The 72,089-nt window shown below is 43.7% G+C and overlaps 1 long non-coding RNA gene across 1 annotated transcript; it reads left to right on the top strand.

Annotated features, from left to right (window-relative positions):
• Positions 1–33,538: 33,538 nt before the first annotated feature.
• On the top strand, positions 33,539–49,313 carry LOC135317029 (uncharacterized). Its single transcript, XR_010376175.1, has 5 exons — positions 33,539–35,555; positions 35,768–35,882; positions 45,003–45,103; positions 45,196–45,299; positions 47,068–49,313. It is a non-coding gene; the product is annotated as an uncharacterized LOC135317029 (long non-coding RNA).
• Positions 49,314–72,089: the final 22,776 nt, after the last annotated feature.

Below are 72,089 nucleotides of genomic sequence, written 5' to 3'. Positions count from 1 at the left end.
TCTAAAAGGTCAGCAGAAGCTCACAAGGTGGTGCTTCCATTACACACCAGTTATACTCCTTCCTTTTTGCGTTTCCATTTGCAAGCTATAGATTTCCTATACATTTCAATTACAGTCCTCCCCCCACCTCAGTTAAATACGTTGCTGGGGTAACAAAGGTTTAACAGAGCAACAGCAGAAATAATTACTTATTTGATAACTAGTGTCTTTCAGTGGGGGCATTGGATTTGATTTTTATAGGGCAGGCTTTGCAAAGGAAAGAGAGATGTGGGGAGGGAAAGGGGGAAGAACTGACTGGGCTCTCATGCAGTTTTGATCACAAGTCAGAAACCATGTTCAGCTCTCCAAGGTACTGTTAGGGAAAGCTACCACAAAGGAATAAAAGGATGGAAGAAGAAAAGAATCTCCCTTGCTCAGGAATGTTTGTACATTTTAAATGGCAGTTTGAAATGTTATGCAGAAAACGCTTGACTGAAGCTGCATTATTTTTTTTTTACTTCAGTTCTAACACACAAAGGCTGGTGAGGAGCACGTCCTGATGATCCTGCCATTAGAGTCACTGGATCACAAACTTAAAGACTTGTCATTTTAATAAAGAGCAGCTAGAAAGCCTAATAAATATATAGCACTCAGTTCTGCTTTTTAAAGCACCTAAATACATTTTTCATGTAGAATTTATTGTTTAATATCAAGTTGGGGGAAGGGTTTATGCACCACTAAACAAGCAGATCCTGACAATTTTTTTAACCGGGTAGACTGAAGCCACGTTCCCAGTTCTGATCAACGACCGATTTACGTAGACAGTTAACAGCAGGCCCACGTCGATATGAAGTAACTGAAGTTCCACAAATTAACTGTAAGCAAACTTTTTTCCCCCCATTCTCTTCCTTGTAGTTACAGATCCTGCCAACCTCTGTTACGTCGCCTAGCATCTCAGAACACACGCGCAGAACGAGGGGCACTGTCAGCACGTACTGCTGTGATGGTTCTCTGGCTGCACGGTGGCAGCACAAGGAGATTTCTGTGAGAAATCCTAGATGCCGAGGTAATACAAATGAACGCTGCCATCATCCCAAGGAACTTCTTTACCACAGGATCGTTATGGGTTGATTTAGCATAATTTCCTAAAGAAACCTTTAAAAACGTCACGGTTAGCTTTTTGACCTGGTCAGGAGTTCCATGGTTTCAGCCAGCGCAGACCGCCCCGAGCCGCCGGGCACACAGCGACACGGGACTGCTGACAGGGCCTTCGCAGAAGGTGAACGTCGCTCAGCGCGCGCTGCATCACCCAAAGCGCGCCGTACACTCGCTGCTCTCGATCCCGTTTTTGTCGTTCCCCTTCACAAGTATTGAATGCTACCGGGTTTTGGATTAGCATCTTTAGGTCGGAGGAGGAGTGCGCTTTTGAAGTAAATTGCCTGATCATCCCTATTTCCTATGCTTTGGTTGACATGCGGAGTAGTCTCAGAGCGTCTAAACTAGATTGGTTACAAAAGCCTTCCTCTTGCATCTGGGAGGACTGGAGAGAAGATGCAGTTTATGGATTTAGAAAGGCTAGAGTAGACCATTATGATCTAGACAGCCTGGCTTCTATAAAATAGGCCAGAGAATGTCGCAAGACAATTTCCCTGTAAGCCAGATAACTTTCTGATGAACCACCTCTGAGAGAGACATATCCTTTCTATTTAAAGCACGCAGGTACCAATTAACCACACCATCTCTACATAAATTATTCAAGTCACTCATTATCATCACTGTTTAAAAAAAAAAAATGAAAAAGAAAGAAAGGAAAAAAAAAAAAAAAGGAAAAAAAAAGACCATTGATCCCACAGATTATTTCTGTGGGACTGGAAGTGAGGACAGCTCCACCGCCCCATACCTTGGCCCTATGTGCAAGGTTTGTTGCCATTTCCAGCTGACTCCAGCTGATTCCCACTGATGTCCCTGAAGTTCCTTACATTTACCCTCCATGTAACGGAGCAAACTACAGCCCCAAACCCAATTCTGTCTCCAGCATCGCTGAAAGTGCGATTCCCTCTCCAGGCAGTTTATCAATGAGCATTTACTCATACAATATTTTACAATTAGCAGTTGTCCCATTACATATTCAGAAAAGATAGCAAGCAGGTGTAAAGCTCTGGTTTCACCTCCATCAATATTTCTGTCCCTGTCTGTCTCTTTAATTGCTATTGACTGCAGAAGGTATTTTTTCATTGACGCATGAGGTAAAGTGATATTGATTACAGTAAATGAACTTTTCTGTAGTCTGAGTCAATTGGGAAGGTGCAGAGAGGAAACTGCAAGAATGTTTACCTTGCACATGAGTAAAATTCCTCTTTGGAAACTCTCTGCTTGACTAAAGGACTGTGCGAAGTAAACCCACATTCCCACTGTTTAATGCAAAAAAGTCAAGCCGCTGTGACTTTGGACAGAATGAAAATCGGCTTCATTTGCTTGATGTATTGAAATAGAAAAGAAGGAAATTAGAACAAAGACAGATTTAACTTTTAATCCCTCACATAAGGAGCTTTTGCCATGTAATTTTTTTATCACAACTGCATATTTCATTCTGGGGAAATAATGGTAAGAAAACAAAGAAACCCCTATCAGCAACATACTTGATTTTATACATCTGTTGGGACCTACTGCCACATTCAACTCTGTCTGTGATTGAAGAAGTGCAGGGATGTAGGCACCTGCCACAATTCATCCGTGTTTGAAACACTCAGGATGCAGAGAACGTTGTTTCCCGTTCCAACACACTTAAGATGTACGACCACATCACTCCCCTCACAGCTGCACATAAGCTTTATTAATTTAAGCTTTCTGTAAACTAAAAAAAACAGCATTCCTTGGATCAAAAGCAACATGAAATAGTAATTTATTCAACAGCACCATCTAAACATCCTAAGTGGGGGCTTTATTCTGCCATGTGCTGTACAAGCTCATAATAAAATCTTACTGCCAGACAGACAGACAGCAGAAAGAAAAGTGTCTTCTCCCTTTGTCACATTAGCTAAAGTAAATAGGAAAAATGACATCATCCAGCATGCATGAAATTATGTACTTTGTCTTGACTGTGTACCCCAGCCTGTGCGTGCAGCTGTCCGTCTGCAGCCAGAACTGGCCGTGCCCTCACACATTCTCTGGCTGTGCCAGAGGTTTCTGGGGACGTCCGATCCATCTTACCTTGCAAGGCTTAACTCAGGAAAGGTGTCGAAGTTTGCTCTTTACACATTTAATTAAGTCTCATCTTTCTAGAATTGCGCCAATACACTCGATAAACACTCCTCACAGTTTTACCTTAATCCCTATGAAGCTATTTGCTAAAACGGTGCCTTAATTCACGGTTTTCAGTGCCCTCTATTTTTCTCAGAGACTTTTTTTAATAGCACCTGTTTGCTGATTAATCATTGCGTTTCATTGCAGAATCCATAGTGTGGACGTAGGAATGGGAAAAACCCATCTTCATTACCAAACGTACTTGCTGTACTGATTTACTGTTAAACAATAACTCAGGCGACGATACTACTCCATACAATTAATCAAACCCTTATAACCCTACCGCACTGCTGTACCGCACGTGCTGACATACGTCAAGGCAGTAACAACTGTCGCACTGTGTTTCATTTATATTCTAAGTTCTTCAGTTCAGGCAGTATTTCTTCTGTGGATCTCCTACAGTGCCTTAATGGATAAAAATGTGACAATAATCAACACAAATAACTATCAGCCAAGACTTAAATAATCCTTTTCAGGCAAACGAAGTGCTAATCGGAACAGCTGCCCTCAAGTTCTTCCAGAGCTCTCCTTCAAAACCATAACGCATAAAGTTCTGGAGGAAGGACTTACTTTAATCACTTCTCAATTTTCTAAGGAATACTTAACTAGCATATAAATATACTGTTGGAAGAGCAGAAGTGCTTGTTATCGTTCTTTTCAGTTCAATTTCAACTTTTACAGGCACGAGGCAGACGGTTCTGCAGCAGTAGCACCAGAGAGCCTGAGAAGCCATCTAGTCCTCTCTCGCTGGCCACGTCAATGAGGAAAGCTAAGACCATACGTACATTCTCATGCTTATGAGGTGCACGCGGCCAATGCACTTCTAACAAGTAATCAGTAATTCTTAAGGCCTTCCAGCTCCCCCTCCCAGCTGCCTTTCTGTTGACATCGGATTGGGACACGCTCGTTGTCACGTACGTGGAAGTCTTCGAACCTCTTAACTGCTCACTTCCTGAAATTTGTGGGGAGCAAAAGCAGGGAGAAAAAAGGGGCAACCCCCAGTTATTTGAGAAGTGATGACAGCCGGGGGGAATCAGTCTCCTGAGCCTCACATTTAAATTACCGAGAATCAAATCGCTCCCTTTCCCTAATAGATTGCAGTCCACCTTTATCAGGCGCCTGTACTTACATTCAATAACATATTCTCCTTCCAGAGGCTCTGTGGACACTTCCTTTTTTTTTATGGAAACATCAATAGTTTCCACCTCTCTCTGGACTCATTTAGTCTGTTTACAAAACACTATCAAATGTCGGTATCTCATCTGTGATTCATTTCCTGACATTTAATTATATTTCTGTAACTCACTTATCTGAAGAAAAGAAAAAGTGTAATGAGATTTTTTTAACAATATTGGTGACATTATAATTATTTTCCAGTTAATATTATGAAACTCTTTGGTGCTGTTAAAGAAAACCAGAACAGAAAACACTACCAATATGTCTCTTAAATGTGTGCTGCAGCTGGAGAATGGAGGATTTATAAGGAGGCTTAGAAGTGTATTTATGTGGAATGTACTAATCATACAATTATGCTTTATAATGTCTTTCCTCCAAGAGGATCTTACTGCACTGAGGAGATGATGCCTTGAATTCACCAGTCTCTTCGCTCCTTACATACTTTTTATACCGCTGCAGAATGAATAGCATGTGAGTGACAAATAAGACACTTTCAGATAAACATAAGCCCTTAAAAAAATGGGCAAAGCCTGTTTCCTTTACTGATTTCCTAAACTGGAAAATGCAGAATTCTATTTTGGTCTTCACTGCCTGCTTATTTTGCAGGGGAAAACAGAGTGAATCATCAGTTTGGGCATAAAGGATGGACTCATAATTCCAAGCTGTAATACAGGTGGGGAGCGGTACGCGTTCCTTGCTGATGGTATTATAAAATTATTCTGGAGGAAGGGAGTAGAATGACATCCTGATTTGGAAATAGGGGAAATTAAAGGATCTCTGACAAGCAGCAACTGTTACTGTTGGTACCATTAACTCACGTGAAAACTGTGATGGAATTTTCAATGAGGGAAAAATAAGTCAGTCTGAGTGAAACTCATCTTTTCATAATGGCTCAGAAATTCGCACTGGGTATAAATGACACTAAAACAATGTTTAGCACTTGCAGATTAATTTAAAAGTGTTTTGTTATTTTTCTCTTTTCTATGCTCACATCTAAGTGGTGCTGGTTTTCTTGTAAACACATAGATTAGAAAAATTATGCAAGGATGAAAGTGTCATGGTGATTCTGCAGGAATTATTCTTGCGCCTGAGAAACTGGCTAACACGGAACGATAAGGAAATTGCTACCCAGTTTTTATTTTTGATCTTGACAGGCTAGAGGACACCCCAAGTTGAACAGCTTACCTGCCTATCTACAGCCTCGGGATGCTGCCTCACTGAAAAACCGTCAGAGTAAGGGATACGGCTACACTAAGATACTGCACCTGAGCTGCCTCTTTGGATATCAAAGCCCATGATAAAGTATTGGATGTTTTCTTCCCTTCTGTCCTTTCTGCATTCATCAAGGGCTGCAGACGGAGTATAAAGTACTAGGCTTCAGGGCATAATTATACAAAGAAAATCAAACATTAGGAAAACTAGTTTGCAGGGTTTGTTTTTTGGGTTTGGCTTTTTTTTATTTGACTATCATTAAGTGAAGTGAGAGTGAAAGATGTAAATAACTTGACTAATTTATAATCGCTACGAAAATTCAGTGCTGGAAGGAAAATTCCTTTGAGAGTGTGTTTCGGTATGATGTCAAATTATGTTTTGAGTCCAATATTAGGGGTTCCAATTATTCCTAGAAGGGCAGAGAGACCAGATAGCTTATGAACATGCAAAACCACACCATCACATCAATATAACTATGAACATCTGTAGGGATTAAGGCCCTCCTCACCTAGTGTAAGTTCAATACTCCAGCTACACGCAAACTTCAATCGCTCCTCCAAGTTTTTCCTTCAAAATATTTCACTTATAATGATATTTGCTCTTCTGTGATACCTTTCATCTAAGATCTTAAAGTCCTTTGCAGGCATTAATTAATTAAGCCTCAACCTGCACCTGGGAATCAGGAAAGCCTTTATAATCATTCCATGGAGCAGTGAAAAGGTTCGGACAAAGTCACACAAAACCATTCCAGCCACGGCTCCGTGGTTATTAACACTGAACGGGTGCTCTGTCAGATGAACCCAGTGGTATTTTCAAAACACCAGAGTGCATAATCAGAGTTTATGCCAGCTATATACTTTTTAGGACAGCTTTATGCCATTTGCCATTTGCAAGATCAAGACTGTACTTGATCTGCCATAAAGTGTTTTGGAAACAGAGGGAAGCGCCTCCTCGCTTGTAGCAGAAGGTTCATAACGAATGTGCCCAGCAAATACAGGGTCTCGTTTCATTTTCCTCTAATGAGCTTTACAAAGCGAGGAGTCAGGAGCAATGTAATGACTGGGCTGGATCCACAGCCCCTCAAGTCCACGGAAACATTGATTTTAAACGATACGGTGCACTGACATCCTAGATTCACGTATGGGCCCCACACAGAGCTTGTTATAAGAAAAGGTGACTGGAGCTTACATCCCTATTCTTTTATCACACAATGTATGGGTTACATAGAGGAAAAGTACAGCTTATGCATCTTGCTTCAAATTTTAAACCCGAAATTGAGTTTTTCTTCAAGTCTCTCATGCTATTTCTAGAAAAGCGTAACCTGAAAACAGGAGTGACAGTATCGTTCTGACATGGTACAAACCAAAAGCAAATCATTTGGTTTCACCGCTTCACAAGTGATGGTTACACAGAGACGCCCAATAACCTGAGCTAAGTTTAAGCACCGGTGAGCGCTCACACTGCACGTGACAGTACAGACTGTGTTAATCCGAATTATCAAGCTTGTCTCCCAATAGGTATTCAGTTATTTGAGTGAATTTATAGACAAACTGTAAAAACAAGCCCGGTTGGATTGGTTACTAAAATGCATTAAATGTTTACAGAATCAACTGATCCGTCCATCCTCCTTTCCTAGGCTTTATACAGACCTAGCTGTTAACGTGGATACCACCTTTTACTAAAATCCTGACCTGCAATAAAACACATAAGCAAATTAAGCTGGAACACGGGTCTAGCAAGCCTTGCACTTCTAGAATTTTCAATATCCTAGCACAGATCGGCTTTTCCCCCTGCAAGTCAGTAAGTCTTTTATCCAAAACTTTACAATGTGACTCCAAATACACTAACAACTTCCAAGTGATCTGCTGGAATTAGTGCAACATGTTGTACATGCAAATCTGGCTTTCAAAGGTTTACTTTTTGCTTTAATCACCAGCACTAAAAGGACCTACTGTTTCCCTTTCATCTGGCAGCAAATTAATTATAAAAGCTATATGGTAATATTAATATTGTCTTACTGCAGATCAATGGTTTTATTACCTTTGATTCTAATATTACGCACTTGATGACAAAACCTAGACATATATATCCAAAAATTCCAGGGTGGTAAATTCAGGTAAAGATTTAAATATAAATGTTTTATCTTTTAAACTGTTGACTCAGTTTAAAGTTCAAAAACATAATTGACTTTGCTTCACTGTTAGGAAAATAACTTAAAAGAACCCTAAAAATACATATTTTTTTTTTTTCCCCTTGCTTTCAGTACAAAGGAGGGTAAAAGCTTCTGTGGTCTGGATACCTCCCCAACAGGGGCTAGATTTGGGTCCTCCAAGTCATTTCGCAAAGGTCACAGATTCACTTACATCTTCAGATTCAAGGGGGAAAGGAAAACCCGCATCAAGGTCAGGTCGTCATACACATCTCCACCGCTGCTACTAGCCTCTAGCACGATGAAAAGTGCCATAGGTTGTGCCGTCTGAGGAGAGCTGCTCGTTGTCAGGCCGCTCCTTGGGCCAAACCCTGCAGGAAAAGCGTGACAGTCAATCACGGAGCCACCAGAGCGGGCGGGCGGGCTGGGTCGCTGGGGAGGGAAGGGGAGGGAATCCAGAGGACTGCCATTTGGCCAGGAGCACAGAACCACAGCCTTCCAACAGCAACCCCTTCTAATTTTAATGATTAGTGTAATAACTCTTTCCTCCAAGTCCATTATTAATGCTGAGGAAGACAAATAAAGCATGCTATCAGCACACTGCCTTGACTTTGGCTGCATTTCTCGTGACTAATGAAACGGCAGAGCGGGCGAGGTAAACATGACAGACATCCCGCGCTCACCAGCAGGAACCCGAACCTGCCGCTCGTGCTGGCGGCGTACCCCGCTGCTCCCTCGCCTCCCTGATCCAAAGCGCACGCCAGGCGGGTCAGCTGCCCTGGACCCCGTTGACAGGGGTAGCCAAAGTCTGCAAGCCAGCTGGAGCGCATCCTTTAGCTAACTCTGTGTCCCTCTTCTGTAAAGAAGTACATGCTTGCCAGATGTTTGGATTATTTTGTGAGATACACACAAATGCTGTTTCCTTTAGAATGTGACTCCCTTTTTGCTTTTGTGCCTTTTTGATTCGGGTCCTTCATCACCGTATTTTGGTGGCTACTTTCCTCTCTCTTCCTTCTGCTCATGCATTTCTACCTGTGTGCTCTTTCTCCTCAGTCTTCTGAGAGTTTCGCCTGCTCTTCGAACTCAGCAGTGACCCAGCACAGAGCGCGCTGTGTTCCCTCTTCCTTGTTCCCACGGGATCGAGCAGCTGGCAGGCTCCACTGCGACTTACCAGACTCTCAAGATAAGACAACCCAAACGCATCTGAAAGGTACGTTTCTGAGCACAGACAGAACTGGGAAACATCTGTCTCTTCACACCTTTGGCAAGCGACTACTTCCTTGTGACTCCACTCTGTAGTGATACAGTGGGGGTGATCTTATTTCTATTACACCTCACTTGAATTATTTATCACAAGCAACAGTAACTGGGCCGTTCTAGTACGTGTATCCGCGCACACGTACACGCCCGGTGCGAGGCCTCCTGTCCAATGGGTCTTATTTTTCACACCTTGACTTTAATTCTGCCACATCCCACTGTTCACACATTATCTCTGAACACATACTCATTTCAAAGAGCATCTGTTGTTCTTTGAGCTTAATTCTTTTATCCGGGGGGTGGGGTGGGGGGTGGGAGTGGTATCAGACTAGAAGAGGAATAGTGAAATCTTTTATTGTTACCTTCTTGTAATGCAACTTTAATGAGCTTTTTTTTGCACAACAGTGTAATAACAAAGCCGGGCTGTGGACTGTGCAGCCCCTGATCTCGCTGTGGGAGCTTTTCCCTTTGATGTGACTGTTAGAAACACCTTGAGTTGGTAGTGACAGTTCTAATGTTAGAGCTTTGTAGTGCTCTGTTTGTACGTGTCTGATGAAAGCTAGTCATCTCGCAGCGACAAAGGCAAACCACTATATTTAGGGCACTCTAATTACTCATCCGTGTGCCAGATATGGCCTTGTAAACTAAGCCCCCCCCTCCCCTTCCTCTTTTAATTATTATTTTGTTCTTAACAAGACGGAGTTTAAATTGAAAGCTCCAGATCAAGGCAGAGGAAACAACTGGTTTAGTGTACCTTGCGCCATGGCTTTAGTAAAACATGATTATGGGAGTGTTTTATCTGCTGCAGTGAGGGAAATCAACTGAGGAGTAAATTGTTTCGCTTTGCTTATGGAAGCATATGTCCATTTCAGTGCTTTTGGATCACTTTCCTAATCATCACTTCTTAAGTAGCAAACAGAAAGGATGATAACGTTAGGAACGATCATAAAAATTACCTCCTCTCCTTTCCGATTGCTTATGCTACCCACTGCTCCGCATCTCACCTGTGCCAACTCGGATTTCCATACTATGCTGCCACCTTTTCACTCCATGCAGATTTTCACCCGGTAACCGCGGCCTCATGTGAATACTCTGTTAGGCACTGTATAAACACGGGGTGAAAATATTATCCTTGAGCTGAAGAGCTGGCAGGCTAAATATAGGATGAAAGACCCTATCTGGATGCAGCACGTAATGAGGTAACAAAAGATCGGAATCAGAGCTGTGTTATAAGCAATAGTCTTAACGTACAGGTAATCTAAATTGCAATGAAAGTGTTTTGAAGGTATTATGAGAGAGGGAATTCTTATGTGGGATGCGAAGGTGAGAATGTGATCTGAAAGTATAGTGGCTTTGCAGACTTTTACCGAGAGCTCTTCATACAGAAGTGGTACAGGAGGAAAAACGGAGCAGGCATTCCTAAGAAAATGCAGCCATGTTACAGCATGAATTTGGAAAATAAAGGCTAATAAGTGATACGCATTACACGTATTTGCTAATGGCCCAACAACTCATATGCATTCATCTGATTCCGGTCTCGTTTCTAGTTTTCACTCATAACAATACTGATGTGACTCTTGCTTTGCCAGGTCTTCCCATATCTTCCTTTTCTTTTCACCTCACTTGAAAAAAATCTTTTGTTTTCTTTGATCTTTTCTGTTAATCAAACTACATTGTCTACGATTTACTAGGATTGTAAGTGATCCCTGATCATTCATCTAGTCCTTTGATCTCCATCATGGCTGGACTGGTTTTACTCTCCCAGCAGTATTCTGGTACAAGGCCCTTCCTAAAAGCTAATCAAGACTTGGGGTAGGAGATCACGGCTCTTGAAATCTCTGCATGGTATCCCACTTCCCTCCCTTCCCTCCTGACTTGGATCAGTTCAAGGTAAATACACCTACTTCAGCTGCTAAAGGAGGGTTATTTACTGCTCAAACATCATGAAAGTGTGCCCAGACACCATGGTGATGAATATAATGGAAACGAGAAAATATTGTTCTTACTATACTCCCTCAGCTATTAAGCATGCCATTCTTCTTCGACATGTGCACCCCAGAATAAACAAAGTTTGGATATCATAAGTATTGTACGCTTCTGCTATTACACACACAGTACAAGCCTTGACAATCTGTTTTCTGGATCATAATTTTACCATGTATTTAAAACTTAAGAGGTATCAGAAATGCTTTAGAAATCAACTCAAAAGAATCCTTGAGAATCTGAATTACACATACAAGGCATGCGTCTGTCTGGACCAACGTTTGCCAGAAAACAGAAGCTAAAGATGCACTGAAAGGCTTTCCTCTTTTTTAACCAACCTCAATACAGAGCTTTTTTCTTTTGCAAGAGACGACTGCACTAAAACCAGAAGGCAGCAGGAAGACTTTTCTTTAACTTTAGTTTAGATGAAAGCGGAGTCACCAGCTGTTGTTGGAGAACTGTAAATCACCCACAGACTCAGCTGCTTTACTTCAAAGGCTCAGATAATTTACTTAAATAATTATCCTCCCTGAGACATACGAGTTCAGATTTTGTTATAAGCAGTGTTTTAACGTACTTTGTAAAGGCTCTGATTCTGTTTCAGTAGTCTACCCTGTGAATCTCTATTTTATAGGCTACCATATAAATGCTACACAGCATGGATGTTTTGGCTGCCACTCCCCAGGGCTCTGTTATGCCAAGCTTCATTTTCCACTCATGACTCCGGCTCTAGGCCTACTCCGTACCACCAATGGCTTTAGAATAGATGGAAGCATCTACTAATGGCCACACCCCAGTTTTGAGAAGAAAAGGGAAAGGGCAAGTAGGGACTGCAATGACCTCAGTAAACGCAGGACCGAGGAAGGCAAACGTGGGTTCTGACCCGGCCCGCTGCTCTTCCAAGCTCGTTTCTGAGCTGTCACCCACTCTCGCACAGAAAACAGCAATCCAGCACATACCATTTGCCCCGCTGAACTCTCATTGCCCCCTTACTTTTCCATTTAACTTAAAAAGCCTTTCTCTGAAATAAACATGTACCTTTCCCACCATTTCCAGCCCAGAAAAACTTGTACGCAGGCACGCGGACGACAAAACGTCCGTGAGCTACCCCTCCGCAGGAGAATACGTTTGGTGGAATTATGCTGCCTGAGATTCATCCAATTTCTGCTTTCCGTCACCGAATCGTCTAGCTTACTAAATGTAATTAACAAACATTATTATAGAGATGAGACCCCGAATCTCATTGCAGGATCGTACGGGAACAGGACTCGTAGCAATATGAGTACACGAATACAAGGTGGCAATTTCAGGACGAAATAACGGCCCCTCTCCCTGGTTTTTGTTACGCTACAAACCCAAAGTCACCTAAGTGATTTGGAGCCTGAAGCTCTAGACAGGAGTCTTCTCTCACTTGCTTTAGTGTATCCAAGATTTCAGACAAGCCCTTTGGATTTACCATTTATTACTGATACGGAAACTGCCTTGTCTTTATCCATAGATGAGGCAAAAAAATTGACAGCCACCCTGCCAGCTTCCCTTCCAGCCTGTTACAGCGTGGGATCACAGAAAAGCACACGCCATGCACAGAAAGCAAAGCCGCCGCTGCTACATTCCACTCTTTATGAGATGCTTTATCTGAAATTGAATCCATGATGCTGGATTATTGGTAGATACTATACAGCTTTTGCACAAAAATATATCCATGTCTGTTAACTGCAAATAAGCGTGTGTACTTTAAGACACACGGAACAAGCAGATAGCTAGGAAGACAGCAAAATCAGGCAAAGGTCAGCCATATGATTGATTTAGCAAATAAAAGATATATATTTAAAAAAAAAAGACGTAGGAAATTAGAAGAAAGCCCATATGTTACTTAAATAAAATTTTAAAGGACAAAGCTAGGCTACAGAAGGTCAAAATCTTAAGTTTCTCTACAGTTTACAGGAACTCACGCAGATTACATTCGGGACTTTTAAGCTGAATATAGTTATGTGAGAAATGTCTTCATCTGTATATAATTTATAAATGACTACTGCAAAATGTGTCTGCGTCCAAGCCTTTTGGGCCACGTGGCAAAAATTAATGTTAATGGTTTTCCCCCATGGGTATAAGGAGACGCCTGTGCTCTGTTGGCAAAATTCCTTCACATTAAAGACGACAGATGTTAATGATACATCAAAAGTATATGATATATAATGTCAGGGTTGTTTAAAATCTGCATGACGATATTGATTTAAACCTCTGAAATACAAGGAGAGGCTCATGTTAACTAAGAAGGCTTTCATTCAGGTCCTTTGAAAATGTTTGCTTAGTATAACCTGAGGGTCAGCGTAAGATCTAGTCTCCACTCGCGTCCACAGAACAGAGGGGCTTATTTGATGCAAACTCCATTTGCTGCCCTTCTGCGCACGCACAGCTTTGGGACTGGAACCAGCTAATCCGTGAATTTACTAAAACTTTAGAATCTCATGATTTTCTAGCCCACCCACTTCTTAGAGACCAAATCTGAAATACAAGAGATGTTATTATCAGGTGAGATTTTGCTCTCTCCAACTACCGGAAAGGAGGTTGTAGCAAGGTGGGGTTGGTCTCTTCTCCCAAGTCACCAGTGACAGGACGAGAGGTAACGGCCTCAAGCGGCATCAGGGGAGGTTTAGATTGGATATTTAGAAATAATATTTCCCCAAAAGAAAGGGTTGTCAAGCACTGGAAGAGGCTGCCGAGGGGAGAGGAGGAGTCACCATCCCTGGAGGCATTTAAAAGATGTGTAGATGTGGCACCTGGGGACCTGGTTAGTGGTGGGCTTGGCAGGGCTGGGTTAACGGTTGGACTTGGTCTTAAAGGTCTTTTCCAACCTAAATGCTTCTGTGATTCTATCTGGCTGTTTGGAGAAAGCTGTGCGTTGGGTTTTGTTACTTAACCCTGTCGGTTGAGATTGTTATTTCTGTGGAACCTGCAGGCTGCTATATTAATCCTAATGAACATATTCAGAGGAAATCACCTCGGTCTTTCTCTTCTGGGAGATACTGTATTTGTTTTTCCGCCCCTTTATTTGTGTGTACTGAAGGCATGAATGAGACACAGATACAGTGTTAGACAATACTCGTCCAACCACCCCATGTCATTTCCAAATAAAATATACCTCGGCTGAAGCAAGGCACACGAAATCCTACAGCTTGCTCTTTCGTTCTAATAAGACTCTTTGTTCCTTGTGCTGGAAATCTCACTGACTTACTGGCGGTGTCTTGCGCATTTTCCAGACAGAGGCAGGAAAGTCTGAAAGAACACAGCGGAGGAGGAACTGACTCCTACTTGTATTTCCCTTTTGACCAGAGGATTTCTGTATAAGCCCACAGAGGGATTTGCTGTAACATACTTTATTTCTTGGCAAGATCATTTATATAGAAAAATATTATGAAAGAGGCAGTAAACAGCTCAGGATGTGCTAGGCTTAGGTGACCTGGGCAATACCTGTGCACCTGGTAAGCCAAAGGAAATAAATGAGATCAAGGACACGTAGAGACAAACTAGAGAACTATGATCTCGAAAGAAATTATGATTAAAAGTGATCCACTTTAACTGGTAAATTTGAAGAACTTTTCACTCTCCTGGCTTCCTGTATTCATTTCTCTCCCAACACTAACTGAAACCTGGTATGTTCTGCGGATGATGGATGAGACTTTTTCAATGCCCACATAAGACAGGAACCTAAAATCCCCAGAAGGTCAGCGAGAGTTACACCCTGCTGTCATCTGAACTATTTTGTTATGCCCTAAACAGAATATACAGAGCTGATGTAGCTGGCTCAGTTCTTCTTCCTTTCATTATTTCAGCTTGTGGACACTTTTAATAGTTTCTTTCCACCAGCTGTAACCGATGTTTCAATGGCTAAGGTACTATTTCAGTTTTTAACCTCAGGCTTTTCCTGTTTCTGTCAATGATTTCCATTAACAGTTTTCTAAGTAAGTTTTGCTGGCACCCCAGCCCACTGCTGTTGTATTGAGAATTACGCTTTTTGACTTTACAGACGTACTGTGATTTTGGTTGGTTGGGTTTTTTTTAAATGCTTCACTTTATCCTAATCATCTTCACATAATGGCACATTTAACCTTCAGAATGACATTAATTAGCCTTTGATCAGAAAGTACCTGGCTCCTTTATATTGTGACAAGCAACAGGTAATCTGACGTAAAGACACCACCCACCTCACATCTGCGCACGGGGTTCAGACCAAGACAAAACCCGCAAGAAAAGCCCAACCCAAGCCACCTACCGGTCGGCGCGTTGCCTGGGGCCCAGAAAAGCTGCACTCTTCTCTCAGCCCTCGTGCTACGGGGGGTGCCTGCACTGAGTACAGCGGCCATAACCGGCCGCAAGGCCTCGGTTTTGTTTCTCAGTGAAGAATCGGCAAAGCCTTCAGAGCAGTGACCCTGAACTCCAACTGCACCCTAATCCGGGCTCGTCGATCCCAGACATTATATTTTGCATCTCCAGATGTTTCCCGCAAAGGCATTTTCCCCCTTATGTTTTTCATAAAAATTTGTTCTTGTTTTCATGAAACTGTGTGAAATGTTCTGTTTTCATTCTGAAAGGAAACAGTGTCTCACGCACCGGCAGCGGCAAAGGTCCTGAAAACCTGGCCAAAGTGTAACACTCCAAGCTCAGAGGGGGAAGGCCACACAAAATAAAAGAAAATCGCTGTTCTATTCACACGGCGTTTCTGAGGCCTGACTCGGGATTTTCAGTTGTTTGCGGTGCAACCCAAGCCCCGAGCGCTACAGCACAGGTTTCAGATTGTCCCAAAGGAAACAAGCGGGCCTGCCCTCACAACACACCTGCAAACCGTCAGCCTTTGCCAACCTGACCTTTCACCCAAACCCTTCCTGGCTACATCTACTGAAAAACCCCAACCCAACCAACTTAAAACTACCAGTTTTTCCAATATTCCCTCTTGCAGACACTGGTAAATGAAACCAGAACCAGTCGCAGCTCAAGACGAGCGAGGAAATGTGATTTTTTAAAATTAATTTTTCTTTTTAGGATTTTTTTTTGCATAGCCTCTCTAAATTGGTTCCTCATCATGTTTTCTTTCTGGATTCTGCTGCCTTGAAAACCTCATTGATAAGCAATATACTGTCGCTAAACTCTCTCAAGGAGAGAGAGGGATACAATTTCCTTTTCTTCTTTTCTTGTTATGCTGTACCATAAGAACAATAATATTCATTCCTTTGTAGCATAATTAAAATAAACTGCTGTGCTGTGGCATTTAGTCAATTGCCGCAGTTGTTTATTGCCTCATATGCAACAAATCCTCAGAGATTACAACTTAAAGCACATATGAATTTTCACTTTCACACTCTTACTCAGAAGGAAAATATAAAGGTGCAGCAGCAACTGATCCATAACCCACTACACTCACACAGATAAATTACGCACACCAGACATGCATTACAAACGCTAGCTCCAGCGCAATGAAAGGAGTAATCTAATTAATTCAGTGGAGTTACACATGCTTAAAATTTCTAGAAAGAAAGATAACGCTTTTGATCTTAAAGTACCAGGGCAAATCAAATTTGCTGGCACCGTGCGCTTTCTACGTGCTAAACTCTGGGGCGCGGCTCTGCGTTTGCACACCAGCAACATAACTGTGCTTCCAGGCAATGACCGCGGCGCAGCAGAGAGGAGCGAGGGGAAAAACAAACCGTCCCTGACAACATTTGTCCTCTTGATAAATATATCATTACAAAGTGCTCATACTCGGTCCAAATTATAATTGTACCTGGGACACACTGATGCTACCAATCGGGTAATGAGGCCTTCCTTAGGAATAGGCAGTGAGATTTAGGTACTAATTCTGGCCGTAACATCAACTTCTCACCTGGCCACGGGTCACAGTCTAAAAACATTCATGTACTTAAATACGTTGCTTGAGATCTTGTGGATTTTTTCAAAGTTACCTGAGAAGGTGAGGGTCTGTATTACCACGATGAGTTTCAGAAATCCATTTATCTACCTGCCTATTAAGCATATATAAAGCATTTCCGAAATTGTGACCTCCTTTGTAAGGAGTCTGCCACGCAGATGGAAAAGCATAATTCCTTACCTTAGCGCCTGTAGGGATTTTGTGAGAATAATCATAATTATGCAAGATCTGCTCAAATCCTATAGTCATACATAGATGTGCCGTTAGTACTGGATGGAGTCCAAACATCAAACAGCTAGCAGCAGATAAAATATGTAGATGACAACTCAGAACAAAGTATATAATTATATTATCTGATAATTACGACGCAAAATAAAACCAACTGCACACTATTAAATACATCAGGTGTAGAGAACTTGTGAGGCACAAGCTCGGCGCACGAGAGCCCACCTGAGCTGTGCAGCGAACAGACACGTACCTCCAGCACAGCACATAACACAGTCACGCCTTCAAACGCCACCCCGATTTGGGGGAGGCTAAGGAACGCGAGCCAAGGTGAATCCAGGAGAGGCACCTTTTCCCCTACGAGATCCCACGCTGTCCCTTTGCTGATGCACAGTAACTGCAGATTTTAGAGCAATGGTCTCTTGGCAAGGTACAGGACACCCCTGCACATAGGGTATGAGAAGCTGGCCACTACCAAAGAAAAAGGACAAATAATCCATAAATTTATAGTGTAATTTTGCCCTAGTTACAACAGCGTACAACTGTGACAAGCAAGGCTGCTCTCCACAAAAAAATTTATCACCACGGGTTGCTCTTCTATTGCTTTCAATAAGGAATGCCAATATAAGTATGATTTTAAAATGTTATCAGCTGACTGGAATACTCAATAGATTTGGTGCATTACAGTACAATTGGTCTCTAAGTGTTATATTAAAAAGAAATAAATAAAAAGGAACAGATATGGACCTAAATCTGCCACTTAATGCTCCACAGTTATGCCTCAATATTTACTGTAAACCAGAAGAAGATTGTCTTTGGATCCTGATTTGCATATTCATAAGGTTGTCATACAGCTTGAAAGTGGGTTTTTTCTACTTTGTTATAACACTTTAAATATTAGGGGTTTTTTAGTGCACAGTTTATGCAAATCCCACTCCGAGCAATATGGCTTTCACTGATGCTGAGCTTATAATTCTGTTGCAGTCTGGCCTGTTGATTTAGGGGACGCCAGTGCCTTGGGTAGAGTCACTCTTGGAGAACTCTATAGCAAGTACAGAGATGGAGCTATATAAGGAGGATGAAAACAAGGTAGGAGAGACAGAAGAAGCGGCTCCATGCAGAAGTTCCAGGCTCCTCCACTAGCACCTGCTTCCCAAAATAATCTCAATATGCTGACATTTCTTCAAGCCTTCTCCACCCCACCTACGGTTCACAACGTCAGGACCCTGCATGATTATGGTGAGAGGTTGGCATCTAGTCTCTGATCCTCACATCGTGGAATAGATAATGCTTCCTGGAGGAAGGGCAAAGCCAAGCGAAGTAGGTCCGCACCGGTTCATGGGGTAACGCATGCTTTGGGTTCCACGTCCAGAGAAACGTCCAACAGAGATAACAACCAGATTACATCATCAGCTACACCGGTCTTCCACCAGGATGTCCTTAAACATCCTATGCTTATCCTTTTTTTTTAATTTTTAGGAAGGTTTGCACTATTTATGGAGATTTAACAACGTGAAGTAGAATGTGTCTGGGGGTGAGGATTGTGAAACAAGAAACCTTCGCTCACCGACACACAGGGTGACTGCAAGCACACCGTTTCCCCGTGCCTCTCGCTGCTCCTCATCTCTGTCACCCCTCTTTATTTCAACGGAAAGCTCTCTGGAGCACATACTGATTTTTACCATTTGTCCGTACAGTGCCTAGTATAATCCTAATAATTCATTATAATAAAGACCATGATTTCCACTCGCTAAAAGGAAACCCTGAGTTCTTGAGGAATGTGACAGCTGGAGGGTACCAGGCAGAGGGGGCTGAGGGTAACGGGGCAATCCCCTGCCAGGGCTGCTCGCAGGGTTTGATTTGGGATGTTCAATACTAGTATCCTGGGCTCCTACATCCCGAGTTATTCCATGTTGCAGCAGTAAACTCTTATTCTATTTATTTAATGACTAACACATCCACGCTTACTGTAATGTCCCAGTGTTACACCTTAATTAATCACCTTTTTTCTTACAAACCCCACACACAGAAGTGAAGTAATGCTCCCCGTTTACACAAAGAAAAACTCACGCTGGCCCACACCTCCTAACTCGCAGTGTCCTTGTCCCAAAAAATGGAGACAGGACATATGTGAGGAAGGGTGGCAGAGACTCCATACACTATCACATCCTTCCAAGAAACAGGACAGAAGACAGCTCTTGAATTTTAGTACCTATAAACAGTTTGGGCAAATGCGATCTTACGCAACTGCCCAATTACTGTCCGATGAGACTGATACTGCACCCAGCTGTCCCTGCTTCCTTACGTGTGGGCACAGACATAACCAGACATCTGGATCTTATATACATCACATCTCCATTTTGCAGATCATATTCAAGAGGATACAACAGACAATAGCTTTCCTCCAGTGCAATGAGAAACCAGATGGCTTCAAAAGACCCACTTTGCCTCCAAGGCGGCATATGGAATATTAATTAATAATAGATTAATAGACCTTTCCCCACTTAAAAATTTAATCTGTTTGTTAGCTGAGCTGTTTGTGCCAGCGAAGTGCGACAAAACAATGGTTGCATTCAAAAAGCCATGTCATCTCTTTGGAGACGTCCTTCGCAGGCCCTTGAGGAAATCACATCAGAAGAAGCCCGGAGACAGAAGAGTCACAAAGGTTGGGTTTTTGTTTTTAAAAGCAGTGGCCATTTGGAAACTTCAGAGAAGCGCGGTGGAGAGGGGAGGGGCGGATACTATAACATAGGAAAAGCTGTTAGCCTTCAACTTAAGTGCAAGCACCAAAGTGCAACAAGGAAAATAATTTGTCTGAGAAGTGTGGAGTCACGGCCGGCCCACGTGCATAATGGTCTAAAGGTTTCCTACCATGACATGAGTGATCCAGAGTGAGCAGTGACTGGCCAAGTCAGCACAGAGCACGTGTCAGGGCTCCAAGTTCTGGCATTGAAACTTTGGATACTGCAGCACAGCAAATAAAGTTGAGTAATTTGAACTGGATTTTTCAAGTCTTATTAAATGGTATTTTTTCCTCTTCTGGGATTTCTAATCCTCTGTTTTTATCAATTGATGCGCTATTGGGTGTGCCTTTCCCTCACCCTCTTCCTCTCCCCTGGGACCTCCCCTCCTTATTATGAGCCTGGATAAGCAGCTTTAATTCAGCGTCAGCCTCATCTACTGAATTAAACTGGGCCCAGAAAAATCCTATTACTGTTGTGAGGGAAGGTGAATAAATGTGTATCTTGACTGATCGTGTATTAATCCTGCTATCCACTTAGGGCCTGAAAGGAAATGCCTGTTCAGTTGCCTAGCAATATCATTAAATGTAAGTCTTAGCATTTTGAAAAAAAGGGTCAATTGCTAAATAAGCCCCCAGAACCTCATTTTCATGCTTTTTTTCCCAAGCTTTATATTTTTCTAAATACAAAACAAATAACTACCAGATACGAGATTATGAAATAAGACAATGGTGAGAGCTCATATGTTATGTGCTGTCTCACACATCAGATGCAGAGCTCACACCAAGACAGATTTCACATAAAAGAAAAATAAGAAAAGAAAGAGGAGAGGTTGCCAAGGTATAGTAAAGAATAGCATATTATTTCACAAAATGTCAGGCGCTGGTGTTCACTGGTTCACATCCGTTTTCTACAGCAGACCTGTGCCTATCTGCAACCAGCCAAGGAGCTGCCCAGGCAATGCGGACACTGGGCCCAATTCCTGGGTTTTTGCTAAATTATCATGGTGACATCGCACAATTTGCTTCAAGGCAACCGAGTTTTCCACAGGAACGTTCTCCTTCCTGAAAAACTGCAGGTGAAGAGAGAACAATTACAAGGGTTGTGGTTTTTTTAAATATGTATTTACAATAATTTAAAATTGTTTTATCAGAGAACTTCCCCCAGGAGAGGATTTGACTTTGGCCTAGAGAGCACATCTGGCAAGAGAGCACCGAGCGAAAGGTGCCTTGTGGGCAGTCGCTAGGAAGAAGCAATAATTCCATTTTCTGTCGAGAATCGAGTGTGTGCTGCTAAATGTCAAGTGTTTTCGTTAACAGCTGGAGGGATGAAGCCACGGAAATTCTTGTTTATAACCCTGCAGCCTCTTATCCTGTATTGGGATGTAATTTGGTTCAGCCATGTGGCTCAGCATATTAATCACATTTTAAGATTGGTTTAGGCCATTTTACAATACCCTTTTTGTGTGGCAAGTATGGGAGACAAAACTCTTGAGAGCTATTGTTTAAGGTTTTTCCACTTGATGTGTGTCATTCTTCCCAGAGAACTTTCTGAGGGATTCACCCAAAACATGATAAATATCAGAATGTATACAGAAGACATTCAATCTCCTCGCCCCATGGCTTTTGAAGAAACAAACAGCCCTCTAAGCAGAGATTTCTACAGCAAGTAATGCCATGAAATCCTTCAGGATACAGGCTATCACCAACCTAATTGCTAGCAAGCGTATTCATCTTTTTTGATCTGGGGCTGTAGTAGAAAAAGGACTGACAGGCTGATCTGCCGTTACCTTTCGGATACAGTCTCTTTCACACCGCAATCATTTTTCCCTTCATTAGTACCTGGGTGGAGTCTGAAAGAGTCTGAGAAGAAATTAAAGGAAAAGTGAATAATAAGACGTTATCGGATGCTGCATTCCTGAACCCACTTTTGGGTTCAAGCTTCTAGCTCATTAGGGCCTGGTTGGATTTCTGAGGTGATGAAACCCATGTCATCTGGATGTCCTGTCACTGGAGAACATTCTCTTTCTTCTAATTACCATCTTGCTTAGTGTGCCATCAGTCCCACTTCCGACCCTTCACTTTCCGAACATTCCTGATCCAGCTAGTAGTGTCTGTTCTCTTCTGGAACAAATGCTTATCATACTCTAGAAAAGCTGGTGTCCAGAAATGTGAAGAACTGCCAAAATTTCCAAGTCATGGAATCATGAAAACTGCAGAGAGCTTTAATACCATCTGAAAACAGCTTTACATTTGGAAAATCCTGAATCTTTATTTTCCTTACTAAAAAAGAAATACTTACATAGAATTTTTGAATCATGGGACACCCCCAGTGTCAAATCAGGCTGGGGGATCGGGGGACGGGGAGCAGCCCTGCAGAGAAGGACCTGGGGGTGCTGGGGGGTGAGAAGCTGGACACGAGCCAGCCATGTGCGCTCGCAGCCCAGACCCCCAGCCGTGCCCGGGGCTGCATCCCCAGCAGCGCGGGCAGCCGGGCGAGGGAGGGGGTCCTGCCCCCCTGCCCCGCTCTGTGAGACCCCCCCGCAGCGCCGCCTCCAGCTCGGGGCTCCTCAGCACGGGACAGACACGGGGCTGTGGGAGCGGGGCCAGAGGGGGCACAGAAATGCTCCGGGGGCTGGAGCCCCTCTGCTGCGAGGCCGGGCTGGGAGAGCTGGGGTTGTTCAGCTGGGGGAGAGAAGCTGCGGGGAGACCTTATTGCGGCCTCCCAGTGCTTAAAGGGGGGGCTGTGGGAAGGACGGGGGCGACCTCTTTAGCAAGGCCTGCCATGACAGGACAAGGGGTGATGGTTTTAAACTGAAGGAGGGGAGATTTAGACTGGATAGAAGGAAATAATTTCTTACTATGAGTGTGGTGAAACCCTGGCCCAGGTTGCCCAGAGAGGTGGTCGATGCCCCATCCCTGGACACACTCAAGGCCAGGCTGGACGGGGCTCTGAGCGACCTGATCGAGTTGAAGACGTCCCTGCTCACGGCAGGGGGTTGCCCTAGATGGCCTTTAGAGCTCCCTTCTGACCCAAACCAGTCTGTGATTCTATGTGGAATAACACCAGGAAACATCATCTCTCTTAAAGGCACATCTACTCTTGGCTAATACAGCTGGAGAAGATTCAAATGGGAAATAAGGTTCCACTTCAAGGACAACTTAATATTGAAAGAGTCTGTGCACCTGTCTTCACTAGACATCTCACAACTGAGATGAAATACCTTCTTCAATCATAAGTCGAACCCAGAAGTAACTAGGTGAAGTTCTCTACCTTGCATTATACAGAACAGCTAGCAAGATGTTCATAACAAGCTATCATAAGAAACACGAATTTGAAAGCACACCTTCAAAATCTATGACTTCTTTCAGTCTCTCCCACTTCCAAAAGGCACTGAACTGCAGTTCTCTTGCTGTTGTATCCGCAGAGTTTCAAGAAAAAAACCTCAGCAACCATTTATTCTCCTAAGATTTCAGATTAGTCGAAGAAATGTTATGGATTTTTATAAAGGTTTGCCAGTTTTACAGAAGCAAATACCTTACCAGCCCTGCCAATATTTCTGACAGTTAAAGTAATTGCAATACTTTGTAGATCTCGATTTCTAATCTGCTTTTTATTGCAGTAAAGATCACGTCTGATTATGTCATTGTATATGCTACAAGCTGGTATTTTAAACACATTTTTTCTTCATAACCAGCTTTTTTCTAAGTAACTATGGAATTAGAGTGGTATCTTATCCAAAATGGAGCCTCCATTGTGCCGGGTGCTGTACCTACACCTTGCAAGAGGGACAATCTCCTCCTCAAAGAAGTTACAATCAAAATAAATAAAGGGAGCAGATTCACTGTTGCTGAATAAATAAGAATGTATGTATACTGACACTAAGAAATGCACAAAGAGCAAACTGGGAGCTGAAGGGACCCAGAGGAACCTGGAAAATGAAATCCTAGGCTTTAAGCACAAACCTAGCCTTTTTTTATGTCGTTTGCATGAAATAATATAAATTTCCAGTTCCTCAAAATAGATCTCTGGACACCTCTGACACCAGTAATAACTGGGCAAAGCACAGTGCCAATCCGAAATGCACACGCTTTTTCTCAAGTGTTAGCGATCCCAGATAGTGCAGAATAACGGTGCTATGCCCTGTGTTTTATTATGATTTAATGTTTCATGTTTGCTTTTGATTTTGCATATATATGCCCAAAAAGCAGCTTAACACCAGCCGTTTAAGAATGGATTGTGTGCAGATTCTGGAACCTAGCCAGCAAACTGCTGATACTGCTGATTGATCTGTGCTGGAAATGCTTTTTACAGAAACCAAAACGTGGAGCAAAATGTTAAATCTTGACACTTAGATTTCTTTTCTTTCTTTTATGCCTTGAGACAATCACACAAAAGGCCTGCCTGCAGGGGAAGGGAAGAGGGGGAAATATAGCTTTACTCTATCCAGAGACTTTAATCATTGACATGTTTCTTTTTGCCTTTTATTTTTCTGTGATCAGATATTCATGAGAAAGAAACAATGACCAAGGTTTCAATATTTCTGTAAAGAGCGAAAGCACTCTATAATCCCCCAGGCTCTGCAGCACAGTGAACAAACAGGCCTTAATCTCAGGGCAAACGCAGTTCTTATGCCCTCTTTTGGGGGCAGGGAGTTATTTTCTATGTAGCCTTCAAACGGCAACTGACAAGTATCAGTACCGAAATATTGCAATTTGCTAATGAGAACCCTCATTGGAGAAGATGAGCTAAGCCGCCGTTTCCCTCCACCCACACTTTCTTTCCCTTAGATACACTCAGTGGGCAATTTCCAACTGACTATAGTGAAAGTAATGAAAGACTGTCATCATTATTCCCAGCAGAGGAATGTCTTCTGCACCTTACAGTCATCATTAGTGAGCACTGCTTGCACGGCAACGATGCCAGAGACAGGCGTAATGTTTGTGTCACACTGGCACAGATGAACTTGGACTAAGAGTGAGCAAATACTCCAGACTTGAAATAGCACCGGTAGTAGGTGCTGTGTGCATCCGTAGCCCAACAAAACAGGTTTACAAAGCAAACAGTGGGAGGAAGAATTATTATTAGCTCTGTTTTATAGTCGTGTGATTGATGCACGTAACTCATCCCTTCTGCAGCCCTTCAGAGCTCATGTAATTGTTCCCCGCAGCCAGATTTCTCCAATGGCTCGGTACACTTAGAGTAAAATCCGTCCATGTTCATACTGCTTTCATGAAGCATTGCAGTCCTGAGAGAGATGTGAGTGATGCGAAGTAGCAGTACGCCGGCTGGCTGGCTGCACGGGGGTAAAACTCACCTTTGAAGGGCATAATGCCCGAGTACAGACCCAACAGAATTCATGGGTGGAATTTTCTGAATGACTTCCTAGAAATCGGCATTCTTGGCAGTGCTTCTAAAATTTTAAAAAGAAGATAAACTAAATTCTCCAGCTCTTAGAAATGTAGCTAATGTGTGTGGTGCATCACGAATGTTTCACTCATGCGTCATGATTTCCCTAGATAAAATGAAAGGTGCATACACAGGGAGAATTGATAGTGCAATTTGCATCTCAAGCCATATTAGCAGGTTTTTGCAAATAAAAGATTCATTCACCCAAATGTAACTGTCCTTTTTATTTTAAAAAAGTGATTAATATAACTTTGGACAGAAGACTGGATCCCTATTTCATTGCAACCACCACAGAACAGCTCTATGAAGGGTTGGACCTTAGCCGCCAGGTACCTGGGCTCCAGTAGCGGGAGGTCCCTTGGGTGGGGCGTACCGCGGCGTGCATCCCGTCCCCGGGCAGCGCGGCACCCGCCGCAGGAGGAGGCAGAGCGCGGAGAGGATTGCGGGCTTGTATTAACGCACGCACATATACACACGGCTCCAGGTATGCAGAGGGGAAAAGAGGGGTGATTGCCTTTATACTGTAGCGAGAGAGAAACGGAATCCCAAAGCTCTTGCACACATATCTCCGCTCGAGTAAGAACCACTGGGTTCGGTGGATGTACCACAGATCATAGAAGGACCTCCGATTGTTTTCCTCTTTCAGCATCTCGATCATCTCTCTAAATTAGGAGGATACGAGTATTGACCTACCATTTATCTTGATGTCAGTAACGTCTACAGAAAGGCACCCACAACTTTTAATAAGCATTTCGTTAACGGCAGGCTCTGCAAAGTTGCACGTTCGCCCCCCGAAAGTGCTTTGAGATGCTCACGTTAACATTGCTAAATGGAAAATGTCCTATGCATGTGCATTCCAGCACCTCTTTCTCACCCCACCTCGCCTCCTCCTCCCCACAGATACCCACAGATCTATATTTAAATTTAATTTAAAATAGGTCCAGAAGAAAAAAGTACCAGTAAGGTTGTCCTAGCAGGAAGCCCGATTAGCTAAAGAGAAAATCTCAGATGCTGAAGTGGTGCAAGCAATAGCCCTCCTACAAATGTTGCCATCAACCTGCAGCATTAGTAAGATTTGATGCAATCTTTTCCCTTCCAATATGTCATTGTCCTCCTTGTATAAACCTGAGAAAAGAAAAATCCTAAAATATAATGAGGGATTCATTTTTTTTTTCTTGTCCTTTGATTGCTATTGTTTGGCATTACCTGGGCAGGAAACATCTGCTTTTTCCCCATTAAAGAGCAAAGATTACCAGGTTTCAGTTAAACCTGGCATTCTATAGTTATTTACTGGGAGTTGAGGAGAAAAAAAAAAAGAGAGAAGAAGTTGGAACCTAATTACATAACAGATGCTGAGAGTGGTATTTATTCACCAAAACCACACAGGTCATTCATTAAAATCTCAGTTTTAATTAGCAAACACCTGTTTTGTGTTTGATTTTACACTGATATGTACTGTCTGCAATTTGCTTTCTTCAGTACAAGCAATTAGATAGCCCTGACAGTAACAGTTAATCTAATTAGAAGAGGGGCGCCTTGGGAGTCCGGCCCTGACTTCAAGAAATTACACACACGATCACAGCTCCATCCCGGCATGGCTTGTGGTGGTTGTTAGGACTGGGGGGACGGTGTGTTTTCCCTCCTTCTGAATGACACAAAGATGTTGCTGTTATTTCTAGCATTTTTGGTGTTAAAGAAAAATTTATTTGTAGAAAAGATGGAATCTGAGCTACAGAAGGACACGTGATGCTATTGCCTCTTTCAAACACGACCTCTAGTCCAGAATTCACGTGAAGAGTGATGCATTGCAACAGGCTCATTCAATACAGCCCATTCACTCTCTCCTTGTTGCCCTGAATCATTCTTCATGGCTTCCCACAAGCCTTTCAAGTCCTTAAAGGAGAATTGAAAAGCAACCCTTCTCCTCTCTCTATGGTCCTCGCTAGCTAAGAGGGAAGTCTGAAAGGTTTGAAGGAATTATTTCAAAAGGTCTCCTCTGCACAAGAGTGAAAAGTACCTGCTGCCACCCTGCGCTGCCTTCTGTGGAACGGTCCCCAGTTAGTCTGAGGTCAGAAATGGGACCCTTCCAATTAACATTCACTTGGGAATTGGCATCACAGTAGTTTCTGCGTACTGACATATATAACCTTAAAAGAATTTGAGGCTGTAGTTATTGTAGACAGTTATATCCTCCACCTGATGTATTTAGGCAAATGCCTTGCCTTTGGGGTTTTCTAGGAATCCAAAGTTTTTCACTTTGCCTTGCTTGCAGTCCGGTCATAAGAAGGTCCCCAAGATACAGTACAGGTCGTATTTTAGTATGGGGGAAGCACATGGAACACCTGCTGCAACCCAGCCAGCGTCGTGGTTTTAGGCTTTACAAAATCAAGTACTTGAAAACTGCATTTAACAAAACACCAGGCAATGAAAATGCATTTTGATTACAATGCTGAAGTGAACTATATTTTTCTGGATGCAAATTATCCATTATTATGAATTCTTGTTCGAAATAGATGTAGTTGAAGCTTGTGTTCTACATCACAATCACACGTTGTACATTTTCCTCAAAGTGCTTGATTTTCAAAAAATTTTGGCACCCATGTAATCACTGTGCTACAATTGTTTCAAAGCCCCTTAAATCAATACTTGCCTCATCCTTTAAATAAGGATGAAATAATTCTTGAATTCAAAGAGTGATGTGGCACTAAACCAATTACAATAATGAAAGTATTGTTGTAATAAGGGTCATTGAGAAAGGCAAGTAATACAAGTGATACCTGTGATTATAAAATTATTGTAATTTAGGGTATATTTTCTTCTGAAAACACTCCATGCCCTAATTTATGGCACCGCTTTCTTTTTCTTTTTTTTTTGTTACGCACAGTAAGCTGGGCTCCCCAACTATCATAGAAATCCACTGGAAAAGGAAAAAAAAATCTCCCTGGGGTAGGTGAAGAGATTTTGAAATAAAGGAATAAGCTAATTAAATTTAACTGTGTCATCCTGGGTAGGCTGAATACTATAATTAATTAATCCAGCCCCTCTGCTTGTCCTGGAGGGGAATGGTGTTCCTAAACATGCAGGGTGAAATCTGTTTAAGGAGTTATGGGGCAGATTCAGTCCTCTCTGATGCAGGGAGATGCAAGTCTCTCAGCAGGAGAGTGTGTAGGAACATTGAGAACTCATTAATATCTGAAAGCAAGGCACGCTGCCGAAAAGCTGGGGAGGGACTGGGGGGGCTGTTCCACAAAACATGCAAATATGTCAGCGCAGGGAGTGCGGCTCGTGGGCCTGGAGAGCATCTTTCTGCAGTGTGAATGCACAAACCTGGGAAAGAATGAAAAAGTTACATTTCAGGGCAATTTCCTGGTTTACCCCAGTCAAGCATATCTGGCCTGTTAAATTGTTGTAAAGTTATATCATGGAGAATAGCCCATAATCTGATGATGGATGAACTATGTAAATCAGTGGAAGAAGCTTCTGTAGGGGCTCGTGGGGATTTCCTTCTGCCTAACTTTTAATATCATTACGATGGAGCAGAGACCACGCCAGCCTTTCTTCTGCCTGTTGGTTCCATCCTGTGACCCAGGCGCGTCTCAGGATAACACCCCGTTTGGGGCTTTGGTACTCTGGACATAATTCGGACCACTCCTGAAGCTACTCTGCTGTTATACCATCATCTCACAGCCTCGGGAAGCGATGCTGCGCAAGGGTGCCCGAAAGCCAGCTCGCCCGATTCCTTGCATTTCATTTAGCCCGTAACCAGCACAGCCGAGAACCCGGGCCAAGGCCCTTCTTGCAAAGCCCGGGCTCTATTGTCAAGGCAAAGTTGCTTTCCCTCCACCAACCAGTTTTATTCCTCCATGCTTTTGGATTGTCTTCAAAACACACACGAAACCTCAACAATGTGATTCTGGTGATACGAAGGTGCCTCTGACGATCCCATGGCCGTTGTGCTCACAGGAGAGCTGTGGCTCCCTGCTAAGCGGGGCCAGTGCCTACCGGTACCTCATGCCTTCCCCTGGGACGGGTGGAAACCCTCCGTGAGGCGGAGGCAGCGAGATGTGTGCGGTACGCCGTGCCAGAGCGGAGGTGCCCGACCGAGCGGTGTCCCACGGCACGAAGCAGCGCGACCCCTGCCACCCTGCCTCGCGGGCTCGAGGGCGCTGGTTTGCTCAGGAAAGGGTGCCTGGGGGTGCCTCAGAGAGGACGCCAGGTTTTAAGATGCCCTTCACAATAAATTACTTGGCTTATAGAACCAAGCTTTTTGTTTTAATATCCCCTCAATCTGATATTTTAACTTGCCATGTCAATATAAACAGATTTCAGGGTTGTGACGTAGTTCTAGCTGCACTTTAGACTCAATTCCTGCTGTTACATAAACCTTGCGTTGTAATAACGCACCCTGAAGCCACGACGTCTAACCGGGTACGCCCTAACACCTCCAGGGAAACGACGGCATAAACCCCAACAGCCACCACAGCTACAGTGCTTTACCCCAGCCGAGGAGCTGGTATTTTAGATGGAAATCACACAATAAGAAACGAAGATCGCAGGAGCTTAAGGAACAGCCTTTCACCTGCAGCAAAATCAGCCTTGCTGCTTAAAATCTTTGCATCGGTCAGAGAGCCCAGTTCTAACGAATGGGGACAGGATCTAACAAAGTCACTCACCACAAGATCCGGCACTGATACCTGCTGTCAAAGACTGCAGAGTTTCACTACTCAAGGGATTCACTTTTTGGTCAGAAAGAAGAAATAGCTCTAGGTTACACAGAGTAATTGGAACCGAACAACCCAAAAGCATCTCTCCAGAGAATCACAGCGCGCTTGGGCAGCTTTCAGTAAACCCTTCCCAGAGCTTGTTCAGGAATTTTGAGATAGTCAAAACAAACAGACGAACAAAACAAAGACCCCTTCCTCACTTTTTATCCTGACGTTCTCTTACCCCTCACCGCGCAAGATAAAATAAAATACTGCACAAAGATAACGTCCCTAAGTATTATTTAAGCAATACTCTCCTCTAGGGCAGTACTCAACGGTCCTGTCAGTTCAAAGCAGGCTTTGGGTCACAATGATTCCCCCCCCCAGGAGTAACACAAAGTCTTAAAAAGACACAAACTACTAAAAGACAGGTCTCCCTTTAATCAGCTTTAATATCAGAGCAGCAGCAGCAACCTCTACGCTTAGGCCAAAAATTACAGGTTTATTATCCTTTCTTTTGAAACTGATAAATTGGTTCAGAATTTAGGACAGCTTTTTAGATACCGCCAAAAAAAAAAATAGAAAAAGCAGAGAATAAAAGGACAGAATAAAGAAAGCGGCTATCTTGTGAGATATTTAAAGCTTTGTAGAAAACTCAGATGGACAGAGCAGTCGTGTTGCTGTCATCTTGGTTCTACCAAACTTGGGAAAATTTCAAAAACAGGATTTCTTTTTTTAACGCTCTCCATGCCTGCCTGCTACTTTGGTAGATCCTGTCCAGCAGGTTACCTCCCTTCGTAAAGCAACAGTGACAGGGTATTTGGGACATGTAAATCAGAGGTGTTTTAATTATGTAGATTTGTATTAGATATGTTTCTAAATATATAGTCGTAATTTGGTACCAAGGTAAGAAACTTTAGACACTCAGGTTGCCCACAAAGTCTTTTTGCCAGTTTTGGTTTTGAGTATTAAATGGGTGGATCTTCTCAAGGATTTAATGAGCAAAGAGGTGCCAGCTGGTGAAACCAGCAAAAAGAAAATTCAAAACACGATTTAAAAAAAGGCAGTAGTTGCTGGCAACGAACAGGAGAGGGAAAACGTAGGTGATCACAACAGGAAAAGCTACTGTTCGTACCAAAATTGCACAACCCAAAGCCCACTGCAATAAATCCAGTGATTCCTACTCACTGCCAAAGACGTGCCTAAAACCAACATGCAAAGCTTTTGATTAATAGTACAACTCTTCGGGCTAAATTCTTATTTGTGGTTGATTTGTACCAACTGGGAAGAGTTTCAGGAGTGGATGCTGATGTCTGCCAGGCTAACGGCAGATTCGGGTCGTCTCTGTTATGAGTCCAAGAAGCAACGCTGCTTTCAGACAGAATTAAAAGGGCTCGTGGTGAAAAGATATGTAAAAGCAGTGACAAATAGTGTTTCTGAATTAACTTTAAGCCTCACATTAGTCCCACTAAAGACCACAGGATTATTCAAATGCTGATTTTCTCAGCTGATGAACTGTTTAATTGGACTGAAACCTATTGGATAAATATCTACATGGACATCCCTGAGAAAGTACAAAGGAAAACAAATCAGTAATGGAAGCGGTTTCTTTCCAGCAGACATCGCCATGGGTGTTTATGAATTATCCCTCTTTTTGCATAAATGATGGGGGAACACGGTTAATCAAAGTAATAACAATTAATAAGCCAGCACTTTCACGGTGTCTCGGAGGAACACCTCCAGCACGCCCTGTGAGCTTGCAGAGAGCGATGCACCACGCTGAGGCCACAGCGCAGCTTCCTTACGGCCCCTTAGTGGTCCATGGCCAAGGGAAGGGCCTACCCTCGCCCCGCAGAGCCCAGGCGGGGCGGCTGCAGCAAGGAACGAATGCCACCGAGCAGCACAAACCTCCGTCTGCGTAGACAACACTAAAGCATTGCTTCCCCTCCCCCAGAAGTAATCTTAACCATATTATATTGATTTGAAGGGGTAACTGCCCATGTCATGGAACTCAGCGAGGGGAAGACTGGAGAGGAGGAAGCAGCATCTTCTGACAAAGAACAAATATTTGCCTAATGGGGCACCATAATCATCTGGTCGCCTTCAATATCATGAACGAGAAATCAAAAACTACAGCACTATTTAATCAACATGTTTGAGCACAGCCAGGGAACATTTCTACACAAACCTGATCGAACCAAATAAAGTTTATGGACATAACCCTAATTAATTTAGTGTATTTGGATTCCTGTCCTCCAGTCTCTGTTGTGTAAACTGCAGCAGCTGCAGCTGTATTGCAATGAGGATCAAGTCATGCCAAACATTACGTGTATTTCAGTTTGCAAATATTTGAGGCTTCTGCGTGGGAAGGTTGACATAGCATCGCAATCAATTAAACAAACAAGCTACAAGGGTACTATTGACTGGGAGCATAATGCTCCAACAAATCTGGCCATTGGAGTGAATGTGTACAAAAATATGAATTTTTCTTTAATCCTTTTGCCATCAAGGAATCCATCATCATGCTCCACTTCAGCATATAAAATCTAAGGTCTTGATTTATTCATGGCAAAATCCAACATGCATAGCAAATGGTAAAGAAATTAAAGGACATGCTGATTTAGAAATTACTCAAGCAGCTCTGGGAGTCCGTGAGGCCAGTTGGAGATAAGCTGTGGCAAGGACATGCCAAGATTTTCTTGTGTTCCAGAACCAATATCCATATGACTAAATGCCAAATATGTTTCACTCAAAATATCCAAATAGCATTCAGGTTGTGCTGGCCCTATACGCTGGACTGAATTTCACCTCTGCGCATTAATGAAAAACCAGGGATTGCCACTTGTTTTTCGATACAATGCATTATTAGCACGTGCTGCTTACAGAAGCCCAGGGTATCCAGCCATAGCCACGACGACTTATTTTGCATCTAAGACACACATGCATTTACCCATAGCAATTTCCAGCGCGGTTATAAAGACCTGCCCAATGACACCTGAGCATGAACAAGGGAGAGACTAGCATCAAAAAATGCAGCGGTTCGCTCTTCGACAGGACTAAACCGAGGAATAAGCACAGTACTGTGAGTCAGAAGGAAACCTCAAGGCTATATTTTGAGTGGGGATTCTGTTTAAATCAGAATTGCCTGAAAACCGGCCAAGACCCAAGTTTGCTACCAGCGCATACAGGCAGAGGCTGGCAGGGGAGCTGCCCTTGCCAGACCCGACTCTTCTTGTGACATGTCTTTCGCAGTTTTGACACTTGTCAGTCTAGGGCAGGAATCTCATGATGTTGACGAGTCCTTGCAAGCAGGAGCAATAAGAATCCCTTGATGTGTATTTAAAATGCAGTGGATCAACTTTTCATTCCTCTTCTTAGTGGCCCCGTCACAGGCAGAACGCGTGAGGGCAGGCTCCAGACCGAGCTGTCAGCGCTCCCCTGTCCGTCTGTATTAAACTCTGGGCATCGAGGAGAGAAGCTCCTGTTACACCTCATACTCCTCAGCTGCCTGGCACGGCCGACGGATGGCACCTTGCTTGAAAGCAGGCACACACTTCATCGCTTTGCTTGGGGATTTGCAGACAGCCCCAGGCCCACGATATATTTAAGGCCTGTAAATACACTCTCTGCTGACACTTGAATATGCTGCTTGCTGAAAGTGCTCGCAGGGACAGTTCCCGGCTCTTTCTGGAGCTCGCTGCCATGGAAGAGATGGGCAGAGAGGAAACTAACTGCCATAAGCGCTTCAGAAAGTGCTGGTGAAAGAGTGCTGCAAGAGCTGCCTCGCCCAAGGACATCCGCAGATTCTGTGGGCTGAGGAGTTCACTGGGAATGAAAAGGACGTGGGGAAATCAGGACTGTCCTGCGACTGTGGGCAAGACCGTGGTGGCAGAGTCACTGCTACAAAGAAGATGGCCACTGCTCAGCTATAGCTTAGCTATGGGCTGGCTGCTGCGGGAAGCACGAAACGCTGGCAGACCTAAGGGTTAAGTGGCAAACGTTTGCATTAGAGAAAGCAGCGGGAGCTTCCCCACTGGCAGCGGAAAGACCAGCTGACCTGCGCCTAAGAGCTGCGAGTATTTCTTTAATCCACTTTCATGGCTTAGTGTTTGCAGCTACTTACACAGGGGAACGGCCCAACAGATATAAGGGGCTGAAAACGGCGAAGACAAGAGAATCAGCCCAGTGTTGCTTTGAGGTTTTGCTGGCCGGCAGGCTGGATTTCCTCTCGGTAACGCTGTTTGACTGGGGCAGACGCAGTGTGGACTCCTGTAACTGCTGCAGCACCTGAAAGATGTCCTTCCAGCTTGCTCTGAAACCAGGTATTTCTATGGACAGTTTTGTTTTAAACTTCTGCTTTGCCCACGCTACTCTTACTGTACCAGAAAACTGACAAATCCTCAAAAGAGAATTTAAATTATACCGATTCTTGGACAAGCCCCACCTGTTTTGATAAAAATCCACTCATTTCAAGGACAGAGGGCTGGGAGGCCCAGCAGCCCCTGAACAATCACGTAGAAACCAAGCGCTCCACAGCAGCATCGCAAGGTAGCGTTCAGCCCGCCGCAGAGAATCAAACTTAGGAGCGCAGTGCTACTGAAACTCTGCTACTAAAATATTATCCTGGCTTGCTTTGTTACAATTACCGGTGCTCAGTGGTTAAAATATTCCCCAAAAATGAATTCTGGAGAAGGGATTTGCCCATAACCGCAGTGGGAACACGCAGCTGGCAGAGGTGCCACCCTCCACGCCAGCACCAGCGCTGCCTCTCTGGCTCACGGCGTAAAACACGGGATTCTTCCATGCTCACACACGGGGCTATTCCTTTGAAACCAGACCAAGAACTTGCTCAACCATCTTTTCATATGTATGTATCTCATCTGACACGCTGTGGCCCCGCTGCCACTTCTACAAAGTTAGTAACACTGGTAATTTCAGTAGCTCCTAAAGAACACACAAAAAATATTATCAAATCCAATCCCAGGAAATAATGTTTTAGGATGAGGAGTTTGAGCCTCATTACCCACACAATCTAGCTCTTGATTTTACCTGTGCTTTTTTTTATTCTTGAAGTTTGTAACATCCCTTTAAGCTAACACAAGTAAAAACTGGTAACAATAGAACACGTATCTTAAGAATCACTTTTGAGAAGCCATCCATGCAACCAACGCTCTACAGAGATCCAATGTCGTCGGTAGAAGGTTCTTATCATTTGTGATTTCTTGGATAACCAAAATATTTTCTTCAACCATTCTTTTAAAGGGGTTTTATCCCATTTGATCGTATCAAATGTCTGTGTCTATGTGACACAGAATGTTATGAAGTGAAACCCAGTCCTGTCCCAAGATACATGGATGGAAAGCAGCGATTCGTTTCGAACAGCCCAGCAGCCCAACCTCGGGGCAGCTACCTGGGCGGAATCTAACTGCTGCCTGAGCAGGACAGGGAGGTGCTCTGTGCCCTTAGCGATATCAGCTCTAGGCAGAGCTCTCAAGGTAAGCCTTCCATATGTTTTCTCATGAGCCTTGTTTTGAAAAGTTCCAACCCACGGATAAAATCTGCCAGTTTGATGGCATGAAACTGGGTCTGAACAGCAGATCCCAGCACCGAACTGGAAAAGGGCCTATTTACTATGGTTAAAAATCCCACTGAAGGAAACAAGAATTCTGGGCGTTTAAAATTTGTTTTTACATTTGATTGTTCATAGGAGCTTGATCAAATTTAGTAAGGTTGAAAGCTTTTGATCAGCAGCAAGGTGATGCAAGAACAATAAGCCAAGCCCAAACGTTGCCTACGCTCTGCACCAGCAGCTGAGGCAGAAGGTAGGAAATATTCATCACTTCCCATCTTTTTATTTTTCTGGTCATTCCTTTTTGTTCTGTGTATCTGCATTTCTGTGATTTGTGCAACAAAGAATGTTTATGTTTGTATTTACAGGAATCTTATTAGAGAAGTAGCTGCCAGTTTGACATTGCGTTTACCGTACTGGCAATCTCAGACTTTCTTATTCAGACCTTGGGCTCTTGTTTGTTTGGTTGGTTGGTTGGTTTTTTTCCTTTTCCTCCTAGCTGAGGATGTGTCCTACTTTCTTGTTTAGAAATGCATGATGCATTCTAAATACAGTGGGTTTGGTTTTGGGGGTTTTTTTGGGGTTTGGTTTTTATTTTTCTCCTAAAGCAGGTTGATGTGGTTGTTGAAAGAAATGTGTTCAGAGTTAGTTTCCTGCCCTGAGGGAGTTGTGCTTAAAGAATTTGATTTCAGGGTAGGACTAAAACATGATGCAGCTTATGTGTACAATGACGATTTACTCTATGTGAAATTTTGCAGTTGGAGAGAGAAGCTAAAAGACACAGTTTTGTTATCACTCGGGATTGGCAGGACCTTTTTAGGAGAGAGAGGACGGAGGGTATTTACTGAATCTACCTACAGAGGAGGACACGTTCAAAAACTCACATGGAATTCGAGCAGGCAGCACGCACTAAGTAGCCTTTTAAAATCTCCCTTCCAAGATATCCATAATTATCACCCCAGCGTCTTCCCATCAGAGTTGTACAGAAACAGGGATGGAAAAGACTTGAAAAAATCACTTAGTCCAACCCTGTGCCTGAAGGCAGGATCAACACTTCCTACGTAACCGCTCAGAGAGACTGTCCTGTTCTTAAAGGCGTGTAATGACAGAAATGACACAACCTCTGCAGTCAGTCTACTCCAGCGCTTTATCAGCCTTAACTTCAGCAAGTGCTTTCTAACACCCAACGACGACACTTTCTTACTGCAGTTTTAACGCAGTTGCCCTTTTTTTTTCCACCACCAGTACAGTAGAGAGGAAAAAGACGTTACTGGCCCTGGGTCCGTGGTATTTTGTGTGCACAGCTTGAAGGTGAATCTCAGTATCCCGAGTTACACTCCTGCCTTTAAAATTAGATTATTTTTTAATTCGTGAAAAGAGGATACAGTACACAAATACCAGAGAATGGATTACTCACACCAGGAAGCTTCATAAAGCATAAAATGGCCCTTTTAAAGAAGGAATACTCTACTACTTGCCACCCCAGGAAGGAAGTAACAGCTGTAGGGATACTCATTGTCTCTGAAATCTCCGGACAGGTATTTTTCAGTTCAATCATGGCACCCCTATAAACTGGCAAACACCATGTACAGAATTAAAGGTGTAAATCTGAGAGCCGGTAGAGAGCAGCAACACGTCTAAACCAGCAGGGTTGATTGGCAGAGCTAGGAACAGAAACTGCATGTCCTACCCTGAAGTTCTGTGTCTAATAGCCAACAGGAATTAAGTAATGTAATGGGAAATTCATATTTCATTTAAGAAGCTGGCTACTTTTCATTCAAAGGCTTTGCTTTTGTGGTTGTTTCCATTCAAAATTTTGCAGCCAAATTTATCTGTAGTATAACACCATTGATTTCAATGGACTTACAGCAGATATAAAGCTGCTAACACTCACTTATCATATTCCCCCTGTAATTTTTCCTCCATCAGGTAAAGCTCTGCTTAGCAGACAGGATATAGGGAATTGTTACAGCTGATGTCCTTGTGACATTTCATTAAACTGGTCTTTTAAAGCTTATCATTAGAGGTACTGAAGGCTTGTTGGAAGAACTTAATTGCATCCTATTTTCCCTGACTGAAGATGCATCTGAAAAGTCAGCTTGCATTTTGATTTTTCTTTAGTTTTTCAAGGTCTTTGTGTTGCATGGAATTTTAAATTCCTCCATCTGCTTCACTCTTCACCTGGGGTTTGCATAACTCCTGCTATTCATAGCTGTTAATGTTCCTATTCCTTCCCAGTCTAAGTCAGTCTCCAAGAGGAACGTAGATTGCTGCCACTGGAGCTTACCTGGAAAAGGCCACGTATGTGCCTTTGCATAGATGGAGAAAGGATAAAAAGGACATAAGAATAGAAGTATAGAAAACAGAGAATGTTTCGCTTTGCTGCAAGCAAAAACTATTGTCCCTTCCTTTAAGATACCCCAACCAAGACACAAACTGCGAACAGTTCTTTCCAAATAATGTTCTGCTCCTTCCTTCACATTCCAAATAACGGTAGCACACAGAAAGTTACAAATATTGCTAGCTACACAAAGATGTGTACATACAGCCAACAGGAGGGCTGTGAATAATCATCCATCTGGAAATTTGATTTTAAATGTTATAAAGCAAGCCTTATTTTCAGCTTTGCCACTCCAGCGTATTAAGCATGAAGTGAAATTTCTGATCTTCGAGTCACAAAAAATATTCACCTAAAAGAACTTTTTTGTTGTTACTGTTAGGGTTTCTCATCTCTGTTTGAGGAATCTAAATAGTAATTTTTAAAATTTCAGGTACTTAAATCTGGCTTTCTTTGGGAGAAACAATCCTGAGAGCCTCTTCTCAGGGGCAGCTCTGATGAAGCCAACAAAATATCAAACAAGAGCATTTAGCAGGAGAATCAGGCCCCTTGTTTGTTTTTTATAACCTCTGCTCTCCAGAATCCAATTCCCTAATCCTGTCTGTGAACAATAAAAGTGTTATTTAAGGCCAGTCCTCCTAGCAGAGTTCAGCACTTTGACACAAACAATGACTATTTATTCACAGACATATTAATATATTGCAGCTGCAGAGACATTCCTTAGCACATGCAATAGGAAGTGCCTGTGCAATCCATGCTGTAATGGTGAAGTCAATTATCATAACATAAATCTTTACTTTCAAGCATATTATGGTTTTCCTGCAGAAAATAACACTAGCTCAGTTTCCAATCACGAATGATCATTAGTACGCCGCTATTTTTGAAAGAGGATGGACCTTAGCTGCAACTCAGTATTCACGGGAAGGAGAAGCTGGTTTGGTTGGGTTTTGTTGTTGTTGTTATTCTGGTTTTAAGGTATTTAGATTGAGCGTGTGTGAGAGTCAGCTACACCAGCGTTAATCTGACCAGCCTGTATTTGTGTTCAGTGATGTACATATTGCCAGCCTTAAGGAGATAATTCTTCCCATCACCCTTCAGCAATCCCTGCTTTTCCAGCCCCCGAGCCCCTTAGGGCTCTGACGATGTAATGAAACTCCGCAGCTCTGCCAACACACCTCGGCCACACGCAGAGCCCAAGTCCGCGTTGCGGTTCGGACGAGAACTGGCTCCCACACACCACATGCAAATAAGCTTCTAACTGACCCGCTTGTCTACCAAAGCAATGAATATATTTTGACTTGTAGGGTTTGCAGCGGTCCAAGTCTCCACAGAATCCTTGAAACCCATCCAGCAAATCTTTACTACCACTGGTACCCGACGCAGGCAAAAGCAGCCAGCTTTGGTAATATTGTATAAGAAAAGGTCACAATTCCTTGTAGCAAGACAGAGCGACCTGTCTGTCTTACCCTGCAGTACGGGCACCCCTGCAACTTTGCCAAAATATCTGTGTCTTGCCCCAGAGGAGCCCCTGCATCACTTTCTCTCTTTCATTGGTCTGTAATTTAAAAACCTATCTATGTATCTATATACTTCTAAAGGTTTCAGTAAGCTATTCTTCCAGAAGGTGAGCTGGTGCCTGAGGCTGTTTTGGAATTAGGAAAGCAAAGGGCAAACTTGGTTATTTTGTGCAGAAAAGCTGCTAGCACTTACACGCAGCACACTGAGCAAGAGAACAACTCATCAGGATTATAAATCCTGGATTCTTATGGCTGGATTCTGCTTCTAGCAGAATGTGTAGGCCTAGACAAACCCAGCAGAGGTCATTTCATTGGCACATGGCGAGAACAGCACCAGAATCAGCCCCTTACTCATCTGGGGCTTTTTGACTGTATTAATGAACCACAATTAGCCCTACTTTGTGCATATTGAAAGAACAGATTGCACTATGGCAGGCTCAAATAAACCTTAACTTGTCCAACTATGAAGTTACATAAATAACTGCAGAACATTAAATTCCCAAGGGGTCTAAATGGGTTGGGTTGTATTCTATTTGTGCTGTATAAAGACTCTGCACAGAGTAAAAGGAAATGACTGGCCCTGCAGAATTTTTTTAGCTCAGAAACACAGTTTCTGTGTCGATCCTCTTAGCATGTCATGGACTTGCTTTGTGCAGGTACCTGAGCAGAATCAGGTTTGATTGGACAGCGGCACAGCCACTAGTAACAGAATTATTGCACCCTCCTTACATCCAGCCTGCGTACGGTCACAAAGCATTTCAGCTATTTCGGAGAGACACTGATGCAAGCCATGAAATAGATTCCCCTATGTAAGGAGGGAGGTGTTGCCACTAGAGATTTAGCATAGATGAAACTGGGGAGAGGGAAGGGGTACAAACATTGCTATGTGGGGAGACACAAGCCCCATGACTCAGGCAATCTTAGCTCTCCAACACTTGGGAGTAACTGGAGGTTTGGAAGAACGCTGCAGCTTTCTTTTCCATGCACCTGCAATGAATCTAATTATTCTCACAGTGTAAAGGCCTGCCACATCACCCCTTCCACTGCAATACCTTATTTGGACCACCAATGACATTTAAAAGACACCTTTCTACTCAAGCTGCAAGACAAGCTCTGCGTGTAGGTGTGTAGGAAAGATTAATTCTAAAAGGTGGTGCAAATGAGCCAGGAAAAAAGAAAAGCAGACGTTATTTCAAGAGTGAGCGTATGCGTGCACGTGGGCCTGTGGTCTTGTCTCCAGAGCGTGCAGCTCTGCTGAGTCAATTTGACTCGAGATAAAATTCTGAACCTGTTCAAAAATAACAGAAACAAAATGTTCTTATGCCTTAGTTCTCCTCGTTTGTATATTCAATTTGAAGTGCAGTGTGAAGATGCTCCCAGCCCCAAGCCGTAGAAAATAGCACTTTAAATGCTTCTCAGTGCAATTGCATCTAGCCTGATGTTTACCTTGGGCGCACTTTCAGCTTTAGACAATTTTAATTAATCCTTCACGATCCGCAGTGAGAAATAAGCCGAGGAGAATTCCTGCTAGCTTTTTTCCAGCCCTGACTCTGTGCAGAGAACAGGACAAAGGGTCTCACATTCACTTCAATGTTACCCTAGATAATTAATACCATGCAACAGCATGAGCCCGGCACCTTCTGAAAAAGGTGCTGCTTTGATTCCTGTGTTTTGTGCAACATGTTCAGATTGCTTGTTTTGTGGGCATCACAAGGAAGCTGAGACAGTAACCTCCCAAAGGTATGCTTTCCCTGGAGACTGACCCAGCCTGTCCATCCCCTGCCTGCTGCACGGGGCTGTGCTGTTTCAGGCGCAATCAGCACCTATGTCCTTCATGTGCCTAGAAATTACTTCTGAGGACTTTCTTCCCAAGCACTGAGGTTAGGCTCATCAGCCCTGTAGTTCCCCACGCCCTCCTCCTCCTCCTCTTTTTTGGAGATGATGCAATGTCGGTCCTTCTGCAGTCGCTGAGGTCCCTCCCCAGACCTCCACACCCTCTCAAAGTTGAGGTAAAGCAGCCCTGCAGTAACGCCGGCCAGCTGCCAGCTAAGGTCCACCCCACGCACCCCAGTGGTCCTGTGGGTGAATCTTACCTAAGCAGACCCTAACCTCACCCTTCTAAGAGGTAAAGCCAACTGCAAGACTAGTCTATGAAAGTGCTATTTATCACCTCAAAGGTTTCTATGAGAACCTCAGCCAGCGAGGTTTGCCTCCTTGCTACGGAAGGAAGGTATCGGTGGTTAAGGCTCACTGGAGATTTCTTGGCTTTAAGCCAGTAAAAAGCATTGGTGAGAGCCTGTAGTAAGGTTACCACTAACACAGCAATAAATAAAAATATTTATTGGAAAGCAAAGAACATACAACCTGAGGGAATTCTCAGTGTGCAAGACTGATAATCAGGCATAGAGTGTTCAGAAGAATTACTTGTGCAATCGCACTTGAGTAGCTTTCTAAGGAAAATTAAAAGAGAAAGTGTATTGAGGGGAGAGAGAGATATGAAATACGGTTGGTGCTTCTGCTTTTCTTTCTCCCAGTGACTTGAAGTACAACCTTGAGGGGACTGTCACTCTGAGATTTACCAGCTCTGTTGATGAAATGAACCTGGCAAAATTATCATAATGTAACTTTCTTAGCTCTTTTTTTCAATAATTTGTGCAATGTACTTCAAAAAGCTCAAATGAAATCGGTTAAGTGCCAATTATTATTTGTACAAATGACCCAAAACAGGAGGGGAGCTGTCTGCTAGGACCTTCACTAGCATAGATGTTCTAGCTCTAATAATTTCACAGGGCAGACTGTCAGCTGAGTTATACTGGCCAGGGCAAACTCAGATACTAACTGAGGACCTGCTCTTTTTTTGTGTATATTTGCATTGCAGGGCGCAATCTGTGCAGCAGCCAATATGGGAGAACAATAGTTCACAGGCAGAAAGATAAGAGGACTAATAGAGCAAAAAATAACAGCATTCATTGTTATACAAAGGTCAAGGAGAAATATAAATTGCATTTACCTGGGAAAAAGGACAAGCGCTTTAAGTTAAAAAGGCAAATCCTTAAAATGCAGAACAAAGTTTAAGCAAGGCTAATTTTTATAATAATGCAAGGTTCATAATTGTGTGAGATTATTATGGTCAAGCTGTAAAATAACTCCAGATTTTCCATGTTAAACAAAGCTGGGTCAAGCATTAGTTCCTATGCTTTGACGACACTTGTATACTAAACACCTATCGTGTTCGTGCTGTCAGTTGGAGTTTACTGGACCGCTGGTAACAGAATACAGTTCTCCCACAAGCGGGATTTGATGGGGCATTTGTATTTCATTTCTATTTCCCCAGCAGAAACTGGATTACCACAAGTGAACACATACTTCGAAAATAACCCAGTAGATGTTTTACATCAAAATTGTCTGAAAATTAACCAAATAAATATAACTGAAACAGTAAGAGATTGCTCAGACATTTCTCTTTGTTTCAAGACAAACACACGCTTGCCTGAAGTCTCAGTTCTTGTTTTCTAACCCCAGCCTGGATTTGATTTTTCCATATTTCCGTCGGTCAGGCCACAGGTTAGCTATTCCAGGGGCCGGAACAGCACCTGGGCGCAGAAACCAAACAAGCTCCAAGATGCACAGCAGTTACAAAGCAATAAGTTTTTCTAGGCTGTGCATCTACATTAGCCCCTTGTGAAACATTCGTTGCTGAATGAATTCCTTCGCTCAGCGCTGTCCAGACGGGAAAAACTACCCCACTGTAGCAATGGGGGATAACGGATTAGAGACACACACCCCTCCGCCATAGTAAGACTCTCATTTTCAGACCTAGCTCATTTTTCTGTAGATAAAATCAGAATGAAAGGAAATCTGTTGGTATTTGCCAGTGGAAATCGCCCATTAATTTCAACAGAAGTGGATGCCGACACAAAGACAATTTCTGGCCAGCAGTCGCCTTTTGCTGTTTGTATGGAACACAAAGGATCAGACTTTCTTCCCCCCACTTTGCTTTGCAAAAAGTCCCATTAGATAACTGGGAGCCAGGCACACGGTGAATGAGAGATGACTGCCGATGGTATATACTTCCTCTGTGCAGGAAGCACGCGGCGAGATGTGCCGTACTAAATCAGATGGCTGATCCATCAGGTTCTCTAGCTGGCCTCTGGCAGTAGTCCATACCTGCTGGCCACCTGCCAGCCTGAATAATTCCACTCTTCCAGTGTGGATATCTCTTCCCTCGCAGTCTTAACCAGATTATTATTCTCTTATTGTTCACTTCTTGGCCCACGCTACTGAATATTATTTGTTTATCTAGCGGTAAGAGAGGCACAAATAGGACAGAAATACGCTTCTTCAGAGTCCAGGTGATGCTTTAACACTTGTGTAAGATAACAATCAGAATTTTTAAAATGCTATGTTTTGTTTCCTTCTAAAACCAGTATTTCGTCTTTGTCTTTTCAACAATTATAATGTGTGGCAATTATTTTTGCACAAATCAGTGCATGATTCCAGAAATACCTCCTCCACCCATGAGCAGATGCTACAGCTGATGGTACAGAGAAAACAGAAGGGAATTCCTGATTAATTACAAATTGAGCCACTTTGGTCAGCTACAAATATCCAGTGAAAAATCACAGACTGTTTAAATAACCCTCAGCATGCCTTTCACAGCGCTGGGGCTGCAGGTTCCAAGTCACTCTGAGCTAGGGTTTCTTGAAAGCAGTCTCCAGCTGCAACTGCAGCTACTACAGAAAATCGTGCATCACCTTGCCATGTGAGGGTTATCTAGCCTACATAAAGCAAATTAAATGAGCCCTCTAAAATTTCCACTTTCACACAATATACTTCAGTTGCTCCTGGCAAGGGCAAAGGAAACATTTCTGAGAAGCTAGAAACAGCGCTGCTAGTCAGACTTTCTGAGAATACAGGAACTTTCTGAGAATACAGGAACAGGGGGGTCCGGGAACACGGAAAGGGAAGAAAGTTTTTAATGGGGAAGGAGGAACACTTTTTGCACAAACCTTACATCTCATTTCTGGACCTCACTGCCAGAAGACAGCACAGTGACACACACACACCCCCCCACTGTCCCCCAAACAGATGTGCCATTTCAACATTTATTTTAATGACCCAGAACTAAGAGTTACAGTAGGAAGGAGTAACAATAAGGCTAAGAAACGTGTCTCACAGCTATATGCCACTGCTCTGTGGAGCGCAAGTGGCTCAAACGAGAGACAGGGAAAACTTTCTCTTGGGACCATATTATTCTGCTGCTCTTTATTACAAAATTTTGTTCTTGCCTCTGAAGTAACTGGTATTAGTAGAACAGTGGTGGAGGCTGGATACTGGTCTAGCTGGAGCCCAGGCCTGACTCAGGATGAACAATTCTTTGTGTCCTAGCCTTTCATTTTCTTCCTCTTTTTTTTGTGAGAGGCACTTAATGTGCTAACACTGCACAAACTTTGATATGTGCTAACCTCTACCACTCGAGAGAGCTCCATTTACTCAGCTTCTTTCTTACTTTGCGCAGGGGAGAAATTAATCCAACCTGAAAAACAGCCTTGCAAGCCAAGAAAACATCATGATGCAATAGAAAAAGTACAAGTTCCCAATTTATTTCTTCAACTACTGGTAAGAAAGAGAGTGACTTCCTTTATGTTTGTATTAAGCATTAAAATGCAGGTGAATGAACTTCAAAACATCTCCAGGTCTAATTATTTCAGGTTATATGGAGACAGAAGAATTTGATTCATGGCAGGGAATTGTTTGGCCAACTCCAAGTCTATTAATCGAGTGTCCTAAAGAGGAAAACCAGGTGAATAGGAAGGTGAGTATCTGCAATTAATTCTCAAACAGATGTTCATACCTGGGAGCGTGAAAGACAAAAAAAAACACACCAAAAAAACCCGTATCAAGGAATAATGTGAAATAACACTGGGGAGAGTTGAGAATTGAGTGTCATGTTTCCAGGTGACACAGCCAAGTGACAGAAGCAGCAGAAGCAGCTTAGAGCTGCCTGATGTTCTTTATCAGTTTTGGGAAGCCCCAGGAACCTTAGTGGCCTTGGCAGAAATTAAAGCTGCTAAAAGCTGCTGAGCTTCCAGGTAGCCTTCCCTGCTCCAGGACAGATGACAGACAGCTTTGCAGCCGATGTCAGCCCTGAACCTCTGTAGAAGAACTTAACACAGGCACGTCTGCCCTCTGCACTCACTGGCCACCGAATGGGCTTGAGCAGAAAACTGAACGCACTAACACTGCATCTGTCCCAGCTAAGAGGTGGCTACAGCAACCACCTCTATATACATACATGTATTTATATAAAAACATACACACACATATATCTCACCACATCTATCCAAAAGAGGTTAATCCCTTCCTCAGAACAGAGCTTTTTCTCTTGATTTTCCCTAATAAAATAAAAGAGAAAAAGGATCCAGGGATGCACTCGTGTACAGGATACCCTGATATTTCACAATGCACGAATCTGCTCTGCAATTTGAAGACTGTAAATACGCTTACTACAAAAATCAATTCACCCATGAAGGATTAAACAAGCACCTCAACTTTCTACCTGCATGACTTTTAAAATAACACCAAGTTAGTTGCTACGGCTGAATGAGGTACGGTGCTCCTAACCCAAACTCCCAGCAACTTCCTAGGCTGAGCCCTAAATGCAGATTTCTTTTTAACGGTTATTTTTATTGTCTGACATGCCAAAAGCACTTCCCTTGATGCTAACATCAGTGGCAGAGTCCAAGCTAGTTACACAAGAACAGCATAAGGCCACCTCAATAGAGAGGAACCGGCACGCTTCCCAGAGTAGCCATCTTGCTAAAATAGCTACGATCTAGCTGCTTTACTGAGCAACACCAACCCCACGATTTTTCCCCAAGAATAGTACTTTGATTTCACACACACAAAGAGCAGAGTCATTATCGTGGATTAAGGGCACTTTTTTCCTATTAAATATTCACATTTGACAGGACTCTGGAGCAGCCCTGCCTCTTTGTTTCCCCTCACTGACAAGTGCCGAGAGCTCAGGCCAGGCCGCCTGTTGGGGTCTGTAGGAAGAGGGCTGCTACGTACATCTTCTGTGACATTTAACGGCGAGAGACCGACGAGCACTTCAGACTACCTGCTACTTTTAATGCTGGCTCACAAGAGAAAAGTAAGACCCCTTACTTGCAAGACACAGACCCTTTACTTTAGCAGCCGTAGCAGATGAATCAGAAAATGGTCCTAGGCTTCCCCCACTGCACCTGCTCCAGGCGCTTTGAAGACCTCGGTACTGTAAGTAGAGAAGGTGGGGAAGAAAAGGGACACCAACCAAACCCAGTATTGCTAAAGTTGTAGGGGGCTTTGAAAAAACGTTTCAATCCACTGTTCTGCTTCGTAATCCCATCGTCTGAAAATAAAAACACACGAGGAAGGGTAAGGGGAATAGGTGGCTTTGAGAAGCAATAGCTCAGCAACAGCAGACTGACCCCTGCTGACAACAACAAAGCCTCTGTTACCGACCTCTAAAACGTGTGACAAAGATGCTGGGAGCGGGGCATTATTCATAATTCCTCGCATGTTTTTTTTTTTTCCTGCAGTTTATAAAACAACTCTTTGGAAGCTTGCAAATGAAATCTGCTGCTTTTCTCAGGGCATGACTGCATGCCGGTGAAGTCAGCTAAAGTTTTGCCACTGCCTTCAATGGGAGGCAGATCAGCTCCTTTGCTTGTCCCCACAGCTTTGAATAGTCGGGTTGCTTCGTCACCAGGCGTGGATGCCACACTGCATCATTTGGAAAGAGTGGCATTAAAGCTTTTGTACCAAGGATAGTAGAAACAGCAAAGATTGAAATTCAGTGTTTCTTTTCTGAATCACTAGCATCAGTGAAAGCGAAGACGGGATTACAGAGCAATCAGGTCTCTGGATTCCACTTTTATTTTCATATTCAAAGCTTTCCTATCTGCAGTGTTTAGATTCTTTTCATGCACTCAATTTCACAGTCCCCACTGCACAAAATGCAGCAAGCAAAGACAAAATCCCAGGTCTGTTCAGTTCCTTCTCCTCAGCCCAAAGAATAACAAAGATCCTCTCTACTCTGACGTTGCACAGGCCAACAGAAAACTGAGGGCACTTATTTTGCTTTTAGCTCGGCTAGAGGAGATCCCCTCACGACGTGCAAGCCATGGAGTCATGCATGAACACGATCCCCCTCCCATATATACACAGCAGCAGAGGAAGGTTACACACACCCTGAGGAGAAGCGCCATCCCATCGCTGCTATTTCCTCCGTTGAAAAGGAATAAAAAGAAAGTCATGCTGCTTATGCTTATTCCAGCTCTGTTTACTGACCTGATAACTTATTCTGCACCTGGCGAGATCTGAAGCACCTCTCCTGCAGAACCAGCCTCCAGCTCACATAAGGAAAGTCCCTGGACAAAAAAAGCTCCGGTTCCATGAAGAATTACGATAGAGACAGAAAACTACTGGATTCTATGCTGAAGCCCGTGATATGCGCAGAGTTACTTAATGAAATGACAGCCCTTGTTTTGTAAAGGAACTAATGGCTTTGACAAGAGTCATGGTTCCTATTCAAGAGGCTTTAGCAGACCAAGTAACAAGTCTGTAATTCACTCGCCAGTACTGTCATATTCACAAAATGCATTTGTTAGAAGCTGCATGGGCCAAACGCTTAATAAATCCAATAATCTCCCCACTAAATGCATTAGTGCTGCCCAGCTATGATCTTGATAGATCATGTTAGTTGCCCTTAAGCAATTAGTACTAGGACAATTGCTCAGATTCAGCTGGAACAAAGCACTGGCACTTGGTAATCGGCTTACCCTAATGAGAGAAAGAATTTCTGAAGAGGATATAGGTAATGAAAGCTGAGAAATATGATTTAAGGTGCAGCAACAAAAATAAACAGACTTTACAAAATCGCACACAAGGAAAGTTCCCGGTCACTTTGGTTCAGAGGCCTCACGACAGAAAACCACACTTACGTGATGTGCAACAGAATGGGAGCTGCGTCACTACGGCACTATTAAGAACAGGGTTATTCTCCTGCCTTTCCAGGAAGGACAACTGAAACAAGTCCTTCCCAACCTTCATTTTTAGCTTCATTAAGTAACGAGTCAGGAGGAAAATGGATGTTTAAGAGCACACTGAGCCCTGTGGCTAGAGGGCTACCACTGTAAGGAGCTGCCATAAACAAATGCAAGTTGTGTGTTAACTAATCCAAGCAGCCCCAGGAACAGCCTGTTGCAGCAGAGTACTCTAGATGGACAGAGTTAGCCATCAGGAAAGGCAGAGGCAAGAAATAAAACAAAATCGTTGCTTCGGTCCGGGTCTCGCTTTCCTTCGCCTTTCCGCGTCATCCCTCTCTAAGCGGGTGTAAAATGCTAGCAGCTCGGAAGGCTCTTCTCACACTAACGGCACTTTTTCATACCTGCGTTCCCTGACAGGAACAGCCCAAGCTGGGTGCTTGCTGTCTGCTGAAGAAGTCAAAGGACACTGCAGCAAAGAGAAGGTTATTCCCACGTGCAAAAGTGCCTGCTTTTGCTCAGCACATAATTGAATTATACATCCGATTAAATCAGAAAATAGAAAAATCTTTGGATGGGCAACACTCCACGCGCAGTACCTGAACTCACGTTCAGCACTCACCTCACTGCCAGCTATAATATAGCAATTAGTTCCAGCAAAACTATATTTGCTTATAGACCTAATTAGAGATCAAGAAAGTGGCTCACTTTTGATAATTACATGGTTGTGTCCCATCTAACAGCCACTGTTAAATTGTTGTTATATTAATGTAAAGCTTGTAATCACGGCTGTTCTAAATTGAATAAATGTTCTTGCCAATTCTCCAATGCAATTAATTTACATAAAAGCCTCTGGAACTAAAATTAAAATGATATACATCTTTCCAAGGGTTTCATTCAAAACAAAGCTAAATAATAGGGAAATTATATATCTTTTTTCCTTTTCTCTTCACATTCTTATGTTTACTAAAGTTAATGTCCAAATAATCATTGAAATGTGCCTAAACCAGAGTTATTCAGAACTGTTGTACCAATAGCTCATTTACATGTACAGTGATTCATTATTCAAGACATTAATATTTCAAACAGCCTGTTCCCGAACCAAGGGAGATTCCAGATGATGGTGCAGGAGGTTAGAGGGAGTTCTATTCCCTCAGAGTCATCTGCACATAAATCACACTCATCTGTTGTATTTAGGCATTTACATTTTTGTACAGAGCATTGATGTTGCCGACACAGACAAACCCGACCAAGTCTTTCCTGCGAAAGCAAGAAAAAACTACGCTCTACTAATCTATAAACCTGCCACAGATCAAATTTAAACTAGTTACACTATGCTTTTTGAAACAAGTGATACTGTGAGTCACAGAAGCTAAGGTCAGAAATTAAGTGTAAGAAAACGTATGCCTACAAAATCATGATGGCTGTTAAAGGGGAACTCGTTTAAAGCTGCGACCACTGCTTACCTGTAGCTTTGGTGCTACTCCTTCCACCTCCTCTCAGAGTGCTTGGCCTGCCTGTAAAAAGGCAGATGCAGACTCTCAGCATAGATACTTAGTTAACTCAGGCTCTGAGCCGGAGCTCGAGACCCGGTGTGCTTCTCATGCCTACTTCGAATAATCAAATACGATCCCTACGCAGTCAACACACCTTCCTGGATGGGAAGACCCAAATTCACATAATGCCTGACCATAAATTCATGCTCCTGTTCACAGAGCCTGGCTTGAGAAAACTGGAGTGGGTCAACATGTGCTGCAAGTCCATTCCAGCAGCGACTATCCTAAGCTCAGTCTCGCTTACAGCCTGCACGCCAGCTTCACGTCCCAACACAGGAAGGGTATGGCCAGCATGGCCAGAAAGGGTGAGAATCAGAGGCAGTCACATCTTCGCCCTCAGGCTTACGTTTCACTTTGCTGGACTGACATAACCATTACGGTGGGGAGTGTCCGTCTACCTCATGGCTGCGCAGCTGGTAATGCAGAAGCTGGTTTAATACTTGCTGCTGTAACAGCTTATAGAGGAACAGGGTGACCTCCTTTGCTAATGCTTACATTTGATTTGCAGGAGGGAATTCTAACCATCAGTTTTAATGCTTTAGCACTTCTCAATGCCTACACAGAACTGAAAGTTAAGAAAAGGGTTAAAAAATTATGGACTTTATAGTATGTCCCAGTAAAAGAATTAGTCAGAACAGTGCTGGTAGGTAATTACTGGCCCAGCCCTCTCTCATGCTTAAGCCTACTTAATACACAGCCCATTTTACTCTCCAATTCTTTTCTACTCTCCTCTGATATTTGTGACTTTATCTTATTCCAGCTGAGCTTAAATACTCACTAGAGTGGGAGCTGTTTTCCCTTGACTGCCACAGAGCAAAGCTCCCCCACAGCACCCAGCTTATTACAGGGAACAGAGTGTGCTAGGGAGGAAGAGAGTGACCTCAGTTAATGATTCAGAGGACCTCCTAAAGCTCACTCATTTCCTTCCACTGTCTCTAAATTATTATTCCCAGCAACCTTTGGAATTTAAGCTCTTCTTCCTGCAATAGCCTTATCCAAGGAGACAGTGCTGTGAAAATGCAGAGCACAGGGGTGGCAGTTCGATAACTCAGATCAGCTTGCATTATGCTTCAACCCGTGTTAGCTCCACACACAGTAACAAAAATAACATACAACTCACCTCCCTCTCAAGTGTTCACTCCTGACATTTTGGATTCTTGCCACGGATGGGCACTTAATAGTTCTCCTGAAAAAAACCCGTGTGCATACGTGGAAATATTTATGCATACATCATGCATGCTTCTACATTAAACATTTAGATTCAATAGTAGAATTACAGCCAGTCTCTAAAACAAATGACTTTTTTCTGGGCAGAACAGCTCTGGACAGGTGGCACTTTTATTATTCTGTCCATTATTATGCAATGAAGCAGCAAATCAGAAGTGGGACTGCAGGGATGGGAGACAATCTTAAACCTTAAAATGGAACGTTATGCCTTTTTTTTAAGACACCTTTCCAGAGACGAGAACCATCCCATGAAGGAGGCACGGCCATGCCTGTTTTCACAAAGACAGCCCATTGCACTGGGTTTGGTTGATAAGGGCTCCAAAAGCTTTGGTTTAGAGCTCCAGTGCCAAAGGGTCAGACCCAATAATATACTTTAAGAAATGAAAAACAACTTGTTGCTTTACTTTTCTTCAGGAAGTACCTCTCTACTTTAAGAAACCTCATGACAAAGTTCTGCATAAGAAACGCTGCGTTAGCAAACACAGAGCTTCCTCTGTGCTGCAGAGATAACTCTGTTTCTGCGAACAGGCTGTCACTTGGAGAAACGCTGGGATATGGGACCCCGTAGCGTAAGTATTTACATAGGAGCAGTAGGATCTTGGTGCAGGCAGGAGTATTCACTATTCATTATTTGCTCTTTGTAATCTGTAATTCATTAAAATTTCAGGCAGCCAAGCACACCGTGGAAACGCAGAAGTATGACTTGTGAGCAATCACACACTCCGAACAGCCCAAGTAAACAGCTCCTAAAAACTGCACAGGCTGAAAGTTCTCAGCACAAACTCCTCTGCAAGGGTATGAGAATTAAGTGCTAAGTGCGTATTCGTGGGTCACCAGCGGGAACATATTGCAGCATGTATCACTCATTTCCTAACTTGAATTCCTGCGGGCTGCCTAATCAGAGCCCTGCGAGCATCACCAGCGGTCAGGGTTTTGCTCAACGACAAGCCACAGCACAGAGTTCCAGAGCCCTGGGTTCCACAACAGCGAGGCCCTACGTGTTAGCCACTAACATTCTATGACTGGCCCAAGATTTGATTTAACAAGTTATCATATTGGATTCAACGTCTGTCAAGCTTTGGGAGTTGCAAGGTGAATTATTACTTCCTTTACTGAATTAATTAATCACTGCTGGTATTACTGTAATTTCAGATTGTTCAAGAACATTTCCTTCACCTTCCTCATTCTTCTGTGTCCTCCAATCTCCTTCATGCTCAAATACTACTCTGCTATAGATGAAAAGATAATACATTTATGCTATTGTAAAGACATAAGCATGTGCATGTATGCACTCAGGGTGCTTTCTACTGAATATATTGTACCACAAGTCGTCCACCTGCACTATTTATACTTTCATTTTTGAATTAGAAAAAATCCCACTATCATTCTTTTAAAAGCTATTTCATCAGTAGCTATTTAAAACCATTAATTGTTTTTGCTATTAAATGATACAGAGAGGAGAAGACGACGTTGCAGGGACTGGATCTCCTGTCCGGTTGCTGGGGATCAGAAGTCTACAGAATTATACTGGTGTAAGACTGGCCTAGAATGAATCCAGACATTTTTATTTAAATGGCCTCTCCTCAAATCCTCCCCAAACTACCCTATAGCATACCTTTGTGCCCAGCTCCCTAGCAGCCCCAATTTGCTCTGCACAGAAGAGGTGTCAGGGAGCTCGAGGTGGTCATAGCTTGTGCAGGATGGGCTTGTGACGTCGAGTTGGATTTTGCATATGTTCCACATACACGTAACGAAGAAAACAAATCCTTTGGCGTAATTCCTGACCTCCAACTCTTCAGACACCCACAGACTAATTTATCTTGATGTCAGTGTACATGACAGAAAGCATACGAAATTGATGACTGTGGCCCTCAGTGTCATACAGACAAAATGTATTCCATGAGCCTGTGCATTGTGTGCACAGCCAATTACAATCCCATCAGACCATCTCTTGGCTCCCCAGAGCTAACGGAGTACAAGCAGAGCACGACCAGTGGTAACTGAGCATCCGTTATTTCCTACACTTTCACCCCACAGGACAGCGCTAGACAACGTATACACCAGATACCATGCAAGCTCTTTGATTGTTGCAGAGAACTGATTGAATTTAACTCAAAAGACAATCTCTTACCACTCTCTTTCTGGCTGGATTTATAGAGTATTTTTGTCTTGCTTGTTCATTTTTTTCAATGGTGAGAATTTTACCAAGCCTGCATTGCCAGCAACTTCTTTCCTCATGAGAGCATGGGAACAAGTCTCTTAAGCCAGCAAGAGTGGTTCCAGTCTACAGAGGAACTTAATAAAACGCCAGTGCCAAACCTTGCTAGATATCGTCTTCCCCAAGATTGGTGCTTTCATATGACACCCTTTCCACCACTCCAGCTACGCAGGCGTTCCCTTCTGAATGACATCGCCAACTGCTAACAGGTATTACGATGCTGGGTGACATTTATATCTCTTTTTTCACCATCTAGCACAGTTGTTCAAGGAGAGTTGACTCAAGAGGCAGAGGGCAAATAGATCTGAGTTTAACTTCTTTGAATTTCCTTATATTTATTACCTTGCCATTCAACATGGGAACGGTCAGCAGATAATTTATAGTATCGTTCTCATAGAAATAGGTTTGAACTAATGCAATAAAAAGCTTGGAGCACCGGCAGTTCTAATAAAATGAGAATTAACAGTAGACCAGAATAAAGAGGGGAGGGAGAAGAGATAGTCATTAAATCAATAACCCCAAGGCCTGGTTGAGATGTGCTCAAGTCAATAATACCATAATAGTTGTACACTGGCTGTAGGGTGGGAAAATGCTATCATCTCGGCGCGTGTGAAGGCAGAACCATTTAGATGCAACATATTCACCCCCAAGAGGAGAAGGATAACTTGTTCCATGATCTAGAACTCTGAGGGGGAGAGGTGTCAGGGTGGGAGGTAGCACCTGGTAGAAGAGCAAACCTTGCTCCAGCAGTGCCAGCTGGTGGGAAAGCAGCACACGGGCTCCGTCTCTGCTACGTGAGAAGCCGTTTCTAAGATCTTCTCCAGTACAAGAAAAGTATCATAGTATAGAAATGGTTTAAATGTACTGGTTTAGGGTGATGTCTTTGCCTTCCCCTGATGGTTTTCACAATGACTGGGAAGAACTGGAAGTGGGAAGAAGAGAAAAAGAATTAACTGCAGTGTGTTTACACAAGATTGCAGAAGCTGTAGCAGCTCACATGTCAACTACAGAAGTGCTACGAACTGTGAAAAAGATTAACTCAAAGTAGAATATTAAGCCTTCTTTAACATATGAGAGAACAGTCGCATGTTAACAGTAAAAGGGTAAATATCAACAATGCCAAAAAATCTTAAGGAAATAAAAGTCTGACTAACCACAAATGAGAACACACACACACCCCCCGACACCAGTCCACGCACCCAGCTGTCCATTACCACTTTCTTTCCAACACCCACACGTTCGTGGCAGCTCACCTGCCCCTGCCCACCCAGCCACAGGAGCACAGCAGGGTCACAGTCCGCTTTGCTCAGCGAAACGCAGGGCTGAAGAGCACAAAAGGTTAGTCCACTTCCACCCTGTTTCAGACAAAGGAGGGTCTGACTAATTACAAACTGGTTCCTAGTGCTTCTGTACGTGACCGAGGCACGGGCTGACGCAGCTCAGAATCCTGCCCCGCTGCCGGACTGCGGAGACGCAGGAGGGAAGGCACTGAAGGGCAGAGTTTAGGCTGATGGATACGTGGCTCTCGGGACATGCAACTGCCAGCAGGCAGCAGAAACTCCAGACCAAGGAATAGTTGTTACAGACCCAGCTCCTCTGGCACAGAGGAGACTCAGCTCATCTGCAGAAGAGGAAGCTTCCTCTGAGGCCTGTAGCAAACTTAGAACACCCACAGAAAACACAGAACAGCACAAATCTCAGTACCCCAGTACAAGAGCAAAGTGCAATTCTGTCTTGTATTCCCTGGCACACATGCGTTGAATTGCATATGCTTGAAAATAAGAGAGACAAAACTTAACCCCCGAACAAACCAGTTCACAGCATACACAGTTCCTGCCAGGGGGAGGACATGGGAAAGAACAAACCAAGCTTGATGGCCACTGGTCACATCACCTAATGCACTATTGGAAAGTGATCAGGTAAAAAAACCAAAAAAACCAAAAAACCAGTTTCAAGAGAGGTCCAGCACAGAAGATGTAGAGATATAATAAGAGGCAAGGTTTAACCATATGAAGCACGGGTGAAGGCAATGGCCTTGCTCACGGACCTGTATGCCAACAGGTCTTCCTCAGAGTTCACTTATGCTGATTCAGTAATTGTCTTTAGCTTATACAACCCATCCTATTAATTTCACATCACTCAAATGCTTAAGTGTCCAATGATTGAAAAGAACACGTGATGCTGCAGGTCTCTGGGCATTTAAGATTACAAACTTTCCGTGGGATCAACAGTAGTAACTACAAGAGTGATGATAACTTTTTTTTTTTGCAAGTGTGAGATCTAGAGCCACATTACCTGGGAGAAAGACACTGAGAAGCAGAAAAGACCTTGATAAAGGACTAGAAACTGGTATAATTCATATGGTTTGATAATAACCTACCTGGACTTCCCAGGGATTTGGAAGATGTGAAAAAGCAGAAACTAAGCAATTACAAAAATGAAGCAAGACTTTAGAACACATTTTACCATTCTGCATTCCAAAGAAGTTAAAAATTATCACAATAGGAAAGGTATATTGAATCTCACTGATGCAGGAAACCATGGAATGAGAGAATACAGACAAGAAATAGAGAACCTAACTACGGCGCAACAGTGAGATTTCTGAGGTACAACTCCTGCCAGCTGTCCGACTGCCAGAGCGCGCAGTCCCTGGAGCAGAGCTGGCAGGGAAGACCCAAGCCCTCGCCTCTCCGCACAGCGCCTTACCTCCCAACAGGGGAAGGGGAGCTGTGTCCCGGAGCTCCTGCACAGATAAAGGCAGTTCTGCCTTAAACGGATGCAGATTAATTGGTGCTTTTTCATCAGAGCTTTCCATCTGTAGCATTGCATGGCCTTAGCAGAAAAACAAGGTCTTGCAACCTTTCGGTAGAGTTTGGGGCGCCGGCAGTGACTGGGCTCTGCCTCATCTTGCACAGGTGCAAGTAGGAGCTCTTCTGCTAAGCTCCACACGCTTCATTGCACGCAACACCAGCACCAAGATTCCCAGCTCTTAAAAGGGGGCTCAGCTAGACTAATCACTTCCCCAGTGGTAATGTTTAAATATAACCACCTCGACTTAAAGCTGATTTTATGTCCTTGTCATTTAAATGAAAGCTCCTTGCTTTTGTGTTTATGGCTGAGTGAATCACTGTGACTTTGGGGTAGGTTCAGATTGTGATTAATTCACTACCCCCCCTTACCCAGATGAGCCTGGGGATTTCATCTTCTGTTCCTAAAACCAATCCCAGCATTTTGTCTGTGTGCAAAACTTGGGAAGTGAAAACGGATGCTCACAACTATCGCAGTCACCGCAACCAAGTGTCACAAATTATATCGCTCCATATTAAATACAGTAAATAAATGTACAAAGTGGGATAGGATTTCGGACTCCTGCCCCATCTGCTCCAGCAAATTAGCATCCAGCACTTGCCTCCACATCCCGCAGTGTTACTTGGGTTGTCAGTTTACTGGATTATGGAGTATTATGATTTAGGATGACAGCGTTTCACCTGTACTGCAGCATCTCCCAGAATCACTCGCTGACAGCAGCTTATCAGTTGATGAACTGGAAAAACTCCTTAAGAAAACAAATCAAACGTATTATCGCACCCCTTTCCCTGGGATATCTAGTCCTTCTATTTGTTGTGTAATTTCTAATTTTGACTTGTGAGAGCTTAAAGAGAGCTTGGTTTAACTGCAGGTTGGAGAGACAACTGCCTGCAGTTACAAATGAACCTATTGGCTTGCTTTCCCTCTCAGCTTCAGATTCCCTTGTGCCTGAGAAAAAATTTCCGAACAAGCTCAGAGTAACTTAAAGCTACTTGACTTTCTGTATCTGTATGTCAGAAATTGGTCTTAGAGCACTCATGAAAATTTAAGTCCTTAAAGCCTGGGTTGTTTTCCATACCTGGGCAACTGATATAATAGAAGCTCTTTAGTTTGACTTGTTAGCCTGAGACAAGAGAGCACCACGTATATACAAAAGCAGATACCGTATTATTCCAGGCTTGGCAAGGATATCTATGCATTTCTAGAATAGAACTAACATTGATAGTAATAGCTATGACACCCCTAAGTATATACCAGTAAGTAAAATGTTCCTTCATTTCAACACCACTTCAGTCACTGAGGTGTTAAAAGTAGAACTGGTAATTGTTTTCCTGCAAACGGCACACAAGAAAATGTGGAAGGAGAAAAAGAGCCTCCCGTGTTTTATTTTTATATACCCCAGAAAATTATAGCACAGCTAATAAAATGAGGGTGTCCTACACAAGCTCCAATATTGTATAAATCATGAATAATACATCAGGCAAAAATGAGAAACTGCAATAGAATCAAACCTATATGGAAATAAATAAAACATAACAGCAGAACTGCAATCATGTTAACTCTGTTGATAAAAATGTGTTTGTGTTTGCGAGGAGAGGAGGGAGGAAACTTCTCCAGTAAACGATTGTAAAAGCATTAATAATAATAACAAGACCTACATGGCAAGCCAAGAAAAAGGGTAATTAACAAATAAGCATCTCCAGTTCACCAAAGCCATTTGGTGGTGGAAGCAGAAAGGTGGCAAGCCAGATGTAACAGGAACTTTAAAAAGGTGTCACAAATGAACCTCTAGGATGGATGAGAATAAATACCCTGCCTTGCAGAGCAAGTCCGAATTGCATATCAGTATTCGCTGTGGGTCTCATTTTAATTTTGTATGTGAAATAGTTCTGAGGAAATCAGGGGGGACTCAGACAGGAATTGGGCCCGATCTCGGTTCTTAAGCTTGGGTAAACATGGGGTTAAATCCCAGCTTTACTTTCCCCAGAGACAGATTCTTCCAAGAGCTTTGTTGGGACAGCTGGTGGGCTGCTGCAGGAGGTGGTGCCTATTCGGGTGCAGAGCAAAACTATTTCCCTTGCAGGTAAAGAGGAGAAATTAAAAAGGCAGGCGACTGTTCCATGTTTGCGATGCTCTGTTGGAATCTGTCGCAGACTCCCAATGAGATCTCTGGACAATAGTTTAGTCTCCCTGTTCTACGTACTCCTCCATACCGCCTTCTACCCACACACTTCCCCCCCCGCCACCTTAATGGAATACAGTTTCACCCAAAAAGGCAGCTTTGGTGGGCTTCGATGATGTGCACATAAGCTAAGCTCAGCAGAACCGAAGTGTGAAGGTATCATCATGCATGTTTAATGGAACTCCAGAGAAAACATTCAAGGACAAAGACTCCACTTTAACAATTCCCTGTAACGATCCCTATGTTTCAAAGTAAATCTCTTACCCCTAAGATTACTATTAACATTTTATGCAAATTGGATGCATCTCTCTTTTTTTAAGATTCAAAATAATCTATGCATATCTTTATATTACTTCTCAGAGCCATTAGCCAAGATGAGTTCATATTTTTATTCCCTTTGCATACTGAATGTATTTTATTTCTTTAGGGTGGCAGCTTTTATTACAAAAGTCAGCAAAACTTGATGAATCCTATTACCTAGCCTTCTCTGTTTTCTCTGTTCCAACCACACATGATTTACAAGCCAAAATCAAAGTTTGGATTTCTAACAGTGGCACGTTTTTCTCTCATCATCTTTGCATTTTCTTCTGAATGGAAACACAATTCAAAGTAACCGAGCAAAATTACTCTGATTATTAAAAAAACAGCAGATAACGTCTAGAACCTACTCAAAATATGCTCTTGCATTTTCTTTAAAGTTTTAGCTTCTTACAAAGCAGTTAAGGGATGACTAGATAACACTCTTGCAGTAACAACGTGGAGCATAGAAATATGATAGCAGTTGAAAAAGACACAAGAAGCAGTAAAAGCTGAATGGTAAAGGAAAATTCAGACAAAAAACACTTCCGCTCACCTATTGAAAAAAAAAAGAGAAAGAAAAAGCAGATCTTTTATCTTTGGCACATTATGCCAGTACCAGCTGTAAATTTTGAGCACAGATACTATATTTAAAGCAGGAACTCATTTAGGGAAGCGCCGTAGATTCTTAGTGAGAAGGTACTTCTGGCTTTAAAAATCCATAGACCTGTTTTACTATTAAGACCGTGAATCTGAACGTCCAGTCTCCCATTTCTAGGTTACGATACAGATTCATAGGCAGCGTGGCACAGGGTTTGGCCCAAAGCCTGCAAACGGGTGATATAAGCCAGTTATGTGCCGGGCCTCAGTTTCTCCTTCTTAGAGGAGGGCAGGCCTTTCCTTCAGCAATTTGCCAGCGTTTCAGTGATTGGGATGCCCTCACTGAGCGCACGCGCTCTCCCCTACTAGAGTTCTGGTCTTGTTCTCACGTGCAGGAACCACCAGAATAGAAATAACTACAGTAACAAATACTACAAAGAACGGAGAGGCTCTCTATGCTTATCGCTACTGCAGTGGTCAATAAAAAAAAATCTAAAAACTGATCATTCACTTTGCTCATTTACAGAGAGCTGCAGCCTTCATTGGCCAGATATACAAACCCAAACAATGTTAATCAAGCTTTAAGAAAAAGATAGCAAGTTGTGCCTCGAAGGTCAGAGCCACAGCACTGTCGGCTGCATACCAGCAGTCAGGTGCATTTATGCTGCAGCTGCCCTTCAGTGGAGGCCTCTGGAAGTCTTACACAATCATCTATAAATATTCAGAAGAAGTTGAATGCAGCAGCAGGCAAGAGCCTTTAATTTAATTTTGAAGGCTGCAACAGACCGAGCTTTCCAAATATGATGGAAGGGAAGGGCTCTCCTGCCAAAGCGCAGCACTGCTTCTGGCTTCTAAACCCCAGCGTTAAGACCACAGTTTAGGGAGTATCATCTAAGTTGAATCCTCTCTCAAACAGCAGTAAGAGAAGAGCACTTTCCCTCTGCCAGGCCCTCACAAATTTATTCAAGATAGGTACCCAGGGGGTTTGGCACCATGAGATTAAGCAGCTGCTGTTGATATTCTGGCAGCACATGGGATCCTGAAGTTTGCTGAGGTTTTATCCTGGGTAAGGGCTGTATAAACACACAATAAGAATTTTTCCCTAGCCCAAAAGCTGCAAATGCAAACAGACAATGGATAAAAGGCAAAGACAAAGGCACAGAGAAGTGAGGACATTTGCCTGAGGCCAAAAGAGGATTTGGGGGCATTCATAGGACTTGAACTTCTGTCCTTCTCACCAACTCAAGCATGCTGCCGCCCCAAATGCTGCCAATACACCAGTGCTCATGGGACTGCAGTTTCGTTCTGCTGCTAATGCTGATGCGAGGCTACATTCAGTAATCCCGGGCAGACCAATGCCGGGCAGGCCAATCCCACCCCCACATGAAATGCAGAGAGACAGGAACAAAAATAGAGCAGTAACAATTTAAAAGGGAAGGAACTAATTGGAGGTAAAATGACAAAACCAACCACCCAACAAGCAAAATTAAGGGCATTTAAGGTTGAGGGTCTGATGATTTGCTAAATTAATAAATCCAAGGACATTTCTCTTGTTTACTTTCTTCTTCTATAAAATGAAGTTAAGCTATCCAGAGTTAACTATCCAGGGCAGAACTGGACAGAAAACAGAGGAACTGCTGATAGTAGTTCCCTTTGTAAGAAGCAGAGGGTGCATTTGGGTTAGAAGAAATACTAGATAGGATACGATCATAAAGCAACCCATATCCAGCCACAGCTGGAAGATGAAGCTTGGAGAAGAGACATGAAATAGAACTAGGACTGAACAAAGCTTCGAGAGAGGATCAGGGCAGAGAAACAATCTGTGCTGCCCAAGGACAGTGAACCTTGGCAACAGCCTGATAGGTCTTCTTCAGCTAATATTTATGGGCTGTCACTCTCAGTGGGAAGAGCCTTGGCACAGTATGGGTTTATGATTCTGAGCAGTAGTTCTGGGCCATCATATACATAAAGCTGAAGTGCAGGTTAAGGTGATGGATGGCGGGACACGATGGCCACATGGAGACACACAGAATGTAAAAAGGGTCCAAAATACAAGTTGGTGGGTAGTTTTCTGGCAAAGGAATGTGTGTGCTGAGCAATAGGTAGGTACAGAACAATTTCTTATAACAAAGGCAACGCTGACGGAAACTGTAAGCTCGTAATGCTCATGCAGCTAGAATAGGAAGGAACATAATTTAAGCGATAAGCTCAGCCCTTTTGGTCCATTTTTATTTCTGCCTAGGGTCATGTGGTCAGCCCAGGCTCATCAAGCCTTTACAGCCTGCTGAGGCCTCCGCCCTGTAACGAGGATTGCTTCAGCTGCCTCTTTCCAGCTTATTATCCAAAGTCTACTACAGCCAGGCAGGAGATGTTCACCCATATTCCTGTAAGTTCAGGCTGTTACTGAGATCTGCATGCAAGTCAGAGGAAAACCTGCTGATAGCAAATAAGAGGTTAACACAAAAGAAGCAGCACATCTCCATGTGGTGCAATTTCTTATATTCTCTATTTAATGATTCAGACGCTGTGGCGTGATTGGTATGAGTTGTGACTTCGCACATTTAATGAAGTGAAACCCTCTTGGCCCACTGAGATGTACGCAAGGATGAGAACCCAGTAATTTATAGCATTTGTGACCTTATTACAATGTACTTTTTGCTTGACTGCTCTTCAGGCCCAACAGGAGCTGTTATCAAGGGCTCCATGGAATATTCGTTATTATTTATAATTGGATGCAAGAGAGCTTTATTTGTAAAAAATATGTATCCTAAAAATGGAATTTTCAATAATTTAATGCTAACTTTAAAAAGGCAAAGAAAAACAAGATACTCTAAGACTAATATTAAATTTCCATGATGCTGATGGATGCTGCTCTTCATAGTGGTAAACAAATAGTACAAGCTTTGGTAGACTGCCTTCTAAAGGGAAGCTGATTGTTCAGCCAGCATAACAATATATACCCTCCAGGGGACTGTTGACTTGTTCCTCACTTGACATTTGTAACCTGAAATGCTGCTTCCAAGTTACTAATATTGCAATCCATGCCTTGGTACCCGTCGGGTGGGTGGGTACCGCAGTAATTATAACCTTCTGCAACCTCATTAGAAAACATGTTCGTTCTGAAATTTCCTTTATGGCCTAAGCTTATGGACTCATCACCAGGCATTATGCTTTCTACCTGCATTTGTTTTTTCCTAGGGTCTGCCTAAGACCACTTAGTCCTTTGGAACAAGGGCTATCCCTCAATTGCATGTACGTACAGATCCCGACACTGCGGGGCTCTAAACCCTACATTCTGGGAGCCCTAAACGTTCTGGAAACCAAAACATTTTCAGTGAAAGAAATGTCTTCAAATCTGAAACATTGCAAAGCTTGACAGTTTCAGCAAACTGGAACTTTTTTAGCTTTGTGATCACCTTAAGAAAGTCAAAAGGGAAAAGGACAGATGACTTTGCTATAGGCCAGGTGGCTTGTGAACAAGCGTTTTGAGTTATTCCTCTCAGAATCACTTGGGATGACACTTACCTGGAATTGACTCTGAATAGGCTCTGAATCAGTCAGAACAAGAAATTCAGCGTGGAGCCACTAACCTCCATCAGGATAAAGACCCTGACAGGGTACACATGCCTTCATGAATTTCTAAACCCAATGAAGGGATTTATTTTGAAGTGTATTAGAAACCTAACAACACCGAACAATACTAGACAGCCATAACCGAGGATTTCTAAACAATCCAGTATTCATACAAAAACTACTGCTTGCCTACAAAATGGCAGAGTGTCAGATAGCGTTCGTGTAGCCCAGGATAGATAGTTTTACTTCTAAAATCTTATTTTCTGGATCTCAGCTTTGCAGTTATGATGAAAAAATTTACATTAATTTAACTTAAAACAGGTTAAGTAAACTCATATAGAACATAATCTCTTAAAAGAAAATCTATCTCAGTAACGAGCCAGATGATACAGAAAATATCTGCACTAAACTTGATAATGCTTAAACAGAACCAGTTTAGGGCACTCCTTAACGGGACTCATTATCTTTGTGGATTCAAGCAAGGAATAAGTACAAAAGTCATGCAAGAATAACGACTGGGATACCAATGAAATTCACTGAATCCTGTAAAGATTAGCAGGGAGAACTGGCCAAGGTTTTTATCTGATTCTTCCCCATTTTATTATGGAGGTTGGCATCTTTGGACCAGTCTAACCTTTTACAATCTCTTCCTTTCACAAGGAAGATAGTAACAGCCGGTACTTGCTCTTAACAGGTGAAAAAGTTGGTATCAGGCAGTTTCAGGATCTGTTTCTGAGCTTCCCCATCATCACTACACAGATAATAATGCTTCTCCTACACTGTAAAACACTAAAAGTTTTGTAGAGTGTATGAAATATTGTTACATGTTGTATTATTTTTTCAGAATAGACTGCAGTGAAGCAGCAAAAGGGTCTTTTAACAAGTGCTGTTTATTCATATTTAGTCCCGGATTACACCATCTGCATCACAAAAGGGTCTGCATCTGCTATTTCATTTTACTCTTCATAGCTTATCATGACAAAACAACAAAAAGATCGTAATTTGAAAAATTTATTCTTTGAACTTTTCTAATCTTTGCAACAACAATTTAACAAACGTTTTCATGTTTGCATCTATTGGGGTTTTTTGTATCAGGTCATTCAGAGCTTTCATTTGATTGCTCTAGGAAACCAAACTGTTGCTACTCAATCTCTTTGCAATGTTCCCTACAGTGCAGCCACTCAGAGAGCTATCAAAGCACCAGTGGAGGGCTGATAAAAATCAATCTGTTAAAATCACCTATACAATTTATTCTTCATCTTTTAGCTCTTTTTTTTTTTAAATAAGAAAGCCTGTTTATTATCCAGCAGCCTAAACAAAACAGAAATCCCCACCTGTACTGTATTACCACTTTGATAACGCAAGCCATATTGCTATATAGAATGTTTGCTTTTAAAGATTGAAAATTCATCTGTTATACTTGAGGTGTTCAAGCTGTGGAACATATTGCAAAAGCAGCTCACAAATAGCTCCAACTTTTTTCTTTCTTTAGCAAAGCTTTCACAGAGAAAGCCTACTCATGGATCACGTAAATCCAGCTCCTGGTTATGGCAGCAGCCCATGGCAGCTGGCTGGAACGGGAGAAAACAGATGAATATGAAAAAGAGAAATAAAGGTGGTCTAGTAACCCATTGGCCAGCCCTGCTTTAATCATTGCAACAACATACTCAAAGACCTACAGCCCGTCCCCCCCGTACTCTGGAAGGACCTACAGCCCGTCCCCCCCGTACTCTCTAGCTCCACTGCCAGAGTTCGGCAAAACAGAAGAGGCTCTACAAGCGCACTCCTTGCCAGCCTCCGCAGCATTTTAGAGCCTCTGCTTCAGGCTCTCATCTACATGGCTTCAAGCACCTGCTGGTCAATGGCCACACCATTAGTTTTCAATTATTCACCCTGTTCTACAAACAGATCTGTTCTAGCTGTTCAATTAACCATGCCTTTTATCTCCAAGGCTGAGAGGCAAGCAGCCTACCCAACAGCAACCTTAACACTTGCCAACCTCTCAAACCCATAGCCAATCTATGACTAGCTTCTGTACAAGGTGTGGTGTACTAGACGTTCTGCTTTGTTAAATGCGTGAGGTGACTGCTGGGGCTTCGCTCACGCGCATCCGATCTACAAAGATCTGCGCTGCTGTCATGGTTTCAGCTGCAATAGAGTTAATTTTCTTCACTCTAGCTGGTATAGTGCTGTGCTTTGAAATTAGCATGGAAAAAAACCTGTTGAGATAACACACAGATGTTTAGGCTGTTGCTGGGCAGCGCTGATACTAGTCAAGGACATGTCTAGCTTCCCATGCTCTGCTGGGTGCACAAGAAGCCGGGAGGGGAGGGGGCACAGCTAAGAGAGTGGATTCAAACTGACCAAAGGGATATTCCATATCATGTAACGTCATGCCCAGTATGCTACCTGGGAGGGGCTGGCCGGGGGAGGGAGGGAGCAATCGCGGCTCGGGGACGGGCAGCGTCGGTCGGCGGGTGGTGAGCGGTTGTATCGTTCGTGTTTCTGCGTTTTTGTTCCCTGTTTTCCCTTTCCTCCCTTTTCCCTTTTATTATATTAACCTTACTGTCATTATTATCATAATCATTTATCATCATTATTCTATTGTAGTTATTAAACTGTGCTTATCTCAACCCACAAGTTCTTTTGCTCGTCCGATTCTCTTCCCCATCCCACAGGGGTGGGGGGGGGGGGGTGAGCGAGCGGCTGCGTGGTGTTCAGGTGCCAGCTGAGGCCGAACCACGACAGTCTATTTTTGGCGCCCAACGTGGGGCACGAAGGGTTTGAGATAATAACAGTTGCTGGTCACAGCATTGATTAATCTGCTCGCAGTATTAGCTTGTCCAGTCTTTACCATGCTGATTGTAAAGTACATGTTAAAACTTGCTGTTGGTTCTGTCAGCTGGCTGTGCTCTGCAGTGATTAGAGATATTTTGCCTAGGAGACTTGTTATTAAAACACTGGCCTTGACTGTTATCAGTTATTTAGGTTTTGCATGGAAGCCGTTACTGTACTACAGCTACCACCTCATGGAGGCAATTAGCAATTATACCTCCTCCTCTGAGGAGTTTTTTATGGAGGAAATACAGAATGGCACCGTAGCTAATATCTTATGTAATGTCTCCTCCCTCCTTACAACAACTTTTCAGTATCTTGAACATCCTTGTGTAGTTAAGATACATCTGTTGATATTGCTTTGGCAAGTGGTATCAGATCTGTCTAAGGTTAGTAAGCAAGTTAAGAATATAATCCAGAGATCTGTCCCAAGGCTTGATAGCTATGCGTGGCAGGGTATGTGGGAAAGTATGGGCAAATGCCTAAGACGGTGGGCACCCCCCATGGTGTGGGACTTCACCCCTGAACAAGTGCAGAATCCTGAAAAATTAGTAGAACATTTGGAGGAAATATGTTGTCACCCTGGCAATTCCAGAGACATACAGATCACTGCCATGTGCTGGGGTCTGGCTTATGCCTATCGAGCCCTATTTAACACTATTCAGTACCCCCAAGGGAAAGAGAAAGGAACTACTCCGACCCCCGTGACAAGTACTGCGGCCACCCAAACCCTCACGACAGACACTGCAGCTACTCCAACCCCAGCGACAAGCACTGCGGCCACCCAAACCGCCGTGACAGAGACTGCAGTTACTCCAACCCCGGTGATGAGCACTGTGGCCACCCAACCTGCCGCGACAGAGACTGCAGCTACTCCAACCCCGGTGATGAGCACGGCGGCCACCCAACCCGCCGCAACAGAGAATGCAGTTACTCCAACCCCGGTGACGAGCACGGCGGCCACCCAACCCGTTGCGACAGATACTGCAGCTGCTCCAACCCCGGTGATGAGCACGGCGGCCACCCAACCCATTGCAACAGATACTGCAGCTGCTCCAACCCCGGTGATGAGCACGGCGGCCACTCAAACCCCCACGACAGGCACTGCAGCTACTCAAACCCCAGTGCCAAGCGTTGCAGCTGAACCAGAGGACCAACCTGTGCCAGTATCAGTCGCCCCTATACGCAAGAAGAAATCATGGAAGAGAAAGTCAACTCGTTTAGAAAGAGATTACGATGAACCAGGGCCATCACGAGAAGAGGAGGAGGAGGAGGAACCATGTGTACAAGAAACGGAAACTACCCGATCTCTATCCTTGAGTGAGTTGCGGGATATACGGAAAGATTTCGGGCGTCATTCAGGTGAGCACGTTATCACCTGGCTGCTCCGATGCTGGGATAATGGGGCCAGTAGTTTGGAATTAGAGGGGAAGGAAGCCAAACAACTGGGATCCCTCTCTAGGGAAGGGGGCATTGATAAAGCAATTGGAAAAGGAACACAAGCCCTCAGCCTCTGGAGGCGGCTCCTGGCCGCGGTGAGAGAGAGGTATCCCTTCAAAGAAGATATTGTATTTCGCCTAGGAAAATGGACGACCATGGAGAAAGGCGTTCAGCATCTAAGGGAATTAGCCGTGCTTGAGGTGGTTTATGGTGACCTGGACGATCAACGGTCCTCCAAAGATCCAGATGAAGCCGAGTGCACACGACCCATGTGGCGGAAGTTTGTACGGAGCGCACCATCCTCGTATGCAAACTCATTGGCAGTGATGTCCTGGAAAGATGACGAGACACCAACGGTGGCTGAGTTGATTGATAGACTCCGGGAATATGAAGCGAATCTCTCTTCCTCGCTCGTCTCTGCTGTTGAGAAACTGTCCCGAGAGTTCCAGCAACTCAAAGAAGATATGTCCTACTCCCCACCAGTACGGACCAGTATCTCAGCCATTAGGAGTAATCGTCCCTTGGCTCAAGAGAAGGGATACACACGACGGGGCACCCTATGGTTTTACTTGCGTGATCACGGAGAGGACATGAAGAAGTGGGATGGAAAACCTACCTCAGCCTTAGAGGCACGGGTACGTGAGCTGCAAGGGAGAACAATTACTCAGGGAAGTTTCTCCAGGAGAGCTGCTGCCCCAGTTTCCCGTAAGCAATTCTCTAGGCAGAGGAGCAGAAGTGCTGATGGCCTGACTGATCTTAACAGAGACACCCGTGATTCATATCTACCGGAAGTGAGTGATGAATACTATGATCAGGACTAGGGGGGCCCTGCCTCCAGCCAGGTGGAGGAAAGGGATAACCGGGTTTACTGGACTGTGTGGATCCGATGGCCTGGCACATCTGACCCACAGGAATATAGAGCTTTAGTGGACACCGGTGCACAGTGTACCTTAATGCCATCAAACTATATAGGGGCGGAACCCATCAGCATTGCTGGAGTGACAGGGGGATCCCAAGAGCTAACTGTATTGGAGGCCGAAGTGAGCCTAACTGGCAATGAGTGGCAGAAGCACCCCATTGTGACTGGCCCCGAGGCTCCGTGCATCCTTGGCATAGACTATCTCAGGAGAGGGTATTTCAAGGACCCAAAAGGTTACAAGTGGGCTTTTGGTGTAGCTGCCTTGGAGACGGCGGAAATTAAACAGCTGTCTACTTTGCCTGGCCTCTCGAAGGACCCTTCTGTGGTGGGGTTGCTGAAGGTCAAAGAACAACAGGTGCCGATCGCCACCACAACAGTGCACCGACGGCAATATCGCACCAACAGAGACTCTCTGATCCCTATCCACGGGCTCATTCGTCGACTGGAGAGCCAAGGAGTCATCAGTAAAACCCACTCACCCTTTAACAGTCCCATATGGCCAGTCCGGAAGTCTAATGGAGAGTGGAGGCTAACGGTAGACTATCGTGGCCTGAATGAAGTCACTCCACCGTTGAGTGCTGCTGTGCCAGACATGCTAGAACTTCAATATGAACTGGAGTCCAAGGCAGCCAAGTGGTATGCCACAATCGATATCGCTAATGCATTCTTCTCAATCCCTCTGGCAGCAGAGTGCAGGCCACAGTTTGCTTTTACTTGGAGGGGGGTCCAGTACACCTGGAATCGACTGCCCCAGGGGTGGAAACACAGCCCTACCATTTGCCATGGACTGATCCATAATGCTTTGGAACAAGGTGGAGCTCCCGAACACCTACAATACATTGATGACATCATCGTGTGGGGCAATACAGCAGAAGAAGTTTTTGAGAAAGGGAAGGAAATAGTTCAAATCCTCCTGAAAGCTGGTTTCGCCATAAAACAAAGTAAAGTTAAGGGACCTGCACGAGAAATCCAGTTCTTAGGAATCAAATGGCAAGATGGTCGTCGTCAGATCCCCATGGATGTGATCAACAAAATAACAGCCATGTCTCCACCAACCAGCAAAAAGGAAACACAAGCTTTCTTGGGCGTTGTGGGTTTTTGGAGAATGCATATTCCACACTACAGCCTGATCGTAAGCCCCCTCCATCAAGTGACCCGGAAAAAGAATGATTTCAAATGGGGCCCTGAACAACAACAAGCCTTTGAACAGATTAAACGGGAAATAGTTCATGCAGTAGCTCTTGGGCCAGTCCGGGCAGGACAAGATATTAAAAATGTGCTCTACACCGCAGCCGGGGAGAATGGCCCTACCTGGAGCCTCTGGCAGAAAGCACCAGGGGAGACCCGAGGTCGACCCCTAGGGTTTTGGAGTCGGGGATACAGGGGGTCCGAAGCCCGCTATACTCCAACTGAAAAAGAGATATTGGCAGCATATGAAGGGGTTCGAGCTGCTTCAGAAGTGGTTGGTACTGAAGCACAGTTGCTCCTGGCACCCCGACTGCCAGTGCTGGGCTGGATGTTCAAAGGAAATGTCCCCTCTACACACCATGCAACTGATGCTACGTGGAGTAAATGGGTTGCACTGATCACCCAGCGGGCTCGAGTAGGAAACCCCAGTCGCCCAGGAATCTTGGAAGTGATTATGGACTGGCCAGAAGGCAAAGATTTTGGAATATCACCAGAGGAGGAGGTGGCACGTGCTGAAGAAGCCCCACTGTATAACACACTGCCAGAAGATGAGAAGCAATATGCCCTGTTTACTGATGGGTCCTGTCGCCTTGTGGGAAAGCACCGGAGATGGAAGGCTGCTGTATGGAGTCCTACACGACAAGTAGCAGAAACTGCTGAAGGAGAAGGTGAATCGAGCCAGTTTGCAGAAGTAAAGGCCATCCAGCTGGCCTTAGACATCGCTGAACGGGAAAAGTGGCCAGTGCTCTATCTCTATACTGATTCCTGGATGGTGGCAAATGCCCTGTGGGGCTGGCTACAGCAGTGGAAGCAAAGCAACTGGCAGCGCAGAGGCAAACCCATCTGGGCTGCCGCACTGTGGCAAGATATTGCTGCCCGGGTAGAGAACCTGGTTGTAAAGGTACGGCATGTGGATGCTCACGTCCCCAAGAGTCGGGCCACTGAAGAACATCGAAACAACCAGCAGGTGGATCAGGCTGCCAAGATTGAAGTGGCTGAGGTGGATCTGGACTGGCAGCATAAGGGTGAACTATTTCTAGCTCGGTGGGCCCATGACACCTCAGGCCATCAAGGGAGAGATGCAACATACAGGTGGGCTCGTGATCGAGGGGTGGACTTGACCATGGACGTTATTGCGCAGGTTATCCACGAATGTGAAACATGTGCTGCAATCAAGCAAGCGAAGCGGGTAAAGCCTCTGTGGTATGGGGGACGATGGCTGAAATATAAATATGGGGAGGCCTGGCAAATTGACTATATCACACTCCCACAGACCCGCCAAGGCAAGTGCCATGTTCTCACCATGGTAGAAGCAACCACCGGCTGGCTGGAAACATATCCTGTCCCCCACGCCACTGCCCGGAACACTATCCTGGGTCTCGAAAAACAAGTCCTGTGGCGACATGGCACCCCAGAGAGAATTGAGTCAGATAATGGGACTCATTTCCGAAACAACCTTATAGACACCTGGGCCAAAGAGCACGGCATTGAGTGGGTGTATCACATCCCCTATCACGCACCAGCCTCTGGGAAAATCGAAAGATACAATGGACTATTAAAGATGACACTGAGAGCAATGGGGGGTGGAACATTTAAACACTGGGATACACATTTAGCAAAAGCCACCTGGTTAGTCAACACAAGGGGATCTGCCAGGCGAGCTGGCCCGGCCCAATCAGAATCCTTACGTACTGTGGAAGGGGATAGAGTCCCTGTAGTGCACATAAAAAATATGCTGGGCAAGACAGTCTGGGTTATTCCTGCTTCCAGCAGAGGCAAACCCACTCGTGGGATTGCGTTTGCTCGAGGACCTGGGTGCACTTGGTGGGTGATGCGGGAGGATGGAGGAGTTCGGTGTGTACCCCAGGGGGATTTAATTCTGGGTGAAAACAGCCAATGAACTGAATAATATGCTGTTAATTGTAATATGATGTTGTATGTCATCACTACTATGGTTGCATCAGTGGACTGTTATCATGGTGGGAATCTCCCAATTAATGATAATAGCAAATGAACTTTCAATGGAACCGAGCAAAGTGCAGCAGTGAGAGAACACGAACTACCAGTGCAGCGGTGATGGAACAAGGACTGACATGCAACAACCTGACCCCACGCACACTGCCGCACCGAAGGACCCTTACAAGAGATGAAATCCAAAGTCATGGACTAAATGAACTCAATGGACATTTTACAGGCATTCTACAGGGGTGTTCCATAAACTAGTGGAATGATAAATGAAAATCTGTATATATATATATTGTTAAAGGGTAAGAAGATGGATAAGGATTATTGAAGTTGTACTGAATAGTATGGGACCTGAGCATGATGTCAATGATATGGAATAAGGGGTGGATACCAGGTTGCTTTCAGGTTGTACACTGTTTATAACAAGTCTGGGAGAGCTGGCTTAGGGACACGAGTCTATTGTTGATCGGCTTATAGTGACTACACTGCAAAATGTTTTAATAGTCTGCCAAAGTGACTTGCTAAAGACTTTGACAGCAGACAAAGGTATGGGAAAAACCTCAAAATGAAGTCATTACAATTAAAATAGAAACCAAATCCAACTTTTTAACACTGAGATAGGTAATCAATGGCATAGATTACGGGACGAAGTAGTAAATTGTCTAATTTTGAGATTTTTAGATCAAGATCGTATAGCTTTCTAAAACACCCATTCAAATCCTACCCGAAGCTGCTGAATACAAGTCAGGGATCTGAAAACATACTCTC

Source organism: Phalacrocorax carbo, chromosome 24 (assembly GCF_963921805.1).
Source record: "Phalacrocorax carbo chromosome 24, bPhaCar2.1, whole genome shotgun sequence".
Classification (NCBI taxonomy): domain Eukaryota; kingdom Metazoa; phylum Chordata; class Aves; order Suliformes; family Phalacrocoracidae; genus Phalacrocorax; species Phalacrocorax carbo.
This window is presented reverse-complemented; position numbering and strand designations above follow the sequence as displayed.